Source organism: Dreissena polymorpha, chromosome 6 (genome assembly GCF_020536995.1).
Source record: "Dreissena polymorpha isolate Duluth1 chromosome 6, UMN_Dpol_1.0, whole genome shotgun sequence".
NCBI lineage: Eukaryota > Metazoa > Mollusca > Bivalvia > Myida > Dreissenidae > Dreissena > Dreissena polymorpha.
Genome location: NC_068360.1, coordinates 46633587 through 46705675, shown reverse-complemented (window position 1 = coordinate 46705675; position 72089 = coordinate 46633587). Strand labels below are relative to the sequence as shown.

Genomic DNA, 72089 nt, shown 5'->3' with positions numbered 1-72089 from the left:
GGAGCGGAATGATGTGACAATATAGGAATGTCAGGCCTATAATGCATATAAGTTCTCAAATTTGGATAATAAGTACCCCAGATATCTAGTGAAAATGCATAATTATCACTAGTATTTGAAATTAAAAAAATCCCTGGAAAGTCATTTACACAATGACATGATTTTGTTCGCACGCCTACGATATGAAAATATTGGGGTTTTTTGTCACCAAATTCGAATAATATGTTCCTTAGATCTCGTGCGAAAGCGTAACACGAAAACGATTATCGAGCTTTTTTTCAGAATCAATGTAACTGAATTCCTTCAAAATAAGAATAAGGACGGACGGACGGAAAGACAGAGCGTCGTCTCCCTTACGGGATTCATAAAAACTGCAGTGCAATCAGTGCGTTACTCTTAAACGGTTCGGTATTCTTTATCGGCTTTTTCCGTTTACGACAACTGGAGTGAAAAAGCATGCACGTTATTGTAAAGATAATTCGTACTCAGCTCTATGAACAATAGAAAGTAATTTTGCCAAAACAACGAATAAACCTCGAATATTTCCCTCTGGAAACTCGTCTAGTAACATATACTGGCTGGTCCTCAGTCCACCAACCTGTGTACGTAGTTATCGGTTGTGTCACTTAAGTCGTTCGTTTTGACCGATGAAAATTAATATAAAAATGTAAAGGCTGATAGTGAACGACACACTGCGAACTTACACTACCGGCAAGTTATGTTTTCACAGGCTAAGCCTGAAACATGTTTTGGTAGAATATGATGAGGCGGTTAAATGCACAGAGGTTTTACCAATTTGTGTCTTTTTTTAGTTCATATAAGTGTCTGCATACTATCTTATGTAATGATATAATATTATTCTTTCTCTATGCTGTGAGGCAAATTTTATATACGTTGACACGTTAAATATAAGAATTGAGTTAGGGGCTTTACCATTTTATGGCACCGAAACCTAACAGTGGATCGAGAGTTATCATAAAAAATTAATTTAAATATGTATAAATATATATGTATGAATTTGTCAATTCGTCGATTTTTTTTAAACGAATAAAACTCTTAACATAACTATTTTATACATAGTTTAACGTGTACACAATTTACATGTGCTTACTAACCTAGAAATGCTTGCTTTTGTTGTTTAATTCATTTAATGATCATTAATAGTATGTATTATTATGTATTTACATTGGTAGCTAAGATTGATTATTCAAAACCTTAACTAAACAATACATTAGATGGAGCATCCAAGTAGGCATTCAAACCTCGCTGACCAAAATGTGTACACGGTTTAACATGTCAACCTAGCTGACCAAAATGTAAACACGGTTGAACACAAGGAAGGGCAGTCTTTTAAATGCTACCCAGGCACGACATTAGTAAGGACATAGTTGTAAAAAAATTAATTAGTTTACGTATTTAAGTTAAAAATCTAACTGAATTGCTTAACATTATGAGAAAAATAATATCAGTCGATTTAAGTGCTGTCCTTTAAAATGTATTAAAAGATGCAATCTATGGCACGTGCTAGCCTTTTTGCTAGCATATATGTTGTTCGTGCTAACCTATTTGCTAAGTATCTAAATATACATTTTATTCTTTTTTTTTCTTTTTTTTTTCTCATTTATTTTTCACATTTCTTTACATTGTAGTTTACATCCATAATTACTAGAATACGGAAAAACATAAGAAAGTGTATGATAATAATGTACATTTTGAACTATAACATATCAAATATTTAGCGTATGCGTGATTATATTTTAAAAATTGTTTACATTGCCAATGTTAGATAAAGAGCTTTGTGATTTATAGCAAAAACATAAAACTAATAACTATGTTTACTAAACATAGAGGTTTTATATCTAGAAAAAGTAAAGAAAATATTTTACAACAAGATTTGTTTCAATGGAATTGTTGAAAGTATTTGTTATTGTTTTTAGAAGGATTTTTTTTTTATTAAATTGTTTTGCCATAAAATTTGTCTGGGTAGCATTATTTGTGGTTTGTAGAATGTATGATTCACCTAAATTGAATCCATTTTTTTTGGTGTTGTTCATATTTATTTTTTACAAGGGCAATCTCAGATTCAATTTTTATTCTCGTATTTAGGTATTCAATAAAGTGAGGAAAGGTTGGTATGCATTTTTTGTATTTCATTTTAAATATAAAAGATTTTAATAGTATCACAATAAAGTTAAAAACATCAGAGTGTAGTTTTTTCTCAGTGCATCCAAAGAAAGCATGAGTTTTATTTATTTCAATTAATATGTTTTGACTGGCAAGAAACGTTTCCATCTTTTTCCATATTATTTGAATGTGTTGACACTCCCAAAATAAGTGGTCTATTGTTTCGATATGTGATTGACAGAAATCACATAATGTGCTGTTGCTTAGTTTGCATTTAAAAAGATATGTGTTTGTGGGGACGATTCGCATGATAAATTTATATTGAAAGCTGCGTAAAGACATGTCGATGGTTGAAATGTGGGGAACAATATGGATTTTTTTCCAAGTGGTTGAGTCTATATCGGTAAAATTCGTGTTCCATTTGTTTTCAAGAATGTCATTGTCCTCGTTTTGTAACTGAATATTGTATATGAATTTATTAGGATATTTTGTGTTGATTATTGCTTTTGACAACGTTTCGTCTGGTTGATTGATATCGAGGTCATGAATGCTTTCTTCAGTTTTATATTCTTTTGGGATTGATGTGATTAGGGTATTGAATTTCATAAAATCATTGTTATTGATGTCGTAGAGGTATTTAATGTTTTCAAAAGTATACATGGTTTTATTTCTAAAGTCAAAAAGTTGATATACGTATTTTATCCCTCTGTCATACCAATCGCGATAAAATAATGTTTTTCCGTTTGCTGTTATTGACTTGTTATTCCATATTATTTCCTTTTTGATGCGTTTTTGTGAATGTCGTGACTTGTATATTGTATTTGCTGCAGACCACGATGTAATGACGTCGTGGAAAAAAGTGTTACCTCCGCTTATTTCTGTTATAGTTTTTTCACTAAGTTCGCTTTCAAAAATTAGTTCGTTTCCATATTTATTTAATATCAAGTCCCATAAAAGTTTCCATTTACCACAGTTTTCTGAGTCTAAATATCTTTTTATCCAGCTACTTTTTATTGAAGTTAAGAATTTATTAATGTTTGTAAGGTTTAAACCACCACTTTCATACTTTTTATATAAAGTTTTTCTTTTAATTTTGTCCGGCTTGTTGTCCCATATAAAGTTAAATATACTGTTTGTTATACTATTCAGTATTGAGCTCGATGGGTTTGGTAAAACTGAAAATGGGTAGATTAATTTTGGCAACGCAAAAGTTTTAATGACAGTAATTTTGCCCATTAAGGTAAGTTTCCTGTGTTGCCATTGTTTTAAACATGTGTTAAACTCATTTAGCTTTGGGATTAGATTATTTTGTAAATTCAACTCACTTTGGTTACAAAAAGTAATTCCTAAAGTTTTTGCTTCTTGAGATGTCCAAATAAAAGGTCTTTCATTGCAGAATTTGATGTTGGTTTTGTTCAAGGATCCAATTCGTAATATCGTTGATTTCGCGGTATTAAGGTTTAGGCCTGATATCTTTTTGAATTCATTTACGGTTTCCACCAATGCTCTAAATGATTGCTCGCATCCATTGATGAAAAAAGTTGCGTCATCGGCGAAGAAGGTTTGTTTTATTTCTTTTCCCAATACATTTATTCCTTTAATTTTGCTATTTTGCTCAATGTAGTTTGACAATAGTTGCAAGCATATAATAAATAATGTGGATGATAATGGACAGCCTTGTCTGACTCCTTTTTTTATTTCAAAACTATCTGAAAGATGCCCATTGTTTATGATTAGACTTTTTATGTTAGTGTAAAATACTTCGACCCATTTAATCAGGCTTGACCCAAAATTCAATTTCTTAAGACATTTTAGTATAAATGAATGGTTAAGGCTATCAAAAGCTTTTTCAAAATCTGCAAAAAATAACAGTCCAGGTTTTTGTTTTACATTTAAGTGTTCTATTACATCAAATATCAAACGGACATTTTCTCCAATGTATCGATTTTTCATAAATCCGGTTTGGTCAAAGGATATAATTTCAGGTAGGCATTTTTTAATTCGGTTCGCGATGGTTTTTGTAGCAATTTTATAGTCTGTATTTAATAAACTTATAGGTCTCCAGTTTGCGAGATAATCTAAATTTTTTCCTGCTTTAGGTAGAAGTGTGATAATACTTTGTTTTTGCAACTCAGTAAGTTCGCCTTTACCAAACGAATAATTTATTGAATTTATAAAATAGGGCTTCAGCGTGTTCCAAAACATTTTATAAAACTCGACTGTTAGGCCATCTGAACCTGGGCTTTTGTTGTTACTCATTTCTAACAGTGCGATTCCGCATTCATATTCGTTAAGTTTTCCTTCACACAATTGTTTGCTTTCGTTGGTTAATGTTTTAATTTCAGTGCTGAAAAAAATGTTGTTATCATCTTTTTCTTCTGGTAAATCATTTTTAAACAGGTTTTTATAGTATCTTACTTCGGCTTCCATGATTTCATCCTTTGTTTTAAGTGTTTTACCATTTTCGAGAAGTGTATTAATTGCTTTTCTTTCGGCATTTCTCTTCTCTAGGTTTGCAAAATAGGCTGTATTATGTTCATTGTTTTCTATTTTGATAGCTTTAGCTCTAAGTATTGAACCATTTATTTTTGTTTCATAAATTTGTTCTAGTTTCAGTTGTTTTTGTTTGATTAATTCTGAAAGCTCGTCGTTATTGTTATTTATATTATTATTATTATTATTATTATTATTTTTATTATTATTATTATTATTATTGCAAACCATTTGTTTTTCGATCAGGCGAATCTCCTCTTCCAATGTGTTTTCTTCTATTTGGGTTTGTTTCTTTTTGTAGGACGTATATTTAATAGTTTCATTTCGTACAGTACCTTTTATAATTTCCCAAATTGTATTTGGATTTGAGTCTGGGTTAGCATTTACCACATCGTTTATACTTATCTTAATCTTTTCTTGATATTCAATATCTAATAAAATAGAGTTATTTAATTTGAAATAACCTGGGCCTTTTCCTAAAAGAGATTCGTTGATTGATAAATATACTAGAGAATGGTCGGTTTTATATCCAGGTTTTATGCTACATATATTGATTAAGTTACATAAGTTTTCAGATATCATGAAATAATCAAGTCTACAATGTATTGGTGGTTTTGTATTTGAATGCCAGGTATATTGTAATTTTTCTGGGTGTTTAGTTCTCCAAATATCTGTTAGTTCGCATGTCGATATTATATTTAGAAGAATATTTCTGCATTTTGAGTGTGTTTTATTACTTCCATTCTTCTTATCTATATTTGTGTTCAAGACAGTATTAAAGTCTCCACCTACGATGTATGATTTTTCATTATGCTTGAGCAGGTAGTTTTGTAGTGTATTAAAAAGTGTTATGTCGTCAGAATTTGGTCCGTAAACGTTAATTAATGTGATAATTTTATTTTGAATTTTAATATCGGCAGAAAGTAATCGACCCTCTATAATTTCTGTGCTTTGGATAATTTCTATATTGCTTTTAGGATGAATAAAAATCCCAACCCCTTTGCTGTTTGTTTTATTTCCACTATAAACGAATTTCCCGGGCCAATCCTGTTTCCATTTTTCAAAATTATCTTTTGATAAGTGGGTCTCCTGTAGCATGTATATTGAGTGATTTAAACCTTTAAGCCATTCAAAAATGTGTAATCTTTTGTTTTTATTGCTTAAACCGCGAACATTAACTGTTGATATTAAGGATTCCATCGATGATTGTTTATATAGTGTGCATAGTTTTTATGGCAAAACAATTGTTGTGTGAACGCATATTGCGTTTTTATATTGAGATAGAAAGAAATCATTTTGTATTGTGGTCGTAAAAACGTAGATCGTCTTATTGTGTAAAAACATTATTTACTAGTGCAAAATGTCATGTTTAAAATTACACATGAAATGTTTGCAAATTATTGGAGGTAGTTCAATAGTAATATGAGATGGATGTAGAAAAGATTTGTATCAAAAAGTAAAAAACAAAAAAAACAAAATGATAACGTAGAAAAGGAACGTTAATACACAAATTAACACGATAAATGTGACAAATAGAACAACAATAGAAAACGACTATGCATACACGTTTTAAGTATCCCTTTGTCCATGACAAAATGCGAAAAACAAAAGTGGACAAAGAGATCATAACGTGTTCTGCTAAAATGCATGCCTATCTTTACCTATTTTCACACCATTTTCTTGGTAGGGATTTTTGTAACAATTGTTTGCTCTAATTGTTTTATTCCAAGAAAAAAAATGTATAGGTAGTTAGAGTTTTCTTGATAGTTTATAATTAAGGCATGTAAATTATATGTTTTATAAGCCTCATTTGACGCTATGCCATGTTTTAATTTACATAACGTAAATTACATTGTTTGTTGCACTAATAATCATGTAAAAGAAAGGTAGTTAATTTGAATGTTCGTATAAGTAAACAATTTATTTATAATTAAATCTAGATTTCAAATTAAATTTAATGAATATAAAAATATGAAAGTACTTTGGATATTTGCTGTTACAGACATATTATAAACATACAACATCAGGTTTTTTAACATCGTTGTTCTTGATAAACTTTATCATATATTGTAGTGCATTTAATTACAATGGTATATTAGTGCGCATTTTTTAGAGCGCTTGTTGTTTTTAATACATAACATAAGTTTCAGTATGTCTGTATCCTCTTACAAATTTCAAAAATAGAAGATTCATTTACAATACTACGTGGATGACGCAAATAAGTTGTAAAAATGCAAAACAACATGGAACGACAATTCTGAATATGCTTAAGAGAAAAACAACGCAAAAACACTGAAAAATAACTGATGCGCTGTGAAAAAAAAGTGTTACCTTATCAAAGTGCCACATCATACTATTATATTCGCGCTTCTTTTTTAAAATAAGTAAGTGTATACAGCAAGCACTTTTTTTAAAAAGCGTTTTTCGATAATTTTCAAGTAATTTCAAACTCTCAGTTCGTATTATTTGTATTCGTATAATATACTTGCATGATCGATTAAAAACATGTTCGATACAGCGTGCTTCAATTTGGTTCAGACAACAACTTACAACCAGAGTATAAACATTGGTGATATTTCTCACGTACTGTTAACTTTCTACGTGATAGGTTTAACCAATGACAGTTAAATATGTTTACTACACATTATGTGTTTATATGGTGATAGGTTTAACCAATGACAGTTAAATGTGTTTACTACACATTATGTGTTTATATGGACCGAGTATATACACATTTGTATATAACGTTATCTACTCGTTTACAACTAAACATTTATATATACGTTTACGCCCATACTACATGTATATATATAACCTTACCTTCTTTTTTACAACTATTCATGTATATATATCTTAACACTCATACACGTTTTAACACGCATGCGTTTAAATTAAGTTACATTAAATGTTTAATATATCAATTTTAATTAATTATTAAATTATAATTATTGAGACTAAAACTTAATATATAGCCATGCCCACTTGTTTTACACTAAGCATGTCTGTACACATTAACGCACATACACGTTTATACACGATTTTTGAGCTACATTTAATATTTGTTTCCATTTTGATATTAATTCATCAATACCATTCTAATGCTATTGTTAACAATATTAGTATAGCGTTATGAGATATGTCATACTTTGAAGAAGTTTTATTATCGATTATATTCACTAATTTGTCAATGTATATACATGATTATGATATTTTTACAAACTGGCATTCGTTTGAGCTGGGGTTACAAAATATGTGTATGAACTATATGCTGGATATAATCAGCCAAAGTGCAGCGGATATTATCTACGCTTGACGTGTGTGTCTGTTCAACGCTCTGCAATGTCATCTCGGTTCATCTGTATACTTCAGCACAAAGATAAGGTTATGTTTACATGTTCATATCAATGAGGTTTCTGTACTGGGCAAACTGGATCACTCGTATGTCCCCACTTGCACTTGTATGGTGTACTTTCCCGTCCCACGACCAGACTGCTTCTTGGTCAGATTTGGTCCTCTTTATTGCCATAAGAACTTTCTGGTTGATTTGAGTCAAATCCAAATTTAAGAAGATGTCAGTCCCTTTAAATTCTCGTCTGTTTGACATGATGGTATTTCTTTTCAGCCTTGATACGAATTTTACTATAATAGGACGTGAATGACCGTCTTTGGGTTTTCCTAATCTGTGGGCGATATCAATGTCTGATTCTTGTAAGTTTATCTTTGGGAATTTTTCGTTCAATATATGTAAAATCTTATTGGTGGTTGTTTCAGCAGATATATACATTTTATTCTGCGGTTGTTTAACTATCAAATAGTTTGATCAGCACTTGTAATGATTATAATGACCAGCTTTCATGTGTTAATGTATTGCTACTTATATTGACCTAGATTGGACCGATTTATATGTATCATTTATACTTCCTGGTCGTTTTTCAATCAATTTTAATTTGATTTGTTATTACATTTACCTATCAAATTATATGTTCTACACTGATGGCATAGTTTTTTTAAAGTTATTTAAAGTAATGCTTTCAACTGACCTTTCAAATGCAGTTTGCGAGGTTGTATTCAATTTTGTTTTAATTGTTAGCCGCGTGCTTTTGTCTTGTGTCTAAGTTTTAGGCCACTTCCGTTAAATAAATGTCCATGTAGTGATGAGCAGAATATACTACCGCTGATGTTATTAGTTTAATTTTATTAACATAATGAAAATTGAATTACACGTTAAATGAAGATGTTTTAAGTATCCAGTTCAGTAGTACATTATATTTGGAAGCATTGTAACTATTAAACCTTTAATCGGAGACATAAACATCAATTCGATCATAAATACACTCCATTGTTATTTGAACAGATTAAACAGCAAGCCGATAAGAGCGAGAGTTGTTTATGATTGTATTATCATTGACATATGCAATGTTTACTCATACTTTACATCTCGCTTAGCTGTCTTAAAATTGACGTACAGACGTTGACATTCGATTTCGTAGAAAAGTAAGCTTATGCAACCCGTTTCTGTTTCGTAAAGAACAAAGAGAAAGTTAGCTTTGCTTTGACAGTATCGGCTGATTACTTGTATTGTGTACACAGACTGATATTAAGGTAGCCGTTTGATTTCAACTCAGTTCACGGAATATATTTTACCTAATTCAGCGAAAGTAAACGGATGACAATAGGCGATAAACTTCCCACACATTAAGGATAATACAGAACTTTCGCGTACCTATTGAATGAGATTATACTAGAAGGCGGAATTATCTGCAATTGAAGTGATTTTGATTTTTTCTCGTTTTGTTGTAAATGTGCATTTATCTGTAACGCCAGATGATTCATTTGTTAAAACAATAATCCTTCTTTTTACTTAGTAATATACATAAAACGCGCTTAAGCGTTAAATAATTGCTATTGCACCAATTAACCGACGCTTATTATTCTATGTGCATTTATGACAAGCATTGATTTAATTAACATTTTGCTCTTATTCAAGCTTATAGCTGTACGAAAACATACAATCGGCCTTAAGATAGTTTTGCAAATAAGCCAAGAATAAGTACAGAACACCTGCCCAAATACTAATATGCCTGATTACTCCAAAACTTGTTTTTAACAGTATGTATTAGCTAACAAACAATGATATATATTGCTTTAAGTCAACCAATTGGTTCAGTAGTTCGCTGAACCTAATGTTCGCGTTTTTAAGTGCGACTACCTGCAAACTCAACGTTATACGTGGAACCACTACCAATTTAATCATGTACATTTCAAATTCCAACTCCTACCATCGACTTATTTTTTTATTTTACTCGTATCGTGCCTTTTTTAGTCGTACACCGTATTATACTCAACGCAGTTAAATCACTTAATACTATGGTTTTACAACGAACAAGCAAATCGATAACATATGGCATTATGCTGCGAACGTCTTCAACTAAGAAGTCTTAATGATGCAACGTGCCTAACGTGGAATGTTGAAACTAAATCATAATGCAGCCGTAATAAATGTCGTTAAATTTACGCTTCGTTGTACACACGATTAATACCGAAGATGTGTCGGAATTCTCTAGTTTAAAGATATGATTCATTTTGTCACTGGGTCAATCCGTTCAAGATAAACGACGCGGTTTTGTAATTTGATATCAGCCTAACATTTATGATTAGATCAAGGTCAAACATTTACCTTTGTCAAGTTTAAAAAGTAATGAAAGCAGGAGCGATATTGGTTTTTTGGTTTAAGATATTAATAGTAACGAATGAGTAATGAATATATTATAAAAAGCGTTTGAACCGTATGAACTGTAAATTAAATTAAATTATTTAATAATACACAACAATAGTCCTTATTCGGTACTGAGGAAAAACCGCTTGTTTATAACTTATATATTAAATTTCCACAATCTCTTGGATTATGCGTTTTCATTCAAACACTTAAGCGACCTCATATTTTTTGCAAGTATGCGAATATTGATATGACATAAGTACTCAAAACACAAAACAAAACGTTTAAACTGAGCGATTTTCTGAGTTCAGAATGAGGTATATGAAAATTGTGATTGAAATCTATATTTTATTATGAGCCTCATATCCTGAAGAGCTTACCTGAAGTCGATATTATAGTGTTAAGCACACGTCTCAGTTTACAGAATATATATTGCGGCTATGGGAATTCGTGGTTAATGTAAATAAAACATTTGATTTACCAACACCCTCATCAAATTGAACCATTTATAATCGCTCATCCAATACGATCATGTAATCTAGATCTATGGACAATTATTTCATATTTTGTGTGAGTAAATTCGTAATGTCCAATATTATATTAACCTAATTCATACCGAGACAAAATCTAGTTCCTGTTATATATAATTATTAGAACGCCAGGGCGGGCAACATAAACCGTTATAGCAGTTGATGTTGTTTTTATAGAAAGCATCTAACAGTGATAGAGACGTAAACATGGTAAACCAATATATAAATGGTATGTATATCAAGTGATCTTACGTGTATGTAGTATACAATACTGAAACTGTTTTATTCTTTTTTAAATTCATGTTTTGCACGTTTTTTTAATGGATTGATGCATGTATTGAAATATCTGTATAGCCTGATTAAAAGTGGAAAATAAAGTGCAAATAACTTTGAAGTGTCAATATGATATTATTCCTATCGGATATTTATCCGTTGTATTACATGGAAGTGAATCATCAAAGGCAGTACCTAAACCGGTTTCTTTTGTAACTTCCCTATTGTTAAACTTTTGTGTAAATTTGATCTTTTTACGTCAGTGTGCACTTATTATTTATTAATACCCCCGAAACAGGAAGCATCCTTGTGCTTTTTTGTTCTGAGTAGACATCAGTAGCAATTTCGATCCAAAATATGCGGCAATATGTTTCCCCTAAAAGACTTCAAAATTCCAGACAGACAATTGCGGACATTTATCAAGACACCTCAGTCGAGTCCTCACAAAACATATGAACATTTTCTAAACTTAATTTTCGAAAAAGCGTTTCTGTTTTCTTTACACTTTTTATAAATGTGATCCATGTAAATATTCTTGATCCGCAATCAGATTCACTGTGTTTGCAGAGTCGATGTTAATTTGACTTCTCGGTTATGGTATTAGCTTTCGATCTTCCTTGTCAGAAACGAATAATCAAACGATTGAACAATAAGCCGAAACATAGAATTCGTTAATTCAGTTTAGAGAAGTTTTGATATGACATGATAAAAGTATTATGATTATTAATTCTTACATAACAACTAAAATTGTATATAAAATTGACTTAATTTCTTTTGTAATATGTAACACTTTAAAACAATATAAATACTCATAATCTACGAATATTTCGCGAAATATTTCGTAAAATAACGTTATCCCTTACACAATCAGTGTTCCTTATAGCAATAGCCAAAATTTCAACGCTAGATATGGTATGATAACATAAATTTAACGAGATACAAAATCCTCCTTTTTAATTTTGTTAGCACAATACAGTCCATGTTAATTTCCTAAAACAGTATCTATTCATACGACACACGAAAACTAACTTGGTACATAAACATGGGTTAAATATATGTGTCTTGTTCTGTGAAAATTGGGCGAAATGCATGTGCGTAAAGTGTCGTCCCAGATTAGACAGTGCAGTCCGCACAGGCGAATCAGGGACGACACTTTCCGCTTTAATGGTATTTTACGTTTAAAGAAAGTTCCTTTTTACCGAAAATCTAGTTTAAGCGGAAAGTGTCGCCCCTGATTAGCCTGTGAGGACTGCACAGGCTAATATGGGACGACACTTTACGCACATGCATTATACACAGTTTTCTCAAAACAAGACACATTTTGCCCCGAAAAATGAGCATTCTGAATCTTTTTAAATATATGTTACCAGACCACATCTAGCGTTGCAATTTTGGCCATTATTTATAGGAACTTTGATTGTTTATGTGTAACTTTATTTATTTATTTTTTTTACGAAATATTCGTTGATTTTGCGGGTTTATGGGCTTTTTAGTACTAAAACGTTGTGTAATTGATCTTAAACAATTATTTATATTGCTAATCGTTTTAATTAACAGTTCGCTAAGCTATTTCATAACGTTCACGTGCACTTATTTCGCAAACACGTGATACTACCCCTGAACAAAAGCAGGGTATTCACCAACCCGGTCTTAGACTTTAGAACATAAAATAGGCTTTGAACAAATACGCCCAGCGTTTGAATACATACAGGCAACCCATGTTTTTAGTCCCCTAAAATAATGTTCTACATGTAGAATGGATGATATAGAGACAATGAATATTAAGTTTGAATAAAAACCAATGTCTAGACTTAAGTCTAAGAATTAAATGGTGAATACGGGCCCTGGCTAATTGATATACACGCATCACATAAAAGGGAAACATTTTATGACTAAAGGCGGCAACTAATCAGGGGCACATGAACTCATTTAAATAAATGCTAAGAAAGAACGTTCAATCTTCATCACCTGGACAAATATATATTTCATTGTGAGTAAATCAATTATTCCCTAATCTAAATTGCTTCAAAAAACAAAATCGAACAACAACACAACATATAGGTATATGGCATGTTATTGGTATAATTTTGATTAAAACAAAGAAATGTTCTTGTATCAATGTAAAATTATGTTATTTAATTAGTTAATTAGTTATGAACATAAATTAAATAGAAAGTATACTTAGTCATTTTGAACTCCATTCTATACTAGTGTGAACATCTTGACAGCCAGACGTCTATCCTCATCCTCTATCAGCAACCGACATCAGGATATGCGTTTCTTTTGCAGAGCACATACTTTGATATTGCGGCAATTGCAAGACACATAACTTGGCATTCCGCCAATTGCATATTACATAACTTGGCATTCCGCATATTGCAGAGCACATAACGTGGCATTCCGCCAATGGCAGAGCACATAACTTGGCATTCCGCCAATTGCAGAGCACATATTTTGGCATTCCGCCAATTACAGAGCACATACATGTAACTAGGCATTCGGCCTATTTTAAAGCAAATAACTTGGCATTCCGCCAATTGCAGAGCACATACCTTGGCATTTCGTCAATTGCAGAACACATAACCTGCTATTCCGCCATTATCAAACACATAACATGCCAATCCGCCAATATTAATCCACTAAAATATTGTATTTCGCCCACTACAGATCACATCACCACTAACTGACATTCCACTAATCACAACGCGAATTTAACACAAATAACTTATCATAAACCAAGTAGAATCTTGAAAATTATACTCCTCAAACTAGCACCGGCATTGCTTATTCGGGATTTTCGTAACTAAGAAGTTGTCTCCCATTCGGGTAGGTATCACGAGTATCCCGGGAAAAAAGCGGTCCGTCTAAAATGCGTATATGACTCATATCCGCGGATATGACCGAAAAGTGCGGATATGGACGAATACAGGCACTATCGACACTTTTTCTGCAATGTTTATTTCAATGTTTAATAACAAACACACAATATGTGTTAAATATGTTAGTATTGCCTCAAAATATAACAATTTAATAGACATTATCATTTTTCCAACTCTAAAGTCATATCAGCGAACATGCCGAAGTGCCAGAAGATTGTTTTAGGGCTACACACTACAAACAATATAACCACGCCGACACCACATATGTTTTGTTGTATAAGTTTGCATAATGTTTACATAATATACTGAATGTATTATTATTCTTGATGTCGTCTCAAAACTTTAGTATTTATATATACAATATGCTTTAGAAAATAGTAAAGTATTCTTGGGCCGATTATCGCTAGACCACAAGTAATTAATGATGTTACTTTTCCCTGGTTATATTTTTATGTGAATTCAAAATGTTGAATTTATTTAAATATACTGAATGTTATGAATGCATTAAATATTGTCTGAAATGTCACTGTTTCAAGTGGCATTTTTAATTTGAAATTAAATGATGATTTCAAATGCGCGAATATGATAAAATTGACGAATGTGGTTTATCCAATAAAGGATCTATATTTGTAGTGCTATAATAACTTTATGCAAGGTAAAAATATCTTATATTTGATTGCTACTATTTGTTTTATGCTTTCCGGTGGTTTATTGAGAAATATCAGTGAATGAAAACTGATAATTTCACTGTTTCAAACAGTGAAAAGTAACAGTGACAATTATCGATAATTTTAACTGTTTACTGTGAAATGATGTCATTTTTTGACGAAATGACGTCATTATCCCAGCGAAAATATTTAAACAATGTATCCCGATTTTCGTAATTCTGTCTTGACAGAGTTGTCGTTCGTGCGGGTAGGTAAACCTACTTCCGGTGATAAGGAAAACAATGGGGAAATACTACTGTTCTTCGTTAAATGTCATAATTTTAGCGGTATAATCGGTAAATCCTCAAAAAAAGTAACTTTACATAAATTGCTTAAAGACGCATGCAAAAGAAAAGCTTGGATGATAGCAATTCGCCGGAAAAAAATGGTTTCCAATGGCATATACTCGCGTCTGTTCCGACCACTTTGGAGACGGAATCGGTCCAAACTCTGTTGATCGAAACAAAATTCCTACTGAAAATTTACCTCAGCGCAAAGTAGTACTAAAACGTGAAAGAAAGCATCGTTCATTAAGACAGCCAGTTCAAGAAAATATCCCTGTCACCTCCGCCCTACATTTCCATTCATAATACATTAATGATACAATGTTCTTCATGAAACATCAATAAATGTATATAAAGATAACGCTTACGGGAACGCCGACGCCGGGTTGAGTAGGATAGCTCCACTATATGTATATTTAATAATACTAGTAGAGCTTAAAATGGATGAGAAATGTAATTCATTTCTAGCCAAACTTTTTTTCCTTACATTATAAACAAATGGTAATAGCTCTAGTGGTCATATCCACTAAATTTGGACTTATCACTAGTGTCCAAATAAAGTAGACCCTAATTGATTTACCGCACGGCCCAGTAAAACTAGCCAATAGGCTAGCTGTTCGTACATTTCATAAAGGGACTGTCTAGTCGTACAGCTGTTATAACAAAAAATATACAGATTATTTATTGATCTATATGCAGATTTCTATTTCACGCGTCATTAGAAAACATGCTAATGCATGTACTTAGTGTGTGCTACCACGCAGGCTGATTAGATGATGATTGTTTTTCTCTACATGAACGTTCTGCAAGATAATCAGTACATTTGTTTTAGGTTTTAGGTTATGGAGTACAGTACAGGCACCGTGTACTTAAACAAAAACGCCTGTCCGCTGTGTTCACTTTTCCCGATGGGTGACATTTCGTGGGGTATGGGGGGTCAGTACAAAAGGCCTAAAGAAAACCGCAGAATGCGTCTTTGTTATATTACCAAAACAAGCACCGAAAATCCAATATCCTATGTATTCGAAACACAAACTTCCTATAAGCACGTGTATTCAGTAAAAACAATCGTTGTACATGTCATTTAAAATATCGAAGTAATTCTCGTTTATGATATCGAAAACCGGGACTTGCTTTAGACATTTACAATAACGATATTTATTTTCATAAGATTTAATGAAAACAAATGAGAACCAAACAAACGTACACAGACAACACAAAATATAAATAATAATGACAAATCAAACTAAAAAAAAGTTGGTTTATTTTCAAAATATCGCTTTATTTTTCTCCCGATTTCCAGAAAATGCCTTATACATGTTGAATGAAATCTATATATATCTGAGGCTGTTCATTGGTCGGTGTCCAAGAATATTCATGAACTGCACACGGCACTTTATGTGCAATGCCAATTCTAAATCATTTGCGAGATACCCCGATACTTAAATGGAAATTCGCAACGAAGCTTGAACAATGTTGTCTGCTCATCGCAGTTTTGTGTTCATAAATAAAAACACCCATGCCTATTTTCGTGCGCATTTTGTGAAGACAAAAACTGGACACGAAAATCTCATTGGCATATACATGTATTTATTTGTGGCTAAAATTTGTAACAGAACACGAACTGTACACTATGCGCGCACACCACATTAAGTTATTTACGCACATTGGCCCGATTGGATTCCTATTTCATCAAGTCTTTAAATAGAATCATTTGCTGAAATTCATTTGATACTTTCCAAAATTGCCAACGTCTGTGTTGTTGACATTCTTGTCAATATTATCGTCTATATTTCACACCCATATTAAATTTGCTTTTAAAAATGGAAATCGGGCATATATGGGATTATCGAGTAATAGTAAAAGATGGGAGAAGTTGCATGTATGCGATTGAGACAGTTGAGATGTATGTATCGGGGAATCAACAGACTCGGGATAATACGATAACTACAATCAGTTATGATTTCTCCATGGCTTCAAACTGTGAATTGCATAATCAAACATCCAGGAGCGGTTTCATACAGCTAGGTGCGAACACAGTTTTCTTTTATACGCGGCGTTTAAAGAGACAGAAAACACTGTCATGAGCATGGGTGTGAAATACATTATTCATTATCACTTTTAAATGAAAGGGATCAATACAATACTTTTATGTTCAATTATTATTTTTAGCGGAAACAATGGACACCGCGGTAGATATTATGGGTCCGCGGTGATTCGCGGTGTTCGCCTTATCGAAAACAGCCCCGCGACATTTGATCTGAACACCCATTGTGTGGTTCATATGGTAAGCGAACACAGTGAAATGAACATCGCGTCGAGTGGCGTTTGTTTAAGTACACGGTGTCTGTACTGTATATAAATACACATTGTACATGCACATATCACAGGGGTTTCCAGCCTTATATAACAGGGGCCTATAAAAGGCCCCTTCCCAAATGAAAATTTCTTGAAAATCATGCAGTTTTCCCCAAAATCCTAATTTACATCAGCTTTTTTTTTGCTATCTTCAATATTGCAAAAGTTATGGGCAATGTTAAAGTTTTGGGACGGACGGAGAGACTGACTGACTGACAGTTCAAAGTACTGCTATATGCCACTGCCACCCTCCCGGGAGCATAAAAACAACAAAAGTAATACAATTTATCAAAAACGCAAAACATACAAGGGCTATTAAATATTAATAAACTTACCATTTGTGTTGTTCAATTGTGTATAGTAAATCATTGTTGATGGCATTTTCTTCATTTTCTTTACTACACAATTTTATATACACTCCAATTGTTCGTTGGCTATAAATCAGCTAATGTTCAGGCTTTGCTTTCATTGTCATAAAACAAAAAGAAAAAAAATGCTGCATTGAATAGCTTTAGCTTTATGGCTGGTCTCGAGACATGTCTTTGTGTTGGTGCAGACTTCATTTTGTATTTGTAACACATTGAATCTTACTTTTCTGTAATGGAGTATGAAATACATGAAATCATATTAGACTTTTTTTGTTCTCAAACAATTATTATAAGTTATATAAAGTATGAATATTATCAAGAAGGAACATTATAATTGTCATACAAAACTGTTCAGGGCTCGATGTTAAACTGATAACTAACTTGACTTGCCAGGCAAGTACTTTGAAAATCTACTTGCCCGGAAGTGTCTAACCAGACGAGTAGGTTTTTGAATAACTTGCCGGCACCCAAACGTAATAGGACAACCATTAATATTGAGCCCTGCTGAAGTTAAGAAAATATATAGTTCAGATAAAAAAAACCTGTAAGAAAGCCATATGTTGTTCGTTGATCATTGGCATATATCAGACTGGGTAATCACGTGATAGACAAGATGGCGACATCCATGCCGAGGCAGGTGTTTTTCGTCGTTTGGTACCCTTTATAACTTGTATTATTATTTTTTATTCCGCTCACTTTCCAGCCATATTAGGACGAAAGTTACTGGCTTTTATTTCATAGTAATATTCGCTCTATATCTCGACTTTACTTGATGCAAAATTTCTAAGCGGATGACCTAATTAGGGCTCCACTATGAAAATTTGCGGGGAGTAAAGTCGAGATATAAAGCGAAATCAAATACAAAATAAACGTCTTCGTTTGTTGTTTTGTTTGTTATTTCTTTGTTATTAGATACTACTACTACTACTTATAATAATAATAACACATTAATTTAAGTTACATTATGTTCTGAATATGAACATAAAACTTGATCATAAGTGAATATAAGTCTAACAATAAAGAGGTCTGTGTAGACTTGCTTATTTCTTCTTTTTTTTTCGCATGTCTGAGTTTTAACTGAAATACAAAATATGTAGTTAAGTGTCGGACACTTTAAATTTCTTCAAATACACAATTATTTTCCTGATATTCTCCATATAACTATTAATATTATCTCCTTTAACATTAAAACAATATCTTAATGCATGTACAATCGTATCGCCGTTGAGCAATGACAATCACTGAACGAACCTTAGCATTCAAATTGCACGCTTTGTCGAAACAATCATGTGCTCATCGTCATAAGCTGTGTGTGCAACATCGTTGGTTTTGTGTTGACATAAATGATGTTGATTTTTTTTTACTGTACAAATGTATTATTCAAAATGAGTGACTAGGTGTCACTAAATGCGTGTTACTGGGGATTTACAAGTCTGTAACTGGATGGTTTATAATGTATTTCACTGTCCATTGTCCGACTTTTAAAGTCGTTCGACTTTTCACGGATTTACCTACGACAAGAAAATCATGAATCGCGGAAACATATTTCAGGATAAACTATTCCACAACCATAAGATTTTTTAACTATGTGACTCAAGACAAATGATCACGAACATGAAGTTTATAACGAAAAGGATGGTTCGTGTGCAGCATTGCATATATCACGTATAATCCTACTTGTATCGTGTTAAAAACACACAAAGTTTCGTTTTCTGTTCCTAGGTGTTAATACACACACAAAAAATGTGTCGAGTTTACAAATGACGCGCATTGTTTTAGGCTTTGTAACACTATGCTGCATGCATCATAATATTATGAATTGTAGCATGCGTGTGTGTTTTTAATTCGAAGTTTATTTACAAGTCTGAGTTTTCATGACTACAGTAAATGCCTTTTCAGGGCAAAATATTAAAGTTTGAGCCAAAGTTGGTCAAATTTACCCCGGTTTCCCGGCTGTTGGTCAAAGAAAGAAGTTTGATCCCAATAGACCAGTGCACGATGTTCAATGAGACCTTAATGTGCACTGGTAGACCATTAATAAATTGTATTATGCATAAAACCGACAAAATTAAATCCTCATCTAAAGATAGATGTTCACGCCCCGCCTACTCGTTTGCGGCATTGATTAACTCCGCCTTTTCATCTCTATTCATCGCTGACATTGACTGCGCATGCGTAGAGATAAATTAATCCCTTGTAGAGTCATCTCTTGCGCTGAATTCATCTCTAGTTGGGATTAGTTCATCTCCAGCGATGAATTCATCCATTAGAGAGCTTAATTCATCGCAATTAATCCCTAATAGAGATGAATTCGGTGAAAACGGGGTAAAAACGGATTAATCCCTAAAAATCGGCTGAATGAGGGTTATTTTTTAGAGACTCTTAAGAGATTAATCCCGGAAAAAATCCCTAACCCCACTGTAAGGTATATGCCATCGTTTACATTTGTTGATATAGCAAAGAGTCATTAGCTCAATTTCTGATTATTTCAAATAACAAACGAAAAAAACAAAGCGCATAGGGGAGCATTCAACACTTTCAATGTTTGGTTTGCATATTAGCCGTTTCTAATACTGCCCTGACAATCTATACAATTATTTATGAAACAACAGAAATAAGATGCGAACTTAGCTAATCGTTTACATTCAAATAATGCCCTTGGTTTTATATTTATTATTAACTATACAAACAATGATTGTACAAAATGTCTAAAAAAACTTCATCATAACATGCAAACAATGTATATTGTTTTTCGGCCATTTTGAAATGAAGATATGATGTATATGATGTTTTTTTATGATTCTTTATGGGATTGAAATTATTTACATGATACAACTAGAAAGTCAACAAATGGAACCATTATTTGAACAAATTAATCTTAAATCATCTGCCGCCGAATGTGCACTATCTACTTTAACATACGCGATGGTCAGCGTTGAAATTGCTGTTACACAGATCATTGTATGCGCAACATACATTAGAGCTATCGTCATGTACATGCTTAAAATGTAAGTTCATCAGTCACTGTATCATTTCTTCTGGATTATCCGCTTTGTTCACACGTGAAAGACTTTTTTATTGGTCGCTTAATGTACCATTGCAAATTTATCTGTCACTAACGGCCATTTGCCAAGTTTATGTTGGGTTGTTTAGGAATGTCTATTTGTTTGGAAAAAGTAAGCTCAGAGCGAAGCCTCATCGTCAGCACACGTTTTGTTCGGAAGTACAATATCGCTCCCTGGGTGCAAAACATGTACCATGTGACTATGAAATTAGTAAACATAAACGATTACGATTAAGCATACGACTGTGTCAAGAAAGACTGCGTTACTACATGCATTGAAAAGCATCGTCCTGACAAACATGTTCATGTTATGTGAGATTTGCATTAAGGTTTAAGATTAAACGGGTGTCTGATGTTGAGTTTTTGTATATGTACAAGTACCTTATTGGACATGGTGTATATATAGAGATATATGTCCATGAATCTCGTTAAACTGCTTAACATGTTTATATTATTGTCAACCAAGTTTGAACAATCCAAAATACGTTACGCCGAAATCACTTTTCGAAAGGAATTCGATTTTGGAAACTTTTACGTAGACTAAATCGCCCTTATTGAGAAGGACAGACGCGCCGACATAGCTAGTGTAGCGCCCGTAATCTTTTTTCTGTTCCCAGCACTGCGTGACGTCACTCCGCAATAGTTCCTCGTGACTAGTAGGGTATATCATATTGTACCGGTAAACGACGTGGATCAAAGACTGAGAGGGACTCGGAAACTCTAGAGGCGCTTCCGGGTTGTAGTATATGAGAAGGCCCACCTGGCTGTACAGAAAGTATCGGCCGGACTCCGGGATGACTAGGGAACGGTTGTCAGACGAAAGCCGGATATTGGTAAGGTGAGTCCCCGGTGCGACAGGGCCAAAACTCCAGTTCCGGATTTGTGCATCGGTCTCTGAAAACGTATGCTATTTTATATTTAAAAAAAACAACAACAACTGACAGTTATTGGAAATTATACTTGTTTGCGATTTGATTTAAATAAGCTTAGATAGGTGTATTTGCGAAGGCATTTGCATTTGCAGCTCCATTTGCCAGCGAAACACCATTATCGATTCTATTCTCTAGTGGCATAAATGATAAGGCAAACGATGACCAGCCACTTCTGATTACTTTACTATTTACTGTAACAGTAACAGTTAAATAACTGTTTAGAAAAACCCGTCCCTCTAGTACTTAATATGTTTTGGTCAGTAGAAGAACATGCATATATTCAAGGGCAACAGCTGCAATGGGATTATTGTGAGAAGAGGGGCCACTAAACATCGCCTTCGTTGACTTTAATTATTCATTTGGTGTAGTCAAATGCCGCAAATGTTGGATGTCCCTGCAATACACTTATGGACCTCGGTCTTCAATAATGAGAATGTTCAAGACATTACTCGTCCTTCAGCGAAATCATTTGATTTCCTTTTGATACAAAACCTGCAGCTAATCGACCGCTGAGAAGATGCGAGACATTATGAGACTTATTGCCATTCTCAAACTGCCCAACAATAGTATATAGTGTTCAAACGTGTTCTGACCTTGCTTTATTTGTAAACGTCTGTTCATAGCATTGTTCTTCCGTTTTTACATAGTCCCGAACCCGAACAATACTGACGCAGCGGGACCTTTGACCTGATATGTCATACCAAATGACTGTGCTTAACAATAATGAAGGTCAAGTTTCTTTTTACTCCCGAATTCACGAGGATGTTCTCGGTAGCGCTAGGCAAACCGGGTTCCAAAAAGAAATTTTTAGTACACAAATATCATGGTTTATTTTCTCAGAAAAGCATGCAATAAACAGTTACACTTCAAGATACAGACGAGGATATCGCTTCGAGTACGTGAGTTTGTAAATATGACTAAAATCAAAAGGCGCAGTTGCAGATAACATCAGATTCAGTAAAACATATTGTGAATGTGTACGTTAACAAAATATAACAAAGATTTTACTTAAGGAAAAAAAAAAACAGACGGCGATACATGTACTCTTACAGGCATGATTGTTTGTACCAGCGGCTGATAATTTTTCGTTGTCCTGAATTGATCTGTGTTAATTTTGCGATTTTGTCAAATGTTGAACGTCGTGAAATATAAACGCACAAATGAGAGAACATTTATGGTTATTGAATTGGAATGCATAAATAATGCATACACGCGCGCTGTTGCTATTGTCATTCAATACGCTATTTTTTATTTCAACTGTGTAATAAGCAAACTATGAAAAAAAAATCATGGACACTCAAAATCTTTACAAAACCCAATTACCCTGGGAGCCGTTTTAATAACGGTTGCAGCGCAGTTGCAGTTGCAGTAACAAGTTGCAACATTTTCTCATCGATTTGCAACTCTCGAATAAGTGCGTTTCATTAATGCGCTTGCAACTTTCATAGGTTGAATGTTACTTTTCCGAAAATCGTTACGGCATTTACGCGCGAAACTGTCAGACGAACTGTAAACAAAAATGGCGTCGAGAAGTTGTTACTGGACTCACGAAGAAAAAGACGCCCTAGTTGACGGTTATATCCAGTATTGGGAAATTCGTGTCGGAAAATTCTCTGAAAAGTCACAAATGAAAAAAGGAGAAGAAGTTTTCCGCTGTTTTAGAAATGTACGTATTGTTTTATCATTTATGCAAGTTTGTTCAGTTGACAACTGTCAATCACAGGGGCCAGTAAAAAAAATAGTATATGTAAGAAAAAGGAAAAGGGCTCCAACGCAATCCTACTACCGGGCATGAATTCCAAGGCACTGCTACACAATTCATATGTTTATCACGAAAAACTCTGCACATATTTACAGCAAAATAAACTAGAAATGTCGCGGCAAAGGCCGACGTGTATCCCCACGCCGCATGTTTGACCCAGGGGCGCCCCATGGTTTGTAATGGGGCCATGCACAGTTGAGATTGACCGTATTTTCATAAGAGCAGTTCAGTATCAATTAGAAGTGAATCGGTGTAGAAATGAAGAAGTTAAGTAAAAGGCAATTTCGGGTGGGTGAGGCCTATGTGGGCGGGGTGCCCCAGGGTTGGCAATGTGGCTATGCATATTTGAGATTGACCGTATTGTCATAAGAATTGTTCAGTATCAATTAGAAGTGAATCGGTGTAGAAATGAAGAAATTATAGTAATTGGCAATTTTGTGTGGGTGTGGCCTATTTAGGCGGGGCGCCCCAGGGTTGGTAATGCGGCCATGCATAGTTGAGATTGACCGTATTGTCATGCATAGTTGAGATTGACCGTATTGTCATAAGAGAATTTCAGTATCAATTTGAAGTGAATCGGTTTAGAAATGAAGAAATTATAGTAAAAGGCAACTTTGGGTAGGTGTTGTCTATGTGGGCGGAGTGCCCCAGGGTTGGTAATGGGGCCATGCATTGTTGAGATTGAACGTATTGTCATGACAGAGGTTATGTATCAATTTGAAGTAAATCGGTGCAGAAATGAAGAAGTTAATGTAAAATAACATAAAAACATGAGTGAAAATCTCTGACCCGTCCCCGCCCCAACCCCCATAACTTTTGACCCAGGGGTCAGATCAAAATTCCAAATAGTGCAGGGTCGCACATACGTTCATAGCAACCATGTGTGTAAGTTTCAAGGTTCTAGTGCTTAAAGTGTAGGAGGAGAGAGTAGCCAGGACGGACAGACAGACGGACAGACGGACGACGGAGATCCCCGGTAATTATCTCTTCAACGGTACCTATGTCATTCCATTCGACGCCGTATTAAACTGTCCACATGGCCTTAAACACGAGAAATTGTCCAAAATTCGGTCGATGTAGCTAAGCCTGTCCACTTGTGTTTACACTGGAGGAGTCCTGGAAGGCACGTTATTAGCGATTCCCCGATAAATTGTCTATGTCTCCATATAAAACACATCCAAGGAACACCATCCACGTCAATAGCTCGCTCGGTCTCCGAATATTAGCCAAGAAATCAACTCATTTTTACGCACAATAATTATAAACGTCAAACGCAGCAATTTGCCGGTGTCAATCTAAATTATTTAACTTCTTACAATTTCAACCAATCAAATAACGCGTTCAAAATCTGCGCGATGCGGTGACATTGACACCGGCAAAAGGCTGCTTTTGACGTTTAGAATTATTGTGTGTAAAAACGAGTTGATTTTTTTGTTTTTATTATCGCCTTAACTGTGTTTTGAACCTGTAAACTGCTGTATATCGAATGGTTTAACTTGCAAAGCGATATAATTTGATTCGTTGTAGTTTAACGCGTAATAATACCTCACATCAATGTGATATACGTTTAGCTTTTTTGTTTAACTAAGTTCCCGTTAGTACCGTCTTAAATTACCTGTTACACTTTCCGGACTTGTGCTTATTAGAAGAACTTCGGTAATATGAGTATGGCACGTTTCCATTTAGAAGAACTTGAGTTCGATGATTCACACTATGTCTTTTAGAATAAATAACAAAGCATGAAGCGAGGCCACAGTGCAAGAAGTGATCTCGGCTTATTTCACTCGCGAAGGAGGTGACCTGAAGTTTTTTATTTTGAAAATTCGTGGTAGGCCATTATACAGTAACAAACACTATTAGAACCTCGACTAGCTAACCCCCTATGTAAAAACAACGGTTTTAAGAACCGATGTTCACTAAAAAACGCTATTGATTTTTTTACAATATATGGAGAACGTAGTATATACATTGGGTTCCGACAATCATGACATTCAATCCCCGCACAGTTTATATGTGTGGTGGTTTTTGTTTAAAATTGCATGATGGGTGACAAAAATTCAGTATGGACGTACTGTTGTATTGCGAAATACAAGGCTCAACATTAACGGTTGTCCCATTACCCCTGGCAAGTAAAATTTGGGTTCGGGCAAGTTATTTTATAATTTAGTTGTCCGCCTGGGAAAGTGCAAAAAATAATAAAGAGCATGTAAATTAGACTTTCATTAGACTTTAATTACAGAAATCATTTTGTTAAATGTTCAAAAATAAAAAAGGTTTTGTGGTGTATCATTTTGATCTTTATTACAAAAAGATATGAGGTTTACAGTTAATGTTATATTTCATATTTAGGCAAGCGGCTTTACGTTCGGGGCAAGTAGATTTTCTAAGTACTTGCCTGCCAGGGCAAGTTGGTTTTTCGGTTAATGTAATATGACCTTTGCCCGCTGCCTGTTTGAGTCGAGGGTAGGGTGATATTAGATCGTTGGCATTGTGGCGAGCTAATTTAAATTAGCAAGGACAACGACAAAGTTACAGTCTGCATTAGCTGTTTACGGTGCAATTTGACATTTGACTTCTAAGTAAGAGTTTGACCTCTGAGGTGCGTCGACGGGTATTATATCCGACACGCTAAATCCATATCGTGGTCATTCATTACAAGTCATGTACAGTTAGATGATGAATGACAAAGTTTCAGTCAGTACAAGCTGTTTTATTGAAAACAATTGACCTTTGACTTCTAATTATGGCATTGACCATTGTGGAAGGAACAAGGTTATTACACATGACACTTATTATTATGATTGACCATTTGTGATAAGATATTTTCAATGAGGAATAAAAAAACATACAATCAAGCACGTGCTTTCGGAAAAATACACATTTAGCAAATTTAGCTGTATATTCTGGAGTAATAGAGTATTGTCAACGAATACTTCACAATTGGTATCTTCATATTCAATAATTCAATCATTTGTAAAAACATTGAATTGGCATAATCAAATTATAAGTATACTTATTTTAATTGCTCAAATAAAGAAGATACTGCCTGACAAAGTGATACTCGTCCTCTTAATATTTTCACGTGCGGCATGAGAAATAAAAGTCATTTTGAGTAATTTTGTTAACGCATTTATTTTTCACCCATCATGCTCATGCAGGCATAAATTGGTAAAGCTTTCAGGCGAAATACAATTAAGAACGATACTTTATTACGGCATTTTAGTCAGGTGTTCTAACGCTCGCTAAATAACCAAGTATTCCCTATAATATTATGTACCTCCGATCGCACTTGTAAATTAAAGATATAAAGGTATATCGATTTATGCATTTTAGGATAAGTGAAGGGTATTAAGGTTACAGACCGTGTTTATATGCAGTTGTTGATGTACAAGTACAGCTCATTTCCGTAATGTGTACTCATGTGAGTATAGAAAATCGGGCTTGGTGTAAATTTCTTACTCACAAGAGCCCCAATCTTTGTAAAAATGAAGACGTTTAGACGAATGAAGATTAAATAGCGCAATATCACGATATTTTAAACAGTATATCAGTTATTGAACAAAGGCATTAATATTACCTTTAATTGGCAAGTATATTTAAGCACATACATATATTGTTCATGGAGTTGAGCGTTAAAGGATATAATATTTAAAGAAATACTTATGTTAATTTATGCTATATTAAATATATTTTATGAAGTAAAAATAACATTGTTTTTATAATTATGTTAAGAAAAAATAAAATGCACGAGTTATATAGCTCACCTTTATTTACTGGCTGTGTCCCGGCCTGAAGGTGCGCTGATATGTTGCCGAATGAGTTGCCATTGGCGGAAAATGACGGGGAGCCAGCAGTTACTGTATCGGAAGCGTTGCACGTGTAAGACGACTTCGTCTCTGAGAATTAAATTTGCATTATTAAAAAACGTGTTGGTTGAATCTTTATTCTTACAATTTAAACCTAAAGTGGCAACCGTTTTAATAACGACGGCAGTTAAAAACATGAAACCATGTTTTGTGTAACCTATTATGATTTTAATACAAAATATTAAGTCTAAAAGTATAATTGTTAAAAATAAAAAACCGAACCTGTAGAGCATCTTTCCATCTGTTTTCTCTTTGCAAACTGCAAATAAAACAATGCGCAGCTTACCAATCTTGTTAATTACAGATTAGAGCAGTATTGTGATTTATACATACATTAACGGCAAATAAACACATATTTTGTTGGTTTAAAACGATGAATATTATCGCATGCATCCTGTTAACTTACCAAGTTGAAGAGAACAGAAATCTGCGTCACCAATTTTGCACAACAAATGCCTTGTCCTTTCTCTTCGTGTTTCATCAAATCACCTAGTTCAGATGTGTCCGCCGAAAATGGTTCCAATAAAAGCTCTGCACACGGAAGACACAGTCTGTTGTTTCCTTCTGACTGCGTAACCGCAATGCGCAAGTTTTCCGTTGTTGTTTGTAGTTTTGTTATAACCGACTGCTGACGAATTTGAAGAATAAGCGCAGCAAACGACACGACGCAGCAAAGACCAGCAATTAGAGCAATAATAACAACTGACAGTCTTGATACGATATTACCTCTATCAGTCGTCTTTGTCCCTTCATTGGCGCTGAATCGTCGCTGATGACTATATAAGCTGTCACGTGACCTCAAAATGGCCCTCTTCTTCTTCACCGGAAGTCCATTGGACACGTGACAATCGCTTATCCTGGATTGCGTTGGAAAAGTTTGCGCCGACGGTACATTTTCATTTAAAGAAAAAATCGTGTTACACGCGCGCCCTTCGATGTCTTTATTGAGGATACTCTGCTGTAATACCGTACACGTGCAGCAAACGTCTGGCAACGTCTTATTGAGGTCCATTGACATGTTTCATGGGTCTGCAGAAGAATCCAGAGATATTGCACATCAAACTAAGCCCTTGTAACTTGCGTATATTTTTTTTAAACTTATAGAATTTATGCTTCCATCACTGCTCTGTGTACCTTAGTTCGCTGAAAATAAAATCATGTTTTTTACTATCAGTTTGAATTTGAAGAATTTATTATTATTATTAAAAGTAAATGCACTTAACATGGAAGTCCGTGCACAACATGCGACTATTTCTATCTGCTTTGATTCATATATCTAGTGATCTACTGAAATTCTGTCCTTGACTTATCGCATTAAAACTGTAATATTAAGAATGTTTTCGCACCTGCATTCAATCATAACAATAATGCTTATCAGAAGGTAAGTACGTTATTTATATGTTTTCATAAACGCTCTTCAATTTAAAAATCAGTTTTAATTTACGGAAAACGCATGTTTTCCTTATGCAACAAGTATTATTAATGAATCAAAGGGAACTACATTTTTGGTAAATGTAGTTTATTGCTCACGATTTAATTTAAGATTACACGCATCAACTGCAAAACATAATTTAGTTTATGTACTTCCGTTATACGAGCGTTAAATGACGAAACGAAACATAATTTCGAATTGATAAAAAAACACCTTTCAAATGGTTTATAAAAGTCGACATAAGCATTGACAACTATACATTACAAAAACCGCTTACTTCAAAACTTGCACAATGAAAATTTAAATCCCAAAATAAATTTCGCGAAAAACATATACTAGCTGTCAAATATGTGCGTAAAGGTTTTAACAAATAATATACTAAATAGTAACTTCACATCTTTCAGACATTTAAAATCATGCAAATGAGTGCAAAAAACTACACGACAACAATTAGCAATCATTACAGACAAAAACATGCATATAAAACTTTATTTTTGACGGGTAATTAGGCGTACATAACATATATATGTTTTATACGTACCCAAATAGTTTTCATAGTTGAATAACAAAAATTAAAAATATGCAATTTACAAACTGTAATCTTACAATAACATACACAAACAATTAACTTTTTAAGTATACATATTTTTTACACAGTACACATACTAGCAAATACAATAGCTAAATACTTAAGAATTAGTCCTGACGTTGCTCTATGTATGTAAATTTGGATGTAAATGAATAAAAGGATATATACATACTTGTATATGCATGCTTAAATTAGAAAGGAAAAGAAATGTGACGTTGATTGTAGCTGTACATTTTAGTGCGTTATCCGACCCGTTTATCGTTTCCACTAAAAGCGACTACTGGAAATGAAATTAACAAACGAAAGTTAGCTGATTAATGATCTATCTATAGAATACGTAGAAATAGTTGAATCATGTTGCGTAATGGTGATATCAGTGTAAACGTAGTTTTTATCAAGCAAGTTTACATGTAACTAAAATGGGGCTATTTGTGTAAAATGGTTTTTGGTTGTATACATTACCGAAAAAGAACAAGAAACACAGAGTTGCATGGCATTCTCATTTTATAAAATATTATAGTTGCTCCCGCATTTAGTGAACAATTCTAATGATATTTAATTCGACAACGTTGTATTTATTATTTGAGAATTAAGAATAATTGTATACATAGACTTGTAAAAGACTGAGATACATGCGTTTCGAAAGGCGTGTGCATTTTTTGTTCTGGCTTTTGTGCAAAATAGACGTAAAGGATATAATATCTTACAACCTGAATGTTTTATTAACAAGGAATTTGGGTGATAAGTGTATTAATTAATGGCCACTATTCAATTCTATTTAAAACTTATATCTTGTTCAGTTTTTCCATATTTTCTACTAATTGACTCGATACTAGCGGGAAACACTTTTTCCATAAATATGACTCTTGTCAAACAGTCTGACTTAGTATAAAAACATATGAGGAAAACAAACATGCAATTAACTTCTACAATAGCTTACTGTGTACTTTCAGTTGGCAATTTTCTGGATAATACCACGACGTAGATATTCTTTTATCAATTAAAAAGCTTGGTTTCGGGTTTCTGGTAATGTGTTTTAAATATGAAATCGACATACGTACTGTATACTTAAAAGAAAATACCTAATTTGTCTTACAATATTAATCTTTCAAAAAAATAAACACTGTTTTACAATATTATATCAATGTTTCATATTATAAATACTCTGTGACTGTGAGTTGATTTGCATTAGTCTGTGCTGTTTATTAAAAGTGATATGATGCTCATTTTTCATTGTTGAATTGAGCTGAAAAGAATTAACAGGTGAATAGAGTTAGTTAAAAGTGATTTATACAAGTCCTCTTCTAGATTAGTTGTATTGACAAGATGCTCTTTCATTTAACATTTGGTCATGTGATAATTGCTCACTTGCAATCGCCCCCCCCCCCCCCTCCCCCGAAAAAATAGTCTTGGTCTATTCTTTATTTTCACGTCACAGCAAAGTTCTCGAATACGTGCAACGTGCTCTATCAATTAACATACATGTACTGTGCTGAACAGCTTCATTATGTTTCGAATAAAATTGTCGACAGGAAAGTCGTTATTGCATTTGCATGCAACACGAGACATCACTGAAAACCCGACGGAGGGAGACATGTACAAAATATTTGCCCGCCGCTTCATCAAATGTTTCAAGCTTATAATTTTGAAAATTTAAATTGTGTTCATATTTAAGAAAAGTATATGCGAATAATGTTATAAGGAAAAGTTAATAAAATAATTAAAATTGTATTTATACTGTTGGGCACATTTATTTGATTTTTTATTTGAAAATGTTGTAATGGCTTCAATACGATGACATCAGCTTAATGTGGCATTCAAATAAGGTGCTCTACGGGCACGTATTGTAAGGTGAAGTAGTCTGTTCAGAGCTTGGTCGTCTAAAGGAAGACAGCTGAATAATGCTTCTCTGTGTTTATATTGTTGTAGCTGACTAAAACATGACAATCTTAATTATAGTTTGGTGCGCAATGTCTGTTAAAGATTCGAGGAAATGTGTGTAACAGCTTTTGGCAAAAAGTCATATTCAAGGACCAAGAAACAAAAGAAAGAAACACAAATGAAACATCGTTGATTTCCTGTTGTTAAAATTGAGCATCAATAGAAGAATACCCATCAACAAAAGTATACAACTAACTTTATAACAATCTGAGAATTAGCGTATTACTTAACGAAATTCGTTGATATGTAATTGAATATTATTTCATTAGGTAAATAATTATAGAATATATAAACATTATTATTTTAACTAACATATGAATAACACTGACGATATGAAACAAAAACCCTTTCCGAAAACAAATATGTCAGCACCAAATATATAATCATATGACAAGGTATCCAACTTCCGAGGGACAAATCCGGTGTGTCTTCCGGATATGGACCCAATCATAGTGCCGCGCATGGCATACAATGCGTAGCGTTCTCTTCCAACTGCGCAGGTCTGTCGCGCAGGTTTAATGTTGTTGTTAGCAGTTCTTTAATGTTCTCTGCTGACGGACATTCGTGCTTATTGCAGTTCAAGCTAAATAAGTGCAACTAGCGAAAATCATTGCATAAAAGATACCTTTTTTTCTCATGTTATTTGATCTTATCCCATTCATTTCATGTTTATTGTCAGGTTCCTTGTTCCGGCGGTGTTCGCTTTCAAAAACCGTCTAGCAATTAAGTGCTCGAGTGAACATTAGACATAACAGTCTTCGATTTGAGTTCTTCATATTGCGCTTCCACGCGAGTTGTGTATCGTGCTGTTTCTTAAAATTTGACCCTGCATGTGTATACAATATTGCTAGATATGTACATTTCCAAAAGGAAATTCATTTCTGGGGTCCGTTTCATCAACGATCGTACGACAAAATTGGAATACGACACATATTTCAAAGACGCATTTTAACTAAACACCAAATAATAATACTATTATGTTTCCGTATATCTATTCATTTCGTTGTTTTCTCACATATTGTTTATATTTTGAATGCATATTGATGAACAGCTTTTGTATTTTCAGTCTCCAAAATTAGGTCGTAAATTAAGATTGTCGTACGATCCTTGATGAAACAGCCCCCTGCTTTGAATAAGACCAAGTTCGTTGTAATCGCTGAACAATTGATGAAGTTATGGCTGCTCAAAGCGATACACCCTGTTTTCGGGTTATTTTGAGTTGAATACCTTGATATATATATATATATATATATATATATATATATATATATATATATATATATATATATATATATATATATATATATATATATATAACAAAGTCTCTATTAGCCTTGTTGTATTTAAACAAAAACGCTGTTTTTATTTTTTGCCGAAGCTTTCGACCTCACGGTCTTCATCAGCGGCCATTTTATATTTTCAGATGTTTTATTATGAACGGAACTGACGTCGTGCATTTCCGGCGTCAACGTTGTTTACGCGCCCTTTTATTAACGTTTATTCTTGCACGTTGATGCCATATGGTCGGTATGTCCTTAGTTTTGACTTCCACAATTGCTCCATGGTTTTGCGGTACTCGTCCGACCCGCTGAGTTTTTCGAGTCCCATTATTTGGAAATCATCCATGGAATGTCCGTCGGTGTAGAAATGTTCAGCTACCGGGTCACTGTGCTGTGTGCGAATACGCGACAGATTCAAAAGATGTCGCTGGTACAGAGTTCCGCCGGTCTCTCCCACATACACTGCGACAGCGACGACAGTTGACCGCGTACACAACATTGGATGATTTGCAATCAACATTGTTTCTGACGCTGTACTTCCTGTCGCTGGTATCTGTGAAATATTCCGCCTTCATCATGTACGGGCAAATGGCGCATCTCTGCGCACCACAGGGCCCGCTCATATTGGGTTTTCGGAAGAACATCCTATTGTGTATTTTGTGCACTAGGATGTCTTGCAGGTTGCAATCCCGTCTGAAGGCTACTAATGGGGGCTCAGAGAACACTTCCTTCATTCTATCAGACGCACTATGAATTTCGTACAACCGCTTTAAATTTCAAATAAATCTAACCAATAAAGTTTTAAAAAGTAATACGGCTTAGGTTAAGAACTCTTCCGCTTTACTCAACCGTGTTAGTGATACGCATTTCAATGAAGAACGGTGTACACAAACTAAATTTCATCCGTGGCAGAGAATTCATTATACATAGATATACAGCTATTGCCAAACTGGAGAGTACGTGATGGGTAATTTCAACTTACCTCATTGAAGTATTGAATTAAATCTGATATAACCACACTGTAAAAACATCTCTTTACCAAATGCATGCGACAAATCACAAAATGTTTACGTGTGCTATTTCAGTTTACCTAAGTCACCTATGTATGCGTCAGGTAGTTATAAAAGTACCTAATTAGATTTAATATTATCATCGAAAAATGCCAGTGTGTGTCCATGTGCTAAGATCTTGTGCACTTTCCATGGCACATATTAAATAAATAGAATTAAAGTGGTTCTATATTAATGACACATAATTGTTTTCATGAAATGGTCATTAACTTGTGGCCTAGTTCTTCCTTTTACTCAGCCTTGATTCATAATTTAATATTTATAATAAGGCTTATGGATATGTATTTTGCTATTGAAATTATTATGCGAAGCGTTTGAGCTAGACAAACAATATAAAAAATCTTAATGCTTGGTCTCTAAATTGAATCCAAATAGCATAAAGTGTTATTGAAGATTCAATTACATATTAACATTTACACAATTATCTTTGCGCTAACATTGAAGCAGACGTTCATAAGTATACGCAAATTATAACTCAATAAGTTGGCACTGAAAAACGTGTCCCTGACATTTAATTAAAACTGAATAGTCTTCTGTGTTTAATAGAGTCAGCATGTTCAGTACTATTATGCTTATAAAATTGACGATTTCATGTCCAAGGGTTAATACGATGAAACGGGAAATTCATTTTGCAATGTTTCGGTCAACCAGAATTGCTTCAATTTCATGTAGAAGTCGTTTTCTCTTTGCAAACTGAAAATAAAAGGTACATCAACAGTACTTCATAACGCTGATTTCTAGTGATTGTAGTAAAAAAAAGTGATCGCTTAATGAATAAATGCATTGATTCACACGGTTTTGCAATACACAACTTAAACTGTACCAAGAATCGATTTATAAAGTTGCGGCCCGTAAACGCACAATATATCTAAAGAACGAATTGGTGGCAAAAGTATCCAGTATTCGTGCACAGAATTGTTGTCATTCCGCATCAGTGATTTTCGTGATAGTATCTTACTTTCGTATGATAAGTTATTCCCGATTGAAATCTGGGACACTGTTGATCCAAATGTGAAAGCTTTTCAGCCGAATCGGCAGATCATGTACATAATTATTGTCACTTGACTCCGCTCCAACGTCAGGTCAGTGTCATTGATCTGCTCGGACTTGTATATTGTGCCAACGTGATCGTATAGAAGATGAAGTACACTTCCTGTTTGAATGTGATACTAAAAATGATTTAATTATTTGTCAAGCATTGCTTATTAGGACATGACATTTCACTGTATACATTTCGCATTGGATGTTTATTTTCCGCTTATGCGTTTGTGCTTGGCCAGAATGTTTAGAAATGAGTCATATGTACGGAAAGATTGGCTAATTGTTCTGTTGTCTTTGTTTCCCCCGATTATCAAAACAATTTGATTAATTGTAAGTGTAAAGCAAACAAAGCTCTTAGACAAATTAGTTAAAATACTGAAAGTATTACTGTAGAAAATACGCAGCACACATAACTAAACAAAGTTTTACATAAAAAAAGTGCAATTATATATCATTGAAGAAAATATCACATAAAAACCTTATTTATAAAACTTTCAGACCATAATAGATAATAAATGTGAGTTTTATTTTTAAAAGCCATAATAAATGCAGGCACCTTTCGAAACGAATTTCTGTCATTGTTTTACAAGTCTATGTATACAGTCATTCTTATTTCTCAAATAATATATACACTGTTACTTTATTGGCAAATCAAATTTAATATCATTTGGGTTGAAGGGCACTTGATGCACGACCGGCTATCGGGATGAGCTTGTACATTTCAAATGAATGCCTTTTGCAGATACCACGGGTCTTTAAAAGGACACTCAATTTGTACTATAAGTTAACGTTAATGTTTTTCGTGTTCATTTAGAATGGGTTCATTTAGAAATATATTTGAACCCACATTTTATAGGATGAGAATGCCACGTAACTTTCTGTACAATCACAAACATACCCACTTAATCCAAAGCCCAAATTTGGCTTACATGTAAACTTTCCTAATAAAGTATACGTATAAACTGATATCACGATTACGCAATATAATACATGTTTCTATGTATTCTATAAATAGATTATTACTCAGATAACCCGCTTTTCTTTATTTCATTTTCAGGAATCGCTTTCAATGGAAACGATAAAAATATCAGATGACACACTTTTATGTACAGCTTATATCATCGCCACATGTGCATTCCTTTCTAATAATAACATGCATTCACGATTATTGCATTTCATTTTATTTTAGCGTCAGGACTATTATTTCTAAAGTATTTAGGTTATATATTTGCAAGTACGTGTGTTATGATATTATTATGCATACTCATAAAGATGATTCTATTAGTAGTGTGAGGTATAAGTTTTTAAATTGTACATTGTTAATTTTCGTTATAGATCTACATGATATAACGCTTTTTATGTAAGTCCCACACACACATATATGTAGTGGTCTGAATTGCATGTAAACTATTAAGTTTTGAATGCATATGTTTGTCTATTACGATTATTATTGTTGTCGTTTCATTTTTTTGACACGTTCCCGTGATTTTTAATGTCTGCACGAATCAAAACTACTATTTAGTATATCACTTGTATAATATGTTTTCCCCAAAATATATTTCGGGAATTGTGTTATTGTTTAAGTTGTGTACTTAGCGTGTTGTGTTATTTATCGTTGTCAATTTTTATGCCGATTTTTATTTAACATCTTACAGCTTTTTGTATTATGTTTCGTTTGCTTTTTGACGCACGATCACCACAATTACACATACCAAATTATGTTTTGCAATTTCTGCGTCTCATTTTAAATAATAGATAAAGCAATGCACTACATTTATTAAAAATTCACGTTCTATTTTATTCATGAAAAATTACATGTTGCATGCATTTTAACTGAAATTGAGATTGAAGAGCGTTTCTGGAAACTAATACTTTAATTATTAACCTTCTGATAAGCATTATAGCACAATTAAATGCAGGTGAGAAATCATTCTTAATATGACACGTTAATTTGACAAGTAAAGGACAATTACATAATTTCGGTAGTGCACTAGAAAAACGAATTGATGTAGATAGATATCGTCGCATATTATACAAGGACTTATGTGCTAAGTGCATTTGCCAAAAAGTTCTTTAACTCCAAACTAATAGTAAAAACAATACAATGAAAATTATTGAAAATAAGAAATCTGAGTATGCGCAGAAAAATAAGAAAATAAGTGATGTCTCCATGAGCTTCATTTGTTTTACATTTACAATTAATCAAATTGTCTTGATAATCGGGGGAAACATTGACAACAGAACAATTAGCACATTTCCATACATTCTGGCCAAGCACAAAAGCATAAGCGGAAAATAAACAACAAATACGAAATGAATTAGAGTACAATGTCATGTCATAATAAGCAATACTTGACAAATAATTACGTCATTGTTTTTATCAGTAATGATAACGTATTCATTCCGTCTATGGATTACACTCTTGTAGCTGTATTAGTTCCTTGTAAAGGTTATATGTTCAAGGAAAACAACAACATAAAAGAGGTACTTTCTATTTGCAAAAAAATGTTTTGGTGTAAATGAAATTATATTTATGTTATATGCATAACTGTATATTACAATATATTCTTGTACAACGCGCAAAGAAAGCTATATTTATTATTGTCATGTAAGTAATGGGCCTACTGAAAACATGAGGCTAGTGTTGTTGCTTTAACCCATTTATGTCTAGTGAACTCTCCCATCCTTCTAAATTGGATCAATTTATTCCCAAAATTAGGGATGTCTAGTATATTGATTTCTATATTTAGAATATTACTTACTGAAATTCCTTTAAGCAAACAGCGCAGACCCAGATGAGACGCCGCATCATGCGGCGTCTCATCTGGGTCTACGCTGTTTGCAATGTCCTTTTTTCAGGACGCTAGGCATGAATGGGTTAATGTGTATGCGAACCGCAAGTTTGCCGTAAATACTTAAATCATCTGCGACTGAGATTTGATTTACCCTAGTCCGTATTTCTTTAAAATTTCTATTACTAATTTAGTTATTCATCCCACATGTTTAAACAGTTGAACGTTTAAAAAAAAAGATGCACTGTTAATTGGGGAGAAGAAAGTCACAATATTTAGTGAATTAATAAAAAAAGAAGTTGCTCATACAAATACACAACCTTTCAGTTCGAGGTCTGGATTAGTGGGTACACATTTTAAATTGCACGACTTGCCACTAGTATATTAATGTCAGTTTTCTGTTCATATCGATCATGATTTAAAGATTGTAACATACAAGTATGATGCTGGTCGTTTTTTAATGCAGCAGCGTGCAGACGTATCTATTCGCCGTTATTCGCTAAACTAAATCCAAAGGTACATTGGTTTACTGTTTTAAAATATAGTTTTTAGTCTAATAGATATACTTTTTTATTTTTCTTGTTTTAATACATGTTTTATACCAGACGTATTTAATAAAATGTTTGTTTCTTCGATCGTCTGTCTGCACACGGTAATGAATGTTGAATTTACTCGTTGAACAGTGTCTTAGACAAATAATGTTATGGCATTAATGATTTAAGGCAAGACGAGTTATTTGTTAACATGTTATTATGAGAATGCATTTCATCGTTACTACAAAACTTATTTATAATTTATATAATTATTATTTAGAAACCCTTTGAGCTCGACTGTATTGCCACGAACATCTTTAATTTAAACGTTTGTTTATGTAATAAGTGAATACATACACTTACGCATAAATGCATTTGGTCATGGTTCTTTATGTTTAAGTAAAAGTGCGGGTTGGTGAACGCGGGCTCAGTTTTATTAGTTCTGAATTCAAATAGGAGCGTAAACTATCAATTTATTACAGACTGTAATGAGCGGTATCGCTTGTTTCGAATAAATTGTCGCATGCAGAGGAATTAAAAGCCAAATTGCAGTAGCATTGTTTAAATACAAGGTACAGTTCTGTGCCATTCGGAAATCATGTTTGATTTTCACATCACTGAAATTCCTCAGTAGAGAGACGCATACCTAATATCTTCTTGCACCCTCGATTTCTCGAACGTTTCAAGTTTTGTTTTGTTTTGAAAATTTAAATTATCTTCATATTTAAGTTACGTATACTCGAATAATGATGGAAGTATAAATTAATAATATAATTAACATTGGATTAATTATGTCGGACTGATATATTTGGTTTTGTATGGCTTCAAATCGATGAAATCAGAATAGTGTGGGTTTAAACGACGTGTTCTATCAACACTCATGGCGATGTTGCCTGGTCATAGCTTTGTCGTCTCAAGGAAAGAAGCTCAAATATAAATATTTATGTTTCTATTGTTGTAACTAAATAAAAAAGGGAAATTTGTATTTTGATGTGCAATTCAGGAAATGGATACGTAAAAATGTGTGGAATAGGTTTTAGCAAAAAGCGATATTCAAGGACCAAGAAACAAAAAAAATGGAAGGGCAAATACAGACATCTTTGAAAAAAGTTTAAATCGTTTAATATCTTTTGAAAAATAAGCCAAAACAATAAACATCAACATTAGCAGGTCCAGTAATGTAATGGAATACAACACAATAAAGTTAATGCTACTAAAAGATAAAAGTATTATCATTCTAAATTAATTGAAGAACGCAAAAATAAAATGAACTTTTCGGAAAACAAATATTCAATATCAAATATACACTCATACAATAAAGTATCCTACTTTAATTGAACATCAGAACAAAACATAAATTGTCAATTTGAACATACACAACCTAACTATTTGTGTCAAATGTCATACACTCTATCTTATATGAGGTAGACATTATATGTTCTCTGATTAGTTTTATATCAACGCTTAAAACAAACTTATTTTCTCATATGCAACACAGTTCGTTCTCAACATATGCGCAATCTTCGAGACTTATACCGACAACATTACATTTATACTAGATCATTGCAGATGAGATTTGAGATCGTTACATATATTTGTATCAAACTATCTTTTATTCATGATATTGTTATTTTAATACAATAAAAGCCATTAGATTGAAGCAATAAAGTGAAATATTACTGAGCAACAAAACAAAGCATCATAGCAAAACGTGTTTCAAGCAATTTTGAACAAACCGAAGTATGTTAAACCCTGTTCGTCTCTCGACAAAAATCCGATTTTGGATACTTTAACATAGACCAGGTCGCCTTTATTGAGTTGGACAGAGGCACCGACGTAGCTCGTGTATCGGCCATAGTCTTTCTTTTGTTCCCAGCATTGAGTGACGTCACTTCGCAACAACTCTTCATCGCCAAGCGGGTATATGAAGTTATACCGGAAGACGGAGTGAAACAGCGACTGCGCAGGGCTTTGAGGATCTAGTGGCGCTTCTTGGTTGTAGTATACTAGGAAGCCGACCTGGCTGTACAGGAAGTAGCGGCCAGACTCCGGGATGACGAGGGAACGGTTGTCGGATGAGAGCCGGATGTTAGTCAAGTGAGTTCCGGGTGCCGTCGGGCCGATACTCCAGTTCCGGATGCGTCCGTCCAAGGCTTAAATAAATAAGCAAAGGGGTGATGGGTGCGTACGTGAATGTGTTTCAACGCGGAACCTGTCGCTGTCAGTAACAAGAACGCTGTTGTCGTGTGTATGCTCAACAACTGTGCGTGTAATTTTTGTGAGTTTATTTTGTTTTTGATCGCGATTAACAGTCATTTGATACGAAATGACCCTAATGTGATCATTTTTCTATTTTTAAAAATCGAGATCAAGTTGTAAACGGCTTTAACATATTGCGGTACATTATTTAAAGCTCGAACTGCAAAGCATTTTCTCAAATTCGAATCGCCATGCTTTCTACAATTTTGCATATTTAGTTAACTGCACGATAAAATGTATCGGTGTTACTTCATTGCTGTCTTATGCACTACACATTTCAAGACAGCGGTATATACTTAGGCCGAACATTTACGTCATAAAATATCATATTAATCTTAATGCAGACATGTCTTTAAAAATAGTAAATCGGTTACTTCCTGATTCGATAATGCGAATACAGCCTATCGAATTTACGGAAGCTCGAAACAGGTACGGTTGAAGGACACATGATATGCAACTGCGCATGCGCGATTTCTAAAAGTATGGGTTTCTATTTTCTATGAAACACACTGTCCAATCAATTCAAACGTCTTCATATTGAACGAGGCAAGACAAGCCGCAAACAACGGATATTGGTGATTTGCGGATTTCATGTGAACATGTCCGTTTAAGTGTGCCGCTAAAGTTACATATCGTTTCTTGATATAACGTTTAAACAAATATTATTTACGTATTACATTTTTGATCGAGAAATGAACTGCAATATAATATATTTTATAAAAAAATATTATAGTATTACTATATTCATTCATATTACTTTATAATTGAGCTTGGTGATATGAATATTTTCATTATTAGGATGTTAATTATCTAGATATTCATTTAAAGCCACTCTCTTGATAAATTAAATAGTTGTATACAATAAATAAAAGGAGAAACCATATCCGAAACGTGTTAGTATAAAGTAAGTAAAAGCAAAAAATTAATACATATTATTTTTAATTTCTGCATACTTAAATTAATTGAGCTAACTAAAGTAGTATACTAACACGAAACTTCTCTTCTGCGTCATATGCAAAGTTCGATTATATCCTAAAGGGCCCCAAAACAATGGAAAAAGACAAGAAACCGTCGGAGACGGGTGATGTTCCCCAAAGGTTTTTTTTGTCACAATATTGCACTATATATAAAGGCAACGTCTTGAGGGGCATAACTTTGGACAAAATAATACGATGGATGGTTTAGGAACTCAAAAATTTCAAAGCGCCATAACTCTCTTAATAAATCATCTAACCAGAACCCGATGGTTTAGGAACTCAAAAATTTCAAAGCGCCATAACTCTCTTAATAAATCATCATCTAACCAGAACCCATAAATAACATGCGCATCTCCTCAAGGTAGTTAAGCATTCAATAAAGCTTCATTGAATTCCAGTCAGAAGTTGGGGAGAAATAGCCCGGACAAGAATTGCACTAAATGTACAATTTAAAGAAAATTTCAAAGTGCCATAACTCTGTGAAAAATCATCCGACGATAACCGGCTGATAATATGCACATCTCCTGTTGGTAGTGAAGCATCCCATAAAGTGTCTTTGAATTCTCGTAATAAGTTGCTGAGAAATAGCTCGGACAAAAATTGCACTATATGTAAAAGGAAAATTTCAAAGGGGAATAACTCTGTGAAAAATCATCTGACGAGAACCGGCTGATAATATGCACATCTCCTCTTGGTAGTGAAGCTTCCCAAAAAGTTTAATTGCATTCCGGTCATTAATTGCTGAGAAATAGCCCGGACAAAAATTGTGCACGGACGGCCGGACACACACACGTACAGACGAAGCGGCGACTATGTGCCCCCCCCCCCCAAAAAAAAAATAGGGAGAGCATACAAATAACAAGATAGTTACTTACACAGGTTGTTCGGCTGGGGACCGGCCAGCATGTGCGCTGATACGTTGCTGAACGAGTTACCAGATGGAATATGCGGGGAACCAGAACTGTTGCAATTTCCGGATGGCCTATTCTCTGCATTTATGGCATCTATTTTCAAGCAAAACGCAAATTGTAAACATGCAGACTGGTAGACGATGCGTTCATGAACATCACTTGGTTTTTCATGGCGAAATTAAATATTGCATTTCAAGATAAAAATACAAATATGGTGACTGTGCATAAATTATTCTTATACCTTGAGCGCACTTTTCTAATTGTTTTCTCTTTGCAAACTAAAAATAAAAATTAGGTCAATCATACATCAATTTAAATAGAACATATGACATATTTCATGTTCTCACATATAAGATAATTATTCAAAAGATTGAGCCATAGTTTATAAACGTACATTTGCTACCAAAACAAAATATTGAAAATCTTAGAACAAAAGAAAATATAGAAAAATAGACAATTTAGAAAATATAGAAAAATATAGCGTTAGAAAATAGAAAACCGAAGCGGCGGCAGAGTAACTACGGATGCAAACATTTGTTGAAAGATAATGAGAATCGGTATATGTCATGTTTTTCAATCCAAGCAGAACATGTGATATACTTACCAGATTAAGGAAAATAGAAGTCTGGCTGACCGTTTTTGCACAACAAATTTGTTGTCCGTTTTCAACGTGTTTTAGCAGCTGGGCGACATCAGGTGTGTCTTCCGGATATGGACCCAATGAAAGTTCTGCGCATGGCATACACAGCGTAGCGTTCTCTTCCAACTGCGCAAGTCTGTTGCGCAGATTTTCCGTTGTCGTCTGCAATTCTTTTATTTTCGTTTGCTGACTGGCATTCATGCCTATTGCAGTTAAAGTTACAACAGCACAACTAACAAACATAATTGTAATAATAATAACTATTTTTGTCATTTTCTTCAATCTTATCACATTTAGTTCACACGTGTCGTCATGTTTCTTATTGCGTTTTTGTTCACTTTCAAAGACTGCCTGGCAATTCGGAGCTATAAAGTGACCATTGCCCATCAACGTGGGTGTTATTTCCTCATATTGCGTATCCATACTTGACTCCGTTCGTACAAACTGTTGATCAGCATACAGTTCTTTTCTTGTAGTCGACATTTCAGTACTCTCCACTGCTTGTTGAAATCAATCAGATGCCACCTGTTTTATCTTTTCAGATTGGCCGCCTGTATTTAAAAGGTAAAATACAACGATATTTTAAAGGACACTAGAAGTGCCTTTGAATTTAAACAACGCTTTTCTTACATGATCATATTTAAAATGCAAAAAACAGTAATGCAATGTCTTTATTGCGAGTTTCACACATTCTTTGTTGTAAAAGTTAGTCTTACAAATTCACTATTTATTTAAAAACTCTTTAAAATGGAAAACAGATAGACACCGATTAAATTGTAGTATTAATCGTGCTAGTGGTTTGATGTAATAAGTAGAAATCAAAGAGCATGCATATAAATTGAGCATAAATGGAAATGAATAGTTTGCATATTTTGACAGCTAAAGTAAACACTGTAATATTTACTTTAATATATTATAATTTGATACCCACCGTTTTTTATATATGTAATACTCTTCAGAGTAAGAAATCCAATATTCAATATTCCTGTCTCCATCAGCATGCACCAAATTATAAATGCTTCTGTCATGTAAATCTTTCTTCACATAATTATTCAAAATAAACTAAATTATGGCAGATAATTATATAAATGCATACAATACAAAATAACACTTCTGATCTACAGATTATTCAGTCGTTATTTGATTTATCAAAAAATATACCAAATATATTTAATACCGTTAAATGTTTGTTAAAAAGGTTTCAATATGAACTGCACAGGCATCACAAATTAATGTTAACTAAAATTAATCGCACCACGCTTAAACCCATCTCATCAAATTACACTTTAATAAATTACAGGTTGCCAACTTCAATCCAACGTCAAACGTTATGAACGAATGAGCTTTATACTTCTTGGTTTAGGGAAATGTTCTTCCATGCATAACTGACATCGATTGGTTGAAGAGAAACTACCCGGTATTAAACAAAATATATTTTAAAATTTTATAAGGAAAGTGTATTAAGTTTCACTTTCAAATGGTACCCAAATATACTTGAATTGTTATGTGGCTTATTCCCCAGACGCGTTTGACAAATATATCAAAAGTTTCTTGATGTGTTCACTATTTTACAGTTTAAATCTTACGTTAATCATGCACAGTTTATATTGCGTTCCACGGGTGACGACGCTTGGGATGATGTTTGCGGAGACTACGGAATACCGTTAGGGCCATCGTGTTTACACATTAAAATCCAGAGGGCAAGAATGCGAGAACGCGATAGTACGATGGCGAAAATGCGCCAATACGATGACGACGGTGTGACAATACGATGGCGACAATGCGGAAGTACGATGGCGAGAATGCGAGAACGCGATAGACTGATGACGACAATGCGACAGTGGCCAGTACGATGGCGACAATGCGATTGTCATATCGTACTGTCGCCATCGTATCATCGCATTGTCGCCATCGTACTATCGCATTGTCGACATCGTATTGTCGCACTGTCGTCATCGTATTGTCGCCATCGTACTATCGCGTTCTCGCATTCTCGCCATCGTACTATCGCACTGTCGCCATCGTATTGTCGCACTGTCGTCATCGTATTGTCGCATTGTCGTCATCGTACTATCGCGTTCTCGCATTTTCGCCATCGTACTATCGCTTTGTCGCCATCGTATTGTCGCACTGTCGTCATCGTATTGTCGCACTGGTGTCATCGTACAATCGCGATCTCGCATTCTCGCCCTCTGGACTTTAATGTGTAACCACGATGGCCCTGATAGTATTCCGTAGGGTACACTCTCGCGAGAATAAAATATGATTTTGCGACGTTCTTGTAGTTATAAAGCTTATTCTTCATTCACATCCCTGCATGGGCTTTTACGAATTTTTAAAAGCGCCTTGGAATCGAAAAGGACCAAAAGTTTGTGTTTTCGTTCTTTAAATACTATGTGTAATTCAATTTAAACTAATACTAGCAAATAAACATTAATATATTTGCGTTCAGTGTTGCACACAGGCTCACTACATTTAGATAATAATCGGTTAAGACTTATGTGAGTTTGCATTTGGTCTTAAATATTTTGATGTTATTGCATTTTTTAAGTGGTACCAATTTGTGATTGTATCGCATTAATTATAACTAATACGTATTTAATGGTTTGCAAATCGTCCGTTTAAATAGCCGAAGAACATGTCACAAAGCTGAAAATCTTCACTTCTTGGTCTCACTTAAGGGCTTTTCTAATTGACTTACTAAAAATACCCCATGCCTCTGGAAAATGTTTTGAATCGTTGTGCCGCCATTTTTTTATATTTACTTTTAAACTATTTATTTATGTTTACTGCAATAGCATTAAAGATTTGAACATTATTATTGCAGACTAGCACACAGTTGATGCTCTCCCTTTGTGTGACGTGAACAAGCCGCGTGTCATGTACGACTGAAATCTATTTATGCAATTTACAATACTACTAAAACATTCATGCTGTTTATATTTTAAAACGAAAATAATGTTAATTGTAAAGATGAAAAGCGGCAAAGCCGCTGGACCGTCAGGTGTGATTGCCGAGATGTTGAAAGCAGCTGGTGAGGAGGGAACAAAAATGCTGAGACAGCTGACTGAGGTCGTTTTCAGCAATGGTGTGATCCCCAAGGACTGGGAGGAGAGCCACATCCTTAACCTTTACAAATTACCGTTGTTTAAAGCTTACGGACCAGACGATGAAACTGATTGAGCGTGTACTTGACACCCACATACGCGAGATGGTCGATATCCATGGTATGCAGTTTGGTTTTGTTCCTGGTAGAGGTACGACTGATGCAATCTTCATCATACGCCAGCTACAGGAAAAATACAATGCAGCAAACAAGCCACTGTATATTGCCTTCGTCGACCTTGAGAAAGCATTTGATAGATTTCCAAGAAAGGTCCTCTGGTGGGCTCTGAGGAGTTTAGGGGTTGAGGAATGGGCAGTTCGTGTCATACAGGGTATGTACACAGGCGCCAGGTGCCGTGTGCGTGTCAACGGACAATATAGCGAGGAATTTGGAGTTGAAGTAGGGGTGCATCAGGGTTCTGTTCTTAGTCCCCTGCTTTTCATCCTAGTGCTTGAGGCTCTGTCGAGGGAATTTCGCGCCGGGGTTCCATGGGAGCTCCTCTACGCTGATGATCTTGCTGTGATCGCGGACTCACTGGAGGAGTGTCTCTCCAGATTGAAAGGTTGGAAGGATGGAATGGAAAGCAAGGGGCTGAGGGTCAATATGAAGAAGACAAAGCTCTTGATCACCGGCCCTGGACTGAATCTTCTGCGCGATGCGGAAGCATATCCCTGTGCGGTATGTAGGAGTGGAGTGGGAGTGAACTCGATTGAGTGTACCCAGTGCAAACTGTGGGTGCACAATAAGTGCAGTGGCATCAATGGAAGAATCACCAGCAACCCGGACTACGTTTGCCCGAGATGCATGGACCAGGCACGCCCAATTGATGGAAGACCTGTTATCCAGGTGGTCATTGATGGCTCACAGCTTGATGTTGAGGCCAGCTTCTGCTATCTGGGTGACACGCTATGTGCTGGGGGAGGCTGCGAACTTGCCATCATCACCCGATGCTGCATTGCCTGGGGAAAGTTTAAGAAGCTCCTACCAATACTGACGTCGAAGCATGTTTCCCTTAAAATGGGAGTGTGCGATATTGCCAAATCTACCTAGAAAAAAACCCACAGAGTTGACATGCTTCCTCATTTTTATGTAGGTATACATTAAGAAAAATTATAAGATAAATGATATTCAAATCTATATCAATTTCGCGCTTAGTGTGCGGGATATATCTCGGGAACTTTTAAAAATATTCACATGAAACGTCATTTTATGATCGAGGGCTTTAAGGGTGTACAGAGTCATTGCCGTGTTTCTATGTTTCTGGTAGAGGTTTTAATGTAGATTACAATATTGACATCGCTATATCATATACAATAGAATGTGTTATTTGCATAAAGTATAGCAGCTCATATTGGTAAGTCGCCTGTTCTCACTTTTTTCTAAAGTTGAACACGGCTAAAATTTATTTTTTGGTAATATTTATGCATGCAATGACTTGGAGGAATAAAAAAAAAGTTTTCAGCAAAACTTGATATGCAAGGTCGGAAATGTTATGTTTATTGATGTAAAACTTACCAAAAAGAATTAGTAAGTTCATAAATGGAGAGATCGTTTCTAAAAAGTTTATTTATTGATAACGTTCAAATAATGAAATAACAAAGGAATGTAGCTTATATTACGACACATGCATATATCACGTCGTAAAATTTTGAGCACATCTGAACGCACAGCAAAAACATAAAATAAAACAAAATTCAAAATTCGAACTATTCTAAATATAAATCAATTGATTTATAAATATGGCAAACAACATCGTGAGTGAACTTCTTCTGACCAGCCCATCAAGTAACCATAGCATAACTAATACAAATACGATTACATTTATAATGAAAAAGGTATTATATACCCGATTTATACTTTAATTATGTAACATAGTTTTGTTATACATTATTCAAACTACATATAGGCTCTCTTACACTTTGCACGTTGCTTCATACATCTTTTGGAAATTACAATTTTTCATTAAATCACCAGGCAAGACATGTTGTCTGACACAATAGTTAGCTGATCGAATGTACATTTATACAACAATATTTCCAGCTTACGACGTCCTTAAACAGCTAGGGTCCAATCCGTTTATTCAGCAAGTGTGTATAGAGTTTTAAAACCTTGACCTTATAGGACACACACGTGTATTTACTTTATCTTTCTGGAAATGTTAAACACTAACGTTAAAAGATAATGATTTATTGGCATTTTTAGCAAATTGAACACTGGGCCTTGTTACTTTTGTGTGTTTAATTAAAAAGTTCTTACGTCGTTTTTGATTTTGTTTTTGGAGGAAATATTTTTTCACTGTGTGTAATCAAAGCAGTGCGCAAACCACTTGTAATCTAATATACAACCCTGCTCTTTCTCAAAATATTTAATATTTTATATAATGCCGATAGCTGAAAATTGAGATCAATATGAGGATGTTCACTTATTTGATACGGCGAATCAATGAAAGCTCCATGAGATATGATTAATATAGTGCAAAATTACTGAGCAATGCACTAAGAATCATAGCAAAGCGTGCTTCAACCAATTTTAAACAAACCGAAATATGTTAAACCCGGTTCGTCTCTCGACAGAAATCCTATTTTGGATACTTTGACATATATCAGATCGCCCTTATTGAGTTGTACGGAGGCGCCGACGTAACTCGTGTAGCGTCCGTAGTCTTTCTTCTGTTCCCAGCACTGAGTGACGTCACTTCGCAACAGCTCTTCATCGCCTAACGGGTATATGAAGTTATATCGGAAGACGGAGTGGAACAAGGACTGTGCAGGGCTCCGGGGGTCAAGCGGCGTTTCCGGGTTGTAGTATATTAGGAAGCTGACCTGGCTGTACAGGAAGTAGCGGCCAGACTCCGCAATGACGACGGAGTGGTTGTCCGAGGACAGCCGGATGTTGGTCAGGTGAGTTCCGGGAGCCACCGGGCCGACACTCCAATTCCGTATTCTTCCGTCAGAGGCTGCGAACACACAAGCAAAATATGGTCTACGTACATGCAAGGTCGCTTTGAGTGCAAAACACTATTGTTTGTATGTCGTTTGAGTTTGTTTGTAAATGTGTGAGTATTTAATATAAAACTCAATTTAATTCGTATAGGTAATTAATATTTTAAAGGTAGACAGTGTTAATAAACGAGGTTAATACATCACGATTTAAACCCAATTGCACTTAACAAGTTAACAAATATCATTTAAGCTCAAGCTGTAAAAGATTGCATATTGCAATTTCACGTTATTAGACTTTTAATGGGTAAAATACATGCTCTTAACAATTAATCTTATGACTGCAATAAACTTTGCTATCAAGTATGCCATTGATAGCTTATCCGATCTATTAAATGTTAGTATAGACGGGACTTTTATGAATTGCATACTTCCTGATTTAAACTAGCGGTGCGTACGTTATCAACTGAAATATTATACGCTTATTGAATTTCGTATTAATAGGTTTCTTCGTATTGCCCTAATTGAAAGGGTGGACAAATTTCGCTCCAAATGATAGCTCCAAATCAGACGCGCGAACACTACATACTATTATGCAATTGTTTCCAATCATTTTTTCTCGAACACGTGTATACCAACATAAAAAGATTAAATCATTTTCAAATTGCACGTTATATGATATATCCATTAACACTAGACTCTAGATAATAGTATGCATTGTTGCCATCATTTGTCTAGAACACGTGATATGCTATCTGCGCAATCGCGACCTCTCAATTTAAATATCTTCATAAACGTAACAGACTGTTAAATGTTATGTAAAGATAATTGTTATATATAGAAAAGGAATACGCAACGGCAAAAATACTGATTTCTGATAATTATTGAACAGCAAATTGCTCGTTTAACCCATTTATTTCTAGTGGACTCTCCCATCCTTCTAAATTGGATCAATTTATTTCAAAATTAGGGATGTCTAGTATATTTATTTCTATATTTAGAATATTACTTAATGAAACTCTTTTAAGCAAACAGCGCATACCCTGGTGAGACGCCGCATCATGCGGCGACTCATCTGGGTCTGCGCTGTTTGCAAAGGCCTTTTTTCAGGACGCTAGGCATAAATGGGTTAAGGTTGGCATCAGTTGTAAGTCAAATAATAAGATATATTTTATATATAAACAATGAAGCGTATGTATCGTTTCGGACTGATAATTAACAAAACACGTAAATACGCATTTCAGTATTAAAGCCCTAGTGGCAAAGAGGCAACTCGCCAAATTTTTCACCCATAGGGTCCAGCGGAAACAAAAGAACACATTCGATTGCTACTTACACAGATTTGAAGGCTGAGGGCCAGCAAGCATGTGTGCAGACACGTTGCTGAATGCGTTGCCAGAAGGAATGTGCGGGGAACCAGAACTGCTACAATTTCCGGATGGACGATTCTCTGCATTGATTGCATCTGTAGCAAAAACTGCAGTTATTACGCATGCAAAATCTATGCCCGTCTTATCTTTACTTTAAAACGAGTGTCAATACGAATCGCCAATTGATCTTAAGTATGCATTTTTAGATGAAAAGCCAAATATGTTGACAAGGCACAAATCATCGTTTATACCTTGTGCGCATTTCTCCAGTTGCTTCCTTTTTGCAAACTGCAAATATAAAATCAGAATACAGATAAATGATTGTTATAAATTTACATTTAATTATAGTTAGATCTGGATGCAATTCACGTATTGTGTATATTCTAAGAAATCAAATCACATGGAATGATCGAATATAAATTAACATCCAAAACGAAACTTTGAAGCAGAAGTATATAAATAAAAACGAAACGGCATCAGAAGTAAACATCAGTGTACATATATCGAGAGTGTAGGTCTGTGCGATGTTGCTCAATCAATAGCAGAAATTATGTTCTACGTACCAGATTTAGGAATATCGACGTCTGGTTAACCGTTTTTGCGCAACAGATTTGTTGACCGTTTTCATAGTGCTTAATCAGGTCAGCGACTTCCGGCGTGTCTTCCGGAAATGGACTCAGTGATAGTTCTGCGCATGGCAGACAGAGCTTAGCGTTTTCTTCCAACTGCGCAAGTCGGCTGCGAAGGTTTTCAGTTGTCGTCTGCAATTCCTCAATTGTCTCCTGCTGTCGGATGGTCATGCTAATTGCAATTAAAGCTACGACAGAGCAAACAATTATCGCAACTGAAGTACCGATAATAATTGCTCTGAGCTTGCTAGCTCTCACTGCATTACGATCTTTGTAATCGGTAATGTCTTTGTTTGTTCTTTGTTCGCTATCAAATACTTCCTGGCAATTGACTGTTTTAAAGTGGCAACGCCCAGTGCAAGTTGGTTTCTTGAGTTCCTGATAATGCGGTTCTATGCTTGATCCCGTAGCAACCCACGTGTTATCAAAATAAAGCTCTTTTGGAGCCGTCGACATCTCGAGATAAATGTGGTCACTTAAACAGTTCCCTTTGTTATAACATCCAATTGTTATAATGAAATTAAATTTTCAAACAACTTTCCGATAACTCGTCTGGAATATACATATATATAAATATACATACAGTTATCTTACGAGTCATTTAATTTTCAGTTGAAAAATTAAATTCAATATTAGTGTTAGTGCAATATCTATAACATTATTTCTTTTAAAAATATACAAAAAGAAAAAGCAACAAGCAATGTTGTTTCGTTATTTTTCACGTTTGAGCAAATTATACCTATCCAGAGTGATGCACCTTTAACTGATAATCTTCTTAATAAGGCACTGCGAAACAGAATTTTAACATACGTGCTACAAAATTAATAATTCGAAAATTCGTCGCTTACTGCATTTGTATGCGCAAATCGCAGAATTATATAACTAATAACAACGATACATACACTTTAAAGACTATTTTGAATTTCATTACCAAAAGTAATTAAGCCCATTTATATACACAAAACTTAATTTAAATACAAAAGGCAATCACCGCGTTGACAATAGTTCTTTAACCTTAATTATAAATTAAATTCGCAAACAGCGTTTGGTTACAACTAACTCAGCACGAATGATTTCGCCAAGGTATAAAATAACGTTCGGGTTTCAAATATGAATTGATAACCTTCCTTTTCCGAAATTTGGCCTATTTCTACTTACGCTATTTTCAAAGAATAGACATTACACGGAACGATTACCTGTATTCAAATCAAACTTATTGAAAGTAAAATGTATACCCTGTTAACCCGGTTAACTTTCTGACGATATCATGGAGTTCTTAAAAATGCGTGCTAATTTTCAGAAACTGATGTTGAAATATTAGTCCGATTATACACAAGTTTAATTTGTGGGTATCCCAAGCTTTTAGTCTGATTAGATAACGCATTATAATGGATATGTCTCTAAAATGAAATACGCTCGTATACACCTTTTTGGCATATTTAATTGCAAGATTTCAATGTTATCAAGTCGTTTTATTTGTTTATTCATGATTGCAAACAACAAGCATGTATGTGAAACGTATTTATGTTTTAAATATGACTCCTGATACACATAGCTTCTATGCTAGTGACATAGTGATGTTCAGGGAATATGCCAGCAACCGGGATAGATCGTATAGCTACCGTACATGGTCCGGGGACAACCGTTTTTATGCCTTGAGTGTCCGTGTGCGTTCTTGGCCGACCGGGAACAGATTATAGAACCCTGCCCATCAAGGACCGTGACGGCAGTTGTACGGTTGTCTCCTGAGCTACCGACGATGCAACATGGGCAATGAGATGACGACAGAAGACAAGCTGTTACGGATGTGATGTCAGCTTCTTCTCAAAAAGCTCAGGTTGAGTATTATGAGTTTTATGCTTTATAGAGCGAAGATTCAACAGAGAAGAAGAAAAGTCGCGAAAATGATTTATTCACCAGTGAAAGCAATTGAAAGGAGCAACATCTCGTTCAGAAAATGGCTCGCCAAGATATAAGATATACCAAGATTACCTTACACGCATTGAGCAAAGAATCAAACCGAAAAAACTACAGTACGCATTTGGCAGCTGGCATTAATTAGGAAATAACATGGTGCTATCTATAATCGGGGACAGTTACCACTGGCACTCTATGATAACCCGGGTTTTAACTTTTGAATACCGGGAGGCCGGGAGGGGGGAGTCCAGCGCAATACCATTATCCCTGGTAAATGTCACATTAAGATGTCAAATGTCAATGACCTTGCTCGGACTATAAAATTATCGTTATCTGGCAATTTTATAATAACTTACCATTATGTATACCATGTTTAGATGGTGTGTCGCACTCAGATGTTAAATCCCGAAGTTATATTTAAGGTCAAGTTCACGCTTTTATTTTACGTAACAAAAAGAATTAATTGCATTCTCAACAATATACAGCCGACATGCATCGGAATGATTTAACCTACCAGCAGCCAACATAGAATTTATTTACTTATCATTAAACCAATTTTATACAACTTTAATTTGTTTGTTGCGATTAAATAAATAATTAAGTGAAACATATTAAAAGTGTGATTCAGAGTGAAATTCTGGTACTGAATAACTTACTCTTAGGCAGCATTGAATGTCATTTCATGTTATTGCAGGCTTGGGGTTATTTCAGAAATGTCGACACGATACTTAAAATCACGGCTTAATCGTTTTCAGATTTGATATCGGCAAAATTGTAAAATACCCCGAATGTGTTGACTGTTTTTCGATTTATACGCGACAATTGTTTTTGGATACCGCTGAAAATAACTTCTAAATCAACAAAAAGCTGCTTCGTTTGCAAATGCTCAGACCGATCTTCGAACTTAAAATGTGCCAAATAAGTATTTTAGAATGTTGTTTGATACGCAAAAATCGCCTTCGTATTGTCAGTTTTTTTTTAATAAATTAAGCAAGTGCAAATCTCAATCATTTAGTATACTAACCTTTTGATGTTTAAGTTCATAATATGTTTTTTATTAGAGCCTACTAGTGTTTTAATAAAAAGACGCCGCATTTAATGCTTTCCCGATACAATTTGTTTTTTTTCTTTTTGCATAAAATACGCTGTAAATAAAGTTGTGTCTATATTTTGGAGGAAGTTTAATCAACCTGGAAATTTCAGGAAAAAAACATATATGAACATTTACAATACAAAACCTGTTCAACGAATTCATCAAGACACTAACTGGTCTCGAATAGATAGTGCTTTGGTTGGCATGGATTTTTAAAACCAAAATATTGTCAATTGCAGAATATCTATTAATTCCAAGAAGTAATGGTGGCTTGAATTTTATTTCTGTGTCGATTTATCTTTGCAATAAAGAGTTTGAGAAGCTACAAATGAGCAATCCCTTTGAGTTTTTTAGGGAATCAAAACAGCCATGAAAACAGTATTTTTTTGCCAAAAAAAGACGTCAGGTCCGTATTGGAAGACCACTTTGAAGACAAAATACCCTTTCCAACAAGGTTCCGAACAAAGGCGTGCTTTATGGACATTGCACACAACTTCACAAGGAATAAATTTGTACAATTATATGTCAGGTGCAGAAAAGTGCATCGACTTCGTCCCTGTCCCATTTATAGTGTATAAACCCCAGTAAAACTGACCATATAAACAATTTGGGTTTTGAAGAACGATAAAAACCTAGCATATTTTGAAATACAGTTCGTTTAACATCGAGCGTCCAAAGGCATCTTTCTTAAGTTTGCTTCCTATGTTTTTATCTTAAGTATCTTTTTATCAAATGAAATAGGATGCAAACTCATAACATGGTGCAAGCCATACGAGTACGAAAAAACATACAAAGTCAATATAGTTTACAGAAATGTATTTGAAATAGAAATATACAAAAGTTAAAAATGTTTCATTTCAAATAAAATCAATTTTTCATGCACACAGTGACAATCAGATTGTCACGACTTATTTTTTTATACGAATGAGAAGAGTTGATGTAGTTGCAGGTAGTTCAACCTGTTGCATCTTCAATTAAAAACACCAATATCCAGACATATAATCAACGCAGTCAATGCGTTTTAAACTCAACGTATATATTGTATTAAAGAAGACGCTTTTGATTGCTTTCTATATTTGTTTTGCCCGTCACTGCAAGTATGATGTCTACGGGATCAATCGCTACTAGTTGGTTCAATCGCATAACGAAAGTTTTAATTGCCACTTCAAACGTCTTGTTTTTATAAAGCGTTTTGTTTGATGACTCACATGGTTTGAAGTAGTCTACGTTGCCGTGCGCGCTTTGTTTACGCGTACAGATGTTTGGTCAATCATTGGCTAAGTTCTAAAGTATGCGACGAACTTGACCGAACGAGGAGCTCACTACACAATTTTAATACTCTTCTCGAATGAACGCTTGGTTCTAAAGTAAAATGTCGTGTTGAACTGACGTTTTGTTCAAACTCCATATATTAAAGTGCACATAAAGTTTAATCTCGGAGTAAAGGGAAGATTCGTTCAATTGTCTCTTTCTTGATTACGAAACATAAATGGGGAAGCATCTTGACAATGACCTTATCGTGAATTCTATAATAGATGTCCGCGAACTTGGTTCACCTGATGAAAATAGGCAGCTTGGCGGAAACCAAATTTAAAGAAGCCAATCAACCTAAACCCGAAATCATATTAAAAAGAAAATCGATTGCAAAGACCTCAACATTAACAAAATCCTTTTGCGTTGAAAAGAGCCGCCTTCAACAGTTATGTAGTCTTTCTTCCGTTCTATTTCTCTATGACGTCATTTCGGAGCAATACCTGGAAACCACGAGAATATCTAATATTCTACCAGAAGACAGACTAAAACCTTAAATGGGAGGCAGTCAGTGCGTTTTGCGACGCTTCCTGGTTGTAATAAATGTGGCAGTCGACCTGGTTTGAAATCAAGTAGTGGCCGGACACCGGTTTGACAAGTGGTTGTCTGAGAAGAGTTGATTGATGGTCAGGTGCCACCGTCGGCCATTCCAGTGCTGGATGGGCGCATCAAACTTTGAAAGCATTTATTAGATTAACTAAAATAACATGGATGTTTTAAAACATCTTAATTCAAAGTATACTCAGCGTTCGATTGCACTATGTATAATAGACTTTTTTTTACGGAAATCGACTCGCAAATCTCCGTGTTTCCTGATCACGTTTTGCAGTACTAACAAAAAAAAACTTAATATTCCAAGAAAGCACCACATATCGTTTTTCAGAAACGAAAGTACTTATTAAGTTACTCTCACCAGCAGAGGACAATAAATATGCTATTTATATCTTTCCAGATACACCGGTATTGGATTGCCAAGTCAGTCGCATGCCAGTCGATAGTATACCTAAAGGCGAAACTTAATTTAAACGGTATCAACAGCGACATGAAGGCAGGTGACATTAACCCATCAGTCAAAAAAGCACCATTAGCAGATCACTGCAGATGAAGACAAACGTACATTGTACAGGCCGTCGGTGAAAAAAAGTGAGAATGTCTGATAGGGGTAGTCACGTCAATGTCGCCAGCACGTTATATATTAAACCAAACCCAACGCATGCAGCCACTGAAACAAAACATATATTTAATAATCGGCATTATAGCGCAACAGATACCGTAATCTGATCATCGCGACTCATTGGCGTCCATTGACTTCAGAGACATGAAGATGACAACAACATATTGTTTCAATATGATGCTGTTCACACTACAGTAAACTCTGCCAATACCGGACTCTCGGAATATCGGGACTCTCCCGATTCCGGACGGTCGGGCCAGTCCCGTATTTTCTCCTTCTATTTCTTTGTTAAAAAATGTTGAATAAACCGAACTCTCTGAAAACCGGAAACCGGACGAGTATCTCCGTAAATTTGGTCATTTTCAACGTAAAATACATTGAGTATACCGGACGGTCTAAATTCTCAAGATGCCCGAGGCGTGAAAATAACAATACCTAGTCAGCACAGCGAGTGCGGTGTCGCACATTTTGCTCGCGCAATTATCGATAATCGGATTAAACATACCATAAAGGTGTCAAGTCGTTTTCGCGTTATGGGAGTCCGATTAAGTAATGTAAAACAAACTGTGAATGACTATAATAGACGTGCGGTAACACCAAGAAGTGATTGACTCGATCGTTTTATTAATTATTTATTATCGCCTATGATAAACAATTTAATTAAAAAATTAATGCATGCCGTTGCGACGATCACTTTCTTGTGGTCTTCTCGGGTATTTCAAAAGATCTTATAGCCATGTTTTTAACGCTGAAATGGTTGTTTATTTGTATGTCAGATAAACTGTTAGAAATATGACTGTTAAATATCCATCCATCTGTATGCAAATTCATTCATTGCCGTTTACTAATTTCGAACGTATCTAAAATGTCGCAGCCTCCAGCTTAACGCAGACGCGTAGAGCTGTTGTGACGTATCCAGTACGGTACGGGCGGGTATGGTTAGTACGGGTTTTACCCTCACTCTTGCGGAAGTGGGGTATACAAATTGCTTTTCACGGTCTTTTACGATCCAGCACTAGACGAAGCAAGACGTGTCCTCAGGAATAGGTATATCTAAAGCCCTGGCCTGTTTCTACAGTGTAATAGTTATAATACCACTAGGTTTACTTTATTGGCGACGAGGTACAATTGGAAGTTACTGTGTACAGTCGGTTTTAATAATTATTTTTCACTTTTTTCTAGAACATCCGGTTAGGTACGTTTTGAAAAGTGGTTGGGGAAATTGTGGGTTTGAAAATAATTGGTTGATTGTACAGCAGTTTAAAGGTGGGGGTTAAGGTTTAACACTGTAGTAAGGAGTATCTGTGTAATTAATTAATTACACGGATTTAAGTAGCCAGGGAGTCTGTCAACAGTATTAAAGGGACAGTGTTGGGAAAATAAGTAAAGCCAAGATATTTAAATATTTGGTCTATTTGTTTAAGCTGTGTCTTTTAGTCACGCTGAAACCATTTAACTGTCAAGCGGTGTCTTATAGTCACGCTTGGTCAGTGTATTTGTGAGGTCTTAGTCTGTCTAGCAAACCGTTTAATTGTCAAGCTGTGTCTTATAGTCACGCTTGGTCAGTGTATTTGTGAGGTCTAGCAAACCGTTTAATTGTCAAGCTGTGTCTTATAGTCACGCTTGGTCAGTGTATTTGTGAGGTCTAGCAAACCATTTAATTATCAAGCTGTGTCTTATAGTCACGCTTGGTCAGAGTATTGGTGACTGATAGTGCAAAGGTAAAAACATTAGTGTCCGTAAAGGTGACCGGTGGCTGTGAAGTCCTACATCCAAATATCCTTTTACGTATCCTTTCTTAAAAAACATTGTTTGGGTAATATAAATTTTTTATTGCAATTAAAGTAATTTACACTTTATTGAATATTTTGGTTTGGTAGTTCAATAAATAAAACAGTAGTAACATTGTTGTGTGTGTTGGTTACATTTAATTGGCCCTGCACTTGTTTCTTCAATAAAAATGTCTATCAACGTGAATACGGCATCTGTGCTAGAATTAATGCAAATTCCGGGAGTCGGTGAGAAAATTGCTACCCTTATTGTGGAATTGCGCCCCTCGTATGGGTACGTCACCAAAGAAGTGCTGCATTTAGCCTTGCGAGGCAAGATGACGTCAGAAGTGTTAGCCATGTTGGACTTTTCTGAGCCAAAGCCTGCATCTCGAAATTTGATGGATTTTGAAGGCTGGTCTATGCATGAAGATCTGAATGCAATGGCTGCAGCACTCCCTTCATGTCCTGTGCGCTTGAACCCCATACCTGCGTCTACGAGTACAAGACTATCGGTATCATACACACAGTCGTCATGGATAACCACGACTGCCCCAATAATGTCCTCGTGGGCGAACCCGCCATACAGTAAGGTATCATGGCCTGGTTTGTTGACACAGACTAAACCAATGGTTCGTCATTACAGTCCTGTGAAGTTTGAAGATGACCAGGGTCAACGTTCGTGTACGGGTAGTTCAAGAACCAGCTCATGTTCTCCGGTTCTGACAATTTTAGAGGTCTCAAAGACACGGAAATCAATTTGTAAGGAGGAGTCATCGGACCATGAATATGGGAAATTAGGGAAGTCTAGCTCTCGCAGTGCTGAACAGTACCCAACACCAAGTTCTAGAAAACATCGGGACAGTGAACAAAGTGATGCGGGTGGACCACGGAAGCGGACAACCGGAAGTGAAAGTAAAAATACTGCAGGTGGTAGGTCTTATAGATCACCATCTCCAAGTAGATCACATTCATCAAGGGACAGCAGAGAGTCTAAAAGCCACCGGAAGGGGACAACCGGAAGTGCAAGTAAAACTACTGCAGGGGGTAGGTTGTATCGATCACCATCCCACAGTAGGTCAAGGTCACCAGAAGACAGAAAAGGTTCTTCAAGCAACCGGAAGCGGACAACCGGAAGTGCACGCAGAAGTACTGCAGGTGGTTAGTCTTCTAGATCACCATCTTTCAGTAGGTCAAGGTCACAGGAAGAGAGAAGAGAATTTTCACGTAACCGGAAACGGACAACCGGAAGTAGGAAAAGAACGACTGCAGGTGGTAGGTCTTTTAGATCACCATCATCCAGTGGATCAAAGTCACCAGAAGATAAAAGAAGGTCTTCACGTAGTATTCGGAAGTCTAAGACTTATAGCGACAAAGAGCACCGGAAGTCACCAACAAGAGATGGAAGCAAAGATAATGGAAGGACTTATAGTTCTCCATTATTATCATCTAAAAACCGACCGACAGTTACACCCAGGACAAACAGACGACAATCAAGAAGTAAAAAAGTAAAAGGGCATAGATCGTCGTCCAGTTCTGATTCAGATGGAAGTGTAATACCACATAGATGTCCCTCAGTACACATGAAAAGTAAAAAGAACACAAGAAGGGCACATTCACGTCGGTCATCAAGCTCAGACTCCGAATCAAGGTCAAGGTCACATAAAGAAAGAGGTTATTCTCACAAACGTAGCTCTCGAAGACAGGGTGATCCTCGAAAACATCCGAAGGCGTTGCGTTATGATGGGAAAACCAGTTGGCTATCCTTTAAGCGAAAGTTTGAAAGTTTTCAAAGGGTGATGAATTGGTCGGAAGACGAATGTAAAGATTATCTGTTGTGGAGTTTAGAGGGCAAGGCTCTTGACTTCTTCACTATTACTACAACAGAAAATGAACGCTATTCATTTCGTCGTTTAATGAAGTCCTTGGAGTCTCGTTTCGGTACCAAGGAACTTCGTGAGACGTCGAAGGCTAAGTTCCGTCAGGCTGTTCAAGGGCATGAGGAGTCGCTGGAAGACTGGGCTGACCGTGTGCTTACTTTAGCCACACCAGCGTTTACGGACCTTCCAGAAGACCATATGCGGTTAAAAGCGATTTCCCGGTTTTGCCAGGGTTGTAATGACAGAGAGGCAGCCAAGCATGCTTGTTTAGAAAATCCTTTAAGCATGGAAGAAGCTCTCGACCTGGTTAAACAGCACCAATACATATCGCTGGCTGTAGATGGCAAAAAGAACAGACGAGGCCGAGAAGACGTTTCAGTTAATGCGGTGCAGGCATCTTCAGAAGTAAAGACAGAAGAGCTTATAGCATCTGCTTTGAAAGAATTTGCCAAGAAAATGAACATTACCCCGCCTTCAGCCGTGGTAAGAGAGACACAGCCTGGTTGGAAGCCACAAAGATGGGGGCCTTCAGCCGGGGTAAAGGAGACACAGCCTGGTGGGAAGCCACAAAGATGGGGGCCATGTTTTCACTGTGGAAGGATGGGTCACCGGAAGAGAGATTGTATACAATTTCAGGAATTGTTGAAGAAAAAAGGATATAAGACCGAACGTTTAAACGACAAGGGGCTGGACAGAAAGACCACACGTCCGAGCCCACAAAAGTGAAGACTGATGGTCTACCAGAAAGGTCGGTTGGGAAGAGAGAGATAGGGGCGACTTCTAATGGCAGGGTCTGTGACTCGCCAAAGGTTTTCAAGAAATCCCAACAGATGATATCTCAGCAAAAACACCAACAACATCAAAGTATAAAGAGCGTTGATGTTCCTAGACGACCAGTTAACTGTGGACCACAAGTGAATCAATCAGCTGTTACAGATTCATGCGGTAGGGTCTTTGACTCGCCAAACATGTTAGAAGTACCAAAACAGGCTGAGGAGGGGAGTAGTCAGAATAGCATACAGTATACTCCGCCAGTTTCAGTAAGAAGTCCTGTAGGTGGGGCCTGTGGCTCGCCTACACGGAAAAAGCAAATGCAGAAGGATCCAGTGAGTCAACAGGAAGTACAGTCCAGTTTGCGTCAAAGTGACGACGGTAAAGATAAGGAGTCCACTGAGCAGGGGACAAGCTCTGGAGGGCCAAGTGACTCAATAAAGATATGCCGGGTACAGGCAGGTTCTTCTGTAGTGCAAATCACGGTTGGTGATTTATTACTGAATGCAAAGTTGGATTCGGGGGCAGAAATTACGATTCTTTCTTCAAGAATGTATGATAAGTTGAAGAAAGCTCCGAAAAAGGTCCAAGATGTAGTAATGCAGATGGCTGACGCAGAAACGGCTCTTAAAGGGATCATAACAGCACCTATAAGTATGAAATTGGGCAGCCGTTGCTTCAAAGAAAGGATTTATGTGGCTCCAATCGTCGATGAAATGCTTTTAGGGCATGACATTTTGCATCATCTAGGAGTATTGTTAGATATGCAATCAGACACGTTGATACTGGATGGGGAAAGAATACCAGTTAGCTCTAGTTTCAAAGAAGGGAAGCCGACGGTGGCTAGAGTGATGTTGAAAAAGAGAGTGGTGGTGCCACCTTATTCGGTGGTACGCTTGCCTTGTAAGTTAGATGCACCCATGCCCAGTGACTACGTTGTCGAAGCGTTGGGGACACTTAAAGTTCTGATGCCAAGGACAGTTATGGCAGCCAACAGGGATCCATTGGTGTGTTTCATCAATGTTAAAGAGACTTTTGCAACATTGAGGAAGAACACGTTGATTGCAATGGCTTGTGAGGTATTTAGTTACCTTGAAGGGTCACAAGAACCTGATGTTTCTTATAGTAACTCAGGATTAATTGTCTCCGCAGTAAGCGCCCATATTCAGAAGGAGATGTAATATATCTTTTAGATACTGCAACTCTGAAGGGCAAGGCTCGTAAGTTGTGTTCACCTTGGAAAGGCCCAGCGGTTATCGTTAAGAAGTTGTCGGCTTACCTGTATCAGGTACGTTTGCGCAATTCTGTATCGATAGTAAACCACGATAGGATGATGCCATGTAGAGATCGCAGTCTCCCAGAATGGATTGCCAAAATTAAAAGGGGAGAGACATCCGGAACTCCAGAACAAGAAAGTGAAGTGGATAATAAAGAGTACTGTGTTTGCAGGAAGCCGTATAGCGGTAGATTCATGATTCAGTGTGATTTCTGTGAGGAGTGGTATCATGGATCATGTGTCAATGTAACGGCGACAGAGGCGCTTGAAATAGATAAATACACGTGCAGGGCCTGTAAACAAAAATGTTAAGATGCTAATTTAGAATTTCTGTTTCAGATTCTATCAGCAGATATGGCATCAGCTAAATCCACTAAAGATTTTCTGTTGGTAGCTGAAGACTACCTTAGTCGTGGTCAGGTGTATAGACCGGCAGGAGAGTTTGTCAAGAAACTGGCATTGTGTCCAAGTTGTTGTGGAGGAAAAAAGGAAGTGGAGCTTTTATTGGGAGTGGTCAGCCGGATGGTAGCTCTGGTGAAATCACAGTCAAACAAGCCTGGACGGCGGAACGTAAAGCCTAACACCGCTTGGCTGAAGGAAACTGCACAGTCACTAGAGACGTACCAGCTGGTCGGCCGTGATTGGATAAGTTCTCACGTATGGAAGCTCCCATCATTACCTCCACCCAAACAGCAGGAATATGATCCAACTAGGGGACAGAGGGATATCCGATACCCTAAAGTAGCAGAATTGTTACAAGCACCGGGGGAGGATGAAGTCTTGGACTATGAGGATTTGGATGAGGAAAAGTTGTTGGCCTCACCCGTTAACAGTAACAGTACAGCAGGAAGTCCTCGTAGGTCGCCTCGACTCCTGAAATCTGCCTCTCATACTCCTGAAATAATTTCCTTATTTCAGGAGTATGAGAGGCAGATTTCACAAGTACGGAGGCCAAGCCCATGGAAGAGGAAACGGTGGTGACTTGTAGTCCGACCGCGGATCGCCCTACAGAGGCCCAGCCCATGGAAGTTGACGGCACGGTTGTGACTGGTAGTCCACCCAAGGACCGTACTTCTGAATTGCAGGACAAAACAGCGGTGAGGGCTTGTAGCTCCACCCTGGATGTTTCAAGAATGTCAACTCTCCTGAAAGAGAAAGTGCAAGTGGCAAGTTCAGAAGGGGCTTCTAGCTCTTCTGAGGACCGGTCTCGATTCCAGTCGGCGGGTGCGCGTCCGAAGACTTATAGTCGTCGCGATGTGGAGGAGCCCGTTCGCCATGTACCGATGAAGAACCCGGAGTACTCTGTACGGACATCACTCCAGACAGGTGCAAGGTCAGAAGGGGCTTGTAGCTCTTCTGAGGATCGGCCTCATCGGGTCCAGTGGGCGGACTCACGTCCGAAGGTTTATAGTCATCGGGATGTGGAGCCTGCTCGTACAGTAAAGATAAAAAACCCGGAGTACCCAGTGGGGATTTTGAAAAGGAATTTTCCGGTGGGAAAGGGAGAAGAGTTGGTAATTTCCATGCCAGTGCTTAAAAGGGTTAAGACCTGCGATCTCCTTGCCCACGCCAAAGAGAAGGCTGAAGAGCGCCGGGAGGGGGAGAAGAAACGTAGGAATCGCGGGATGGAAAAGACATGCTGGGTGCCGGGTTGTATGGAGAGGGCGAAGTATTTAAAAGCCCATGCTTTTATTGTGCACATCCCTTCCATATTCAGCGAAACGCTGGATTCTACTGATGAGCGATTACTCAGAGGGAGGAGGAGTGCACTAAGTCAGGCGGGAAGATGGCTTTTAGGTAAACCAGTTACGCTGGATGAGTTGGTGGCGTTTGTTGTGGTGCAGAAGATGCTTAGCACACTGGACAACACATCAATCTCGGAGCGGAAGGAGGCAGCTATGAAGGAGTTTTGTAAATTCCTTCATGAGCCTATTCCAGAGAAAGTTACCTTGGTACCGTGCAACTCTGTTGGTGCGCTACTGCACTGGAAGGTCTTGTTACTCCTTGCAGCTAGTTTATCAGAGGAAGAGAGGGCCTATTGGGTACTTAACTTCCAGGCCCCTGAAGATGCACAGCCGGTTGCCGAGGCCATACCAATCCAGCCTAAGTATCCTGAAGCGTTTGACGCCCATTTCCACCTTGACAGGACACTGCACAGGTTACAGCTTCAGCAAGGGGGAATGCAGGACATGATGGATGCAGTTCCGGTAGAGGAGAGTAGGCGAACATCCCTTGTAGGGGGCGTCTCTATCTACTGTGACCCAGAAACCTACCCGACGGATCAGCACCTGCGTGATTTGCCGCAATACATCTCCGTTGGGGTGGGTATCCATCCACGTCATGCGCGTTATAGCGTTGTTCGGGTTAATCAGGCAGTGGGAAGGTTCCAGAACCTGTTAGCGAATCCTCGCGTGGCGGTTTTTGGGGAGGTTGGACTTGATCACTCAGAGCCCATGAAGTACTGGGCATATCAAGTCGAGATGTTGGAGAAGATGTTACCGTTCTTGGAAGATAGACATGTGCTAGTGATTCACTGCCGTGGAATGGAGGGGGATTGCGGTACAGAAGCGTTTCTCTTGCTCCTCCATGTCCTGAAGAGGTATGTGCGGACGCATCATCCGATACATCTGCATTGCTTCACTGGCAACAGGTATGTCCAGGATCGGTGGCTAGAGGGGTTCCCACGGACATACTTTGGGTTCACCAACAAGGTTAGGACATTCTCTCCGGACCAGATCGCGGCTCTACAAAATGTCGAAGATAGTCGCCTTCTCCTGGAGACGGATGCTCCTTATTTTCCAGCACCTGGATCCAGAGTATCGTCACCCAGCCAGATATCCACAGTGGCCGAGGCGGTGGCAGCACTTCGAGGAACTACTGTGGAACATGTGTTGGAAATCTCCGTGGCCAATGGGAAACATCTGTACCAGTCCCAGTAGAGGTCAGTCAGGCTTTAAGCTCACTGGTCCTCATTTAGCGGGTTCCAGCTGGGTTTATAACTCGCCGGATACTTACAGTGTGAAGAATTAAGCCTTCTCCAAGAAAACACTTCATCTATTGGTTTCCAGCTGGGTTTATAACTCGCCGGATACTTACAGAGTGAAGAATTAAGCCTTTTCCAAGAAAGCACTTCATCTATTGGTTTCCAGCTGGGTTTATAACTCGCTGGGTATTTATCCAATCCAGTAAAGTAGAAGTCATTGGGTCTGTGGCTCATGACTGAAAAGCAACAGAATCCAAGCAGTTGCGACAAAGAAGACGGCCAGAATTAGGGCTAATAGCTCTAATTGGGAAAATCCTGACCACGGACTAAGGGAGTGAAAACAGTACTTGAGAGAAACCCGCATCTGGTAGAGGGACCATCTCTGTGGAGCGACTTGTAGTTGCTGACCCCCTCATGCAGATAACCCCCAGTCTTGGTAAGGTCCTTTTTTCATAAAGTTGGGGGGAGTGTTGTGACGTATCCAGTACGGTACGGGCGGGTATGGTAAGTACGGGTTTTACCCTCACTCTTGCGGAAGTGGGGTATACAAATTGCTTTTCACGGTCTCTTACGATCCAGCACTAGACGAAGCAAGACGTGTCCTCAGGAATAGGTATATCCCAAGCCCTGGCCTGTTTCTACAGTGTAATAGTTATAATACCACTAGGTTTACTTTAGAGCTTACGTTAGAGTAAGGAGTTAGGAACATTGCAGAAAATATGATCGTAATAGAGAAATGTGCTTTCAAGCAGAGAGTGATCTTGGATTTTTTCGTGAAATCGTAACTTCAAGAATTAGTAGGTTTTGAGATTATGAATATCTTAAAAAATAATTATGACGCTGTTTTTTGCTTGTGTGTATGTTTTATGAAATGTGGTACATGTATGTATGTATTTAATAATAAATCGTGTATCTTCAACAATCTTATTTGTGTCGTCACTCGCCTATATGACAAATGCCACGTACGTACATGTATTAAGCACCACGCTCACTTTGGGATTAATCAAAACAAGTTGGTATGAAATTTTTTTGCTTTTAATCGATTAAAAACACATTTTTTAAGAATGCAATTAACATCATCAGTACCTGCGTACAGTTATCACATGGTACATGTAAATGTATATGGTTTGTTTTATTTTTATGTGATTCTGTACACAATGCATACCATGTATATTTCGGCAATATGCATACTCTTGGTAAACCGGAACTCTCTGAAAACCGGACGATCAGGCCGGTCCCGAGACCGTCCGGTTTACAGAGAGTCTACTGTATTACCTAAATTGACAAGCGTCTTGTATAATTTGATATATTAAGTTTAATTTAAATTGTGTTATGATTCACCTCTTTGATTGTTATAAAATCACCTTTCGTTCATGTTAAATTTACCACGTGTATAAACACGAACTGTTTGTGATTCAAACATATCCCCAAAAGACTTGGGAGCGGTGCGATTGGCTGAAAAGCAACAAGGAAGTGTTTCCACTATAAATACATATTTAAGTTATTCAGTAATCAAAAAGCAATTATGTGTCTGTTTTGTAAAAGAGTAGATGTCATTACTAGCTTTATAGCGATATCATGGTGGCCTTCCATGAAACATACTCGACGTTTGATTAATGCATAACATCAAGGTCGAGTAAATAATACACTAGCTATCCGATATAAATCCCACCTGCTCTTTTTTAATGCTACAAAACAAAGTTTCGTAGCTAGGGAAGTAATGGCAGTATGAAGCAATCGAACATAATACAACGGGTAAAATCGTCTATTACTTTAAGACTCAACTAAACAGTGATTACAACCGGAAGTAATGAATCAAACAAGTTTGTCAATATATAAATGCTATTGACATGTAAATCATTAAATGCTCTTTTAGACCAGTCTCTGCTTTATCTGCTTCAGAAAATGTATAATACTAGTATCGTGCATTGAAATGTAAATTTACCAGTTAACAACGTAAATTCATGTAACTTAAAGCATTATGTTTGCATATCGTAATTTGTGTGTGTATTTGTAGCAACATAATGTTATTGGTTAGCATAAATTAAAATCAATACATTGAATATACTTGTTATTCTTTTAGAACGTTTTACAGTTTAAAAATTTAATTGTGTTTAACTACAGAAACAGTTAGAAAAACAAATGTATTTACAATTGTTGTGGTGTTTTAATGGTGATGTTAAATAAATGTTACAGCCATAGTATCAATAATAGAGTTTTGCTTATTAAAGCAATACATAAATGTTAAAAGCTAATATTTACAAAGATTTGTACATCCTTCTCCTAGATTTGACGGCTGTATCCCTGCCTACAGATGCGTGATATGTTGGCGAATGAGTGGTCATTTGCGGGAACGAACGGTGAACCAGAAGTTCTTGGAAGTGTCACACCGTTTCTAAATGCAAACTACTCGGCCTCCGAGATGATGGAATCTGATTTATTCATCAAATATGTGTGTAAGACATATAATTTCCGACTAGAAAAGTATATTTTACAACAATGTGACGACATTCACTCAACAAAAACCATGGTGTAAGTGGTACTGATAACAATTTCACGGCCAAGTTCAATAGTAATAGTGTACATGTATACACCGAACATTGGGCGCATCGTTCCAGCTGTCTCCTGTTTAATGCTGTTTGAAAACTACAAATAAAATGTTGAGCTGCTCAACACAGTTGTTAAATATGCAAAGTCCATAATTGCGATAACTGCATGCAATGGCAGCATGAATGTAAACATTGGTATGGTTGTCGCTTTCCGAACCAAAAATCCTGTTTCGTATTGTTGCATTAAATTCTTATATGTATTATATAATTTGATAAAAATACACACAGGTTTAAAAACGTATTTACATTAGTCAAAAACCGTGTTTGGTTGCGCTCAGAGTAGAGCTACGATGTGTAGATGTATAATAGAACATTGCAACGACATAGACATTGTCTCTAAATGATTGGAATGTAAATTTGAAGATTGGAATATACAAAACGCGCTCTGAGAAAAGGGGGTTTAATGCATATGCGTACAGTGACATAACAGATTAGCCTGTGTAGTCCGCACATGCTTTTCAGGGACGACACTTTCCGCTTTAATCTGGGGGTTTTGTTTAAAGGAAGACTCTTCTTGACAAAAATCCAGTTGAATCGGAAAGTGTCGTCCCTGATTAGCCTGTGCGGATTGCATATACTAATATTGGATGACCTACGTTAATCCCATTTATGCCTAGCGTCTAGAAAAAAGGCCTTGGCAAACAGCGTAGACCCTGATGAGACGCCGCATGATGCGGCGTCTCATCAGGGTCTGCGCTGTTTGCTTACAGAAATTTTTGTAAGAAATATTCTAAATATAGAAATAAATATACTAGACATCCATAATTTTGAAAATAAATTGATCCAATTTAGAAGGATGGGAGAGTCCACTAGGCATAAATGGGTTAAAAGAACGAGGCTCATTTGCATCAGGCGCCTCTACCCTTCCAACACGACTCTTTTATTCAACAAAAACAACATTTATTCAGCAGTTAAGCTTATACAAGCTCATAGCCTACATTATGTATGCATTATACAATTTATAAGTAATGGTAGAAGATAGAAATTGGACGATAGCGTTATGAGCTGGTTAACATGGTTAGTTATGAAGGCAATACATAATTGCATCTGATATTGCAACTGCACATCTTATATTTACTAATTACTTACAAGACATACGATTGGAAGAATTTTCACTATTGTTTGGAGAAATAAACATTTGTGCATACGAATGTTATATGTGGGTATGTCTGAAAATACAATTATTCAATCTCGACTTTACTCGCTGCACAATTTGTAGCGGGATCAAAAAATTGCTGCTCCCTCTGAGAAAATTCGTAGCGAGTTAATATTATAACGAAATAAATGTTCATTACTTTCTTACTGATATGATTGCAAAGTGAGCACTATTTAAAACTTAAAATGTAAAAAATGCTGAGTATGCAAGCTTTAACATTCCCAGAGTTATTTTTGTTAAAATTAAATTAAATTTAGATTACATTAAAAAAAAAGAAGAAGTTTCCAAAAAATGGTTACAATTCATGGTACGAATGCCCGAATATAAATATTGGACTCTGCAACTAAAAAGATATCTAAAAAAATACCATTTAATTGGCATGTTTATTATTTCAAGGTCAGATATATGTGCTTACATCAAACCAAAGTGCATTGTATTTAAACAAGTGTTTGGTATTGTTTTTAACATGGTATTCACCGAATGCTGTGTAAGCGGTGTGATTTGATTGAAAGCGACCAGGATTTGATATCGAAGGCTTATTCGATCATTTTATATAAATAGAAACTTACGTAATTCAGTAAGAATGCCCGAGCCCCTTCGAAGAACGGATGTATTTTGCATTTCAACTGTCCTTCCATAGGTAAGTCGTTTAGTCGGTCGGTCGGTCGGATGGTTGGTTGGTCTATAGATTGTATTTCCCTAATATATAGAACATGCAAATTGGTATGATGGTTACAGGGGAGGTAACAAAGATGCCACGTGATTTTGATGTAAACAAGCAACATGTCAAAGGTCATGGAAACTGGGTATTCAGTATTAAAGGGGCCTTTTCACAGACTTTGGCATGTATTGAAGTTTGTCATTACATGCTTTATATTGATAAATTTAAACATTTGACCTACACATCTCCAGTAAAAAAAAACACTAGAATACAATTAACAAAATTAAAAAAAGTAACCCTCGAACCACTGACCCCTGGAGTCCTAGAGTAAAACGTATTCCACTAAGACCACTCGGCCATCCGTGCTCATGTTATGAGGGCATGTATTTTTTACTTCATATAAGCAATCCTCGTAGTTTCTCAAAATATAACGACAACAACAGAACTTTCCAAATTATTAAATCGTTTCGCGTGGCAACGCTTTATAATTTTCAGGTTTTCAAATCGTCAAAAGATGCATTTAATGGACATTTTAAAGCATGGTAAATGTTCAGTATTACTATGTCCTCACAAATACCATAACTTAAACGAAAATATGCGAATCTAAAACAACTTTTTTTAATTTTGTCAATTTACCAGAATCGTGAAAAGGCCCCTTTAAATTCTGTCCAGCAACTTATCAAATTTAACCACGATGATCAGATCAATACGCTGGTTACATTGGGAGAACAGACAGGGACCTTCTGATTTTGAGGTCAACAAGTACGCACGATTCTAGAGAATTTTTTTTACCTGTAATCATCCAATCATCACATGGGGCTTTAATACTAAAATCCTAATTCCACATATTGACGATTTGCCTGCAAGTGGAAGGCAAACATTTTTTTACAAACATCTCTAGTTAAAAAAAAGTGTTTGGTACAATGTCATGACAATCATATCTATGTAAGCAATATAAATTTAACGCCGATTGGAAAACCTTCTATGAATGCGTTCTAAAAATGAGTCATATATTACTATGGGAAGTTTTCGGATATAAAACATGAATGTTATCAGATTTCCGTCTTACCTCACTTAAATACTCAGTTCAATAACTTCACACGATATTGAATTACATAACAAATGAACCTAGTTCAATACCACAACGGCTAGATGAGCTCATTACTTCACGACACAATTAACAGATAAATACTGGAGGTACAAAATTAGACACGCTTGTCTGACAACAAAATTAGTATAATAAGGTCAGTGAACACTGTGTAAAAATTTGGCTACCGTTGCTGCACATGTGGTAAACGAAAGGTCTTTGTAATTTAGTATTATGTATTGCTTGTAAAGTATGTGCCATTGATCTCTCGGCGTTAATGAATTAAAAATTGATGAGTTACTTTGGTTAACGAAAGGTTTTTATAATTTAATAATATACATTGCTTTGTAAAATATGTGTCATTGATCTCTCGGCGTTAATAAATTAAGTATGAAGAGCTACTTTGGGTAACGAAAGGTGTTTATAATGTTAGTAGTATATATTGCTTAATATAATATGTGTCATTGATCTCTCGGCGTTAATAAATCAAGTATGAAGAACAGGTACGTATCCATAACAATGAAACTTTAAAACCAATCGGACGTTTGTCTGAATATAGGATGAGTAGTGAACCCAAAATTGTAATACAAAATTAGACAAATTTATAACTAGTATTACAATTTCTAAAACGATAAAACGAAAAAGATCCTAAATAATGTTGTGAAGCAATATTTAAATGACATGAAACAAACATGTATTTTCTTCTTATTAACGAATCCTGTTCATATATGTTCACATGAAATGCTTAAACAGAAACACCTCAGCCTCATCTTCACGTTCTCGTTAATTGTACAAAATAAGATAAAAAGTGTTTCTTTTGTTTATAAGAGAACGAACATTAATCTTCATAAATTGAAACTTCAGCTGCAACAGCAGGACAGAAACATTTGATGGCTCGTGGTTTGTTATTTATTGAAAGAACCTACTTCCAAACAATGGGACACAATTCGAACGTTCTCGACATAACACACACAATCTCTTGCACGACGGTAACATTACATTCACCTCTGTGTTGGGCTCAGAACGGACTATTGTTATGAATACGTCTCATTTATGTCATGATCATTCCAAGCGTTTATCATTGAGGTTACAGAATACTAAACAATCTCTTACACGACGGTTACATTGCATTCACTGCATTAAAGAAAACCATCTCATACCATGATATCTTATATCTTATATCAGTCTTAATTCATTATTATAAAATTGATATGGTTTTTTATGTTAAGAAACCAACATACATACACACGTCGAAGCAATTCCTAACGTCACTCAAAAAAATATGTTCAATTGTTTACATTTGTGAAGTGCGTGGAATGATTCCATCTGCGTAAATGGGCAATAAATTAGTTCCAAAGAGTTGCATAAAAACTCGCAAGTTTTTGCACGATTTATCGTACATTTAAAAGTCATATTTCTTAATTTAATGCATGCGATCTTAAATATCCAATCAAATATACATTGAATGCGTTTGTTCGGTTTTATCTATTTTATAGACAAAATGGAGGGCTGAGCCTTTCGCAGAGTTGTATGTGAC

General features: G+C 35.9%; 5 protein-coding genes across 18 annotated transcripts in view; 1 reads left to right on the top strand and 4 right to left on the bottom strand.

Annotated features, from left to right (window-relative positions):
- Nucleotides 1-13916, bottom strand: part of LOC127835425 (uncharacterized) — a 61696-nt gene extending 47780 nt beyond the window's left edge. The window contains exon 1 of the mRNA XM_052361850.1: nucleotides 13689-13916. The gene's annotated coding sequence lies outside the window, so the exon portion shown is untranslated. The remainder of the gene's footprint in view (nucleotides 1-13688) is intronic.
- A 6474-nt stretch (nucleotides 13917-20390) lies between these two features.
- Nucleotides 20391-29670, bottom strand: LOC127836267 (uncharacterized). Of its 5 annotated transcripts, none has more exons than XM_052362762.1 (5): nucleotides 29550-29670; nucleotides 27763-28499; nucleotides 27579-27615; nucleotides 27255-27386; nucleotides 20391-21690 (listed from the first exon to the last, which is right to left on the bottom strand). In XM_052362762.1, the coding sequence occupies exons 2-5, from the start codon at nucleotides 28372-28374 to the stop codon at nucleotides 21254-21256; spliced, it is 1218 nt and encodes a 405-aa protein (XP_052218722.1). In that variant the 5' UTR covers nucleotides 28375-28499; nucleotides 29550-29670; the 3' UTR covers nucleotides 20391-21253. The 5 variants fall into 5 exon arrangements, with proteins under 5 accessions (XP_052218722.1, XP_052218726.1, XP_052218723.1 ...); XM_052362766.1 differs by having other exon boundaries at nucleotides 27763-28385; nucleotides 29550-29658; XM_052362763.1 differs by having other exon boundaries at nucleotides 29478-29569.
- Nucleotides 29671-39139: 9469 nt separating this feature from the next.
- LOC127836459 (tumor necrosis factor ligand superfamily member 10-like) lies at nucleotides 39140-44357 on the bottom strand. 3 transcript variants are annotated; one of them, XM_052363104.1, is made up of 5 exons: nucleotides 43753-44357; nucleotides 42786-43372; nucleotides 42423-42459; nucleotides 42146-42274; nucleotides 39140-40187 (listed from the first exon to the last, which is right to left on the bottom strand). In XM_052363104.1, the coding sequence occupies exons 2-5, from the start codon at nucleotides 43302-43304 to the stop codon at nucleotides 39751-39753; spliced, it is 1122 nt and encodes a 373-aa protein (XP_052219064.1). In that variant the 5' UTR covers nucleotides 43305-43372; nucleotides 43753-44357; the 3' UTR covers nucleotides 39140-39750. The 3 variants fall into 3 exon arrangements, with proteins under 3 accessions (XP_052219064.1, XP_052219065.1, XP_052219066.1); XM_052363105.1 differs by having other exon boundaries at nucleotides 43999-44357; XM_052363106.1 differs by having other exon boundaries at nucleotides 44077-44154.
- A 3117-nt stretch (nucleotides 44358-47474) lies between these two features.
- On the bottom strand, nucleotides 47475-67439 carry LOC127834797 (tumor necrosis factor ligand superfamily member 10-like). Of its 8 annotated transcripts, none has more exons than XM_052360842.1 (6): nucleotides 51857-51933; nucleotides 51605-51651; nucleotides 50800-51417; nucleotides 50488-50524; nucleotides 50203-50331; nucleotides 47475-48883 (listed from the first exon to the last, which is right to left on the bottom strand). In XM_052360842.1, exons 3-6 carry the CDS (start codon nucleotides 51319-51321, stop codon nucleotides 48447-48449), a joined length of 1125 nt encoding a protein of 374 aa, XP_052216802.1. In that variant the 5' UTR covers nucleotides 51322-51417; nucleotides 51605-51651; nucleotides 51857-51933; the 3' UTR covers nucleotides 47475-48446. The 8 variants fall into 8 exon arrangements, with proteins under 8 accessions (XP_052216802.1, XP_052216803.1, XP_052216804.1 ...); XM_052360843.1 differs by having other exon boundaries at nucleotides 51880-51898; XM_052360844.1 differs by lacking the exons at nucleotides 51605-51651; nucleotides 51857-51933 and adding an exon at nucleotides 67302-67439.
- On the top strand, nucleotides 57363-63037 carry LOC127835648 (uncharacterized). Its single transcript, XM_052362086.1, has 2 exons — nucleotides 57363-57407; nucleotides 62396-63037. The coding sequence occupies exon 2, from the start codon at nucleotides 62411-62413 to the stop codon at nucleotides 63035-63037; it is 627 nt and encodes a 208-aa protein (XP_052218046.1). The 5' UTR covers nucleotides 57363-57407; nucleotides 62396-62410.
- Nucleotides 67440-72089: the final 4650 nt, after the last annotated feature.

What these genes read in the sequence shown, in the direction of transcription:
- LOC127834797 (XM_052360844.1), bottom strand. Translation starts at nt 51,321, where the DNA reads ATGTCGACGGCTCCAAAAGAGCTTTATTTTGATAACACGTGGGTTGCT. An exon ending in CGTCGATATTCCTAAATCTG is followed by an intron (nt 50,525 to 50,799) that starts GTACGTAGAACA and finishes TTATATTTGCAG; the next exon opens with TTTGCAAAAAGGAAGCAACT. An exon ending in CCCTCAGCCTTCAAATCTGT is followed by an intron (nt 48,884 to 50,202) that starts GTAAGTAGCAAT and finishes GTGTGTTCGCAG; the next exon opens with CCTCTGACGGAAGAATACGG.
- LOC127835648 (XM_052362086.1), top strand. Translation starts at nt 62,411, where the DNA reads ATGGCATCAGCTAAATCCACTAAAGATTTTCTGTTGGTAGCTGAAGAC.
- LOC127836459 (XM_052363104.1), bottom strand. Translation starts at nt 43,304, where the DNA reads ATGTCGACTACAAGAAAAGAACTGTATGCTGATCAACAGTTTGTACGA. An exon ending in CTTCTATTTTCCTTAATCTG is followed by an intron (nt 42,460 to 42,785) that starts GTAAGTATATCA and finishes TTTTATTTTTAG; the next exon opens with TTTGCAAAGAGAAAACAATT. An exon ending in TCCCCAGCCGAACAACCTGT is followed by an intron (nt 40,188 to 42,145) that starts GTAAGTAACTAT and finishes TATTTATTTAAG; the next exon opens with CCTTGGACGGACGCATCCGG.
- LOC127836267 (XM_052362762.1), bottom strand. Translation starts at nt 28,374, where the DNA reads ATGTCAATGGACCTCAATAAGACGTTGCCAGACGTTTGCTGCACGTGT. An exon ending in TTTCTGTTCTCTTCAACTTG is followed by an intron (nt 27,616 to 27,762) that starts GTAAGTTAACAG and finishes TTTTATTTGCAG; the next exon opens with TTTGCAAAGAGAAAACAGAT. An exon ending in GATGGAAAGATGCTCTACAG is followed by an intron (nt 27,387 to 27,578) that starts GTTCGGTTTTTT and finishes TTTAATTCTCAG; the next exon opens with AGACGAAGTCGTCTTACACG.